Below are 71,531 nucleotides of genomic sequence, written 5' to 3'. Positions count from 1 at the left end.
CTGTTTTCATCATTCTTCCAATTTGGGGGAACAGAGCCTCAGATGCAAGGGGTTACTTGGCAGGCACAGCAGTACCAAAGCATCCCTTCCTCCTGCCAATTCTTTCTTTCCCTCACATTTGGGTTGGTTTGTGACCAGGCATTTGCTGAATTAATACGCAAAGGAAGAATACTAGAAAGGAAAGGAGAGGATGCACTAACTTGACCTGCTGCATGGGATCCATGTTAGCTCTGAAACTTCAGGTGAGGGATGACATTGTCTTAGCTCAGATAATGAAAATGACAAATAGACTCGGTTCTCTTGACAGAGCTTCCCACTATTTATTTATGAAGCAGATTTTGGGCTTGCGAAGCAAGGCGACATTTTAAGCCTTTGAGCACACATTGCTTCTTCCAGTTCCTCTCTTCATAGCAGCAAGTCTTGGCACTGAGTTTAAAACTAAGTTCAATCGTGGTGGGATGTTCTCCAGATCTAAATCAACATGCCAAGGAGATGTGTGTGAGCTTCTGTGTGCCTAGTTTGTTTAAACTAGTGCTGCGCAAAAACAGTGTACCCTGTGCTTTGTTTCTTTCTTAACCATTCTCCAACAACTAACAAAAAAAGAAATGACATTCAAAAATTATCAAAGGGGAGAGAAAATTTCAGTGAAATATTCAGGAATGAGATCCAGGGGTTTTGTCCTGCATTCTGGGCGTCCTTGCTTTTATTCTAAAAGTCTCTCTGCAGCCTTCCTGGCTTCCCACGCTTCAATTAAATCCCAGGGGAAGACGTCATGAAGTAACTCTGTCCGTGGCACTCTCCCCTCACAGAGGCCTTCCCAAGTTTCTCCCACCCTCTGGAGAAGCTGAGTTTCTTGTGTCCTCTCCTTGCTTCCTAGCCACCCTGCTTCAGATTAGCCTGGTTCTTCTAAATGTGTCTGCTCTGCACAAATCCTAGGAGACCTTGTGTGGCCTTGCTTCCTATTTTCCAGGGAGTAATCCATAGCCGCACTTTAATTGCAAATGTATATCACCTCTTCCTAAGAGCAGCACTTTCTCAGCCAGTTGCAGATTTATTTGCGTTGTTCTTCTGTTTAATAGAGACAAAAGAGGGGTTGCAGTCTGCTTGTTAAAGGAAAGAACCGTACAAGGAAATACAAGGACACAGAGAGCAGCCAGTGTCAGTCCATCAGGTGGACTGTTCAGATTAAATAGCTGTATCTTCAAGTACCAATGCTGGCTCTGAGCCAAGTTTTTAGCTGAAAGAAAAGCAAATTGATGCCTGGCTTGCAGTAGCCTAAAAATAAAATACTTTTATATAGGTCTTCCTTCTTTCCTTTTCTTTGAAAGGGGGACACCGGTGCTCCTGTAACACTTTAGCTGTAATGGATGCAGACATCTCCTTTCCAGATCATGCCAACTTTGCTGTGGACACAGCACTCCGCCATGATTAAAGGTTGGTCAGTAATGGCAGCAGTCCATTCCCCCCACCCATCCATCCCTACTTGCCATTAAGCTTTTCTATACAACATGCAGCCTGGCTGGCCCTGAGCTTCATGCAGGCTAGGAAGGTGACTTACGTTAAGTCAAACTATTGGCCCATCTGGTTCGGGATGGTCAAGACCAGAAGTGCAGAGCCTTTCCCAGCCCACTTTCACGTCTCCCAGTTTCTCATTTTTCCAATCTGAAATCTAGTTCTTGTTACAGCAGTTAGCAATAAAAATCCCCATGAAGCTTCTTCACCATTTTAGTCTGCATTTCTCCTAATAAATACCATTTCTGTGCATGCATATATTTTTTTTGCAAGCGATGCCTCCTAATATAACACATGTTTGTATGTTGTTTTCACTAATGCGTTCATTTGTATGCACTTTTTAAAAATTAACCTAATATATGCATTTTTGTAAACACAGGAGAACCATCACAAAATCCTGACAGCTCTGAATTTCGAAGGACGGCTGCAATTTTGTCCTCATATTGTTTTGGAAGGGGCGAATGATCAATTCACCTTTAAACACCAACTGGTTTGAATTGCTCCCCCATCCCTAGTGCAAGGCTGTGTTCCGTCCAGGGCGGTTTTCCAGGGTCCACATACCAGAGGTGGAGGGAGGAGGAAGATGTAATAGCTGCTTTCCATACACACTCGCCCATTTCCCTCTTTCCTCCAATGAAACAAGCAAGAGGCATCATGCGAGCTCAAGGTCATATCCTAACCAGGCAAAAACCCTTGAAGAGGGTGAGTGGTGTGGCCTGGGAGCCCCACAAGGGCCAAATAAAGAGGTCTGGAGGGCCGCATTCAGCTACCAGGCCTGGGGTGCCCCATCCCTAGTCTACAGTGACAGGCAGCAGCCCTCCTAGGTTTCAAGCAGCAACCTTTCCCAGCCCTCCTTGGAGATGCCAAGAATTGATCCTGGAACCTTCTGCATTTTCTGTGACCCAGAGCTTTGTGACCAGCTGGTGCAACACTGCTGCTCCCACTGCAGTCAGTAAACAAATGGGGATGTGACTCTGTGCCATCTCTTACAGGGCTGTTGCGAGGTCTAATGAGATAACGCATTATGATATGGTGGCCTTGGGAAAAGAACAGTAGAAATCCTAAGTAATAATATAAGTGGAGGCAGGATTAGCATTGCGTCATCAAGAAAAAGCCAAAGGGAAAGTATCAGGGTTGCTCTTTAAAGCTGAATAGACCAGGAGGCACACAATGCGTTTGCATTTGCGAGTCTATGAGGTTCCTAATTGGGTTTGTGCCCCTGTGTTGTCACCAGAGACAACAGCATCATCTTAGCAGGCAGTGATGAATGGGAATGAACTGTGCTGCCAGCCAGCGCTTTCATTTGCTTCAGCAACGTGCCGAATGGAAGATGGCAAAGAAGTTAATGCTGATGGAGAGGCAGGATGTGGGAACAAACATATTGTTTGCTGGCGCCATGGGAGGGGAGGCGGTCTCTCCCCTGCTTGCTTATTAAGTAAAAGCTTCACCTCCGATTTGAATAGCATTAAATTCCGAGCCACATAAAGGGGCAATCTGTACATTTGAATCAGGGGGGCTCCTGTCCATGCTCTAATCAAATGCATTTTTCTTTCTTTTGTAAGCAGGTGTGGAAATCAAGTTATGTCAAGTAGTAAAGAACAATCAGGTTAACACACATAATAAACTTGATACCAAGATGAATGGCAAAATTAAAGCCCATTAAATGTGACAGAGAATATAGAGGTATATTATATATAAAACCAAAGGGAGCATAGATTTATAGGCTGCCTAACACAAGGGCTCATAGTGAGTTACATATACATTCATATATTAAATGCTATTCTTTAAGTATCCCCAGAAGGAAAACCAGTGTTGGTTCATCTAGCTCAGTATTGTCTGCTCTGACAGGCAGTGACTCTCCAGCGTTTGGGGCAAGTGACATTCACAGCCCTACTTGGAGACACCAAGGATTGAACCTCGGACCTTCTGTGTGGAAGACAGATGCTCTACCACTGCGCTATGGGTCCTTCCCATACTACAATATCTCTGCCACTCACTTCTATCCTGCTTTCCTTTATGCTCAGTCCACTCCATCCCCAGTGACAAGCAGAGCCAATTAATTTTACCATTGTCTCCATGCTCCTCCCTGCGGTGTTCAGCAATGGCAGTGCCGAGATTGAGGAGGAGGAAGCAGATGGGTGATGCTGCCCTCTGGGCTGTGTGTGAGAAGGAAGACTGGTGGGAGGCTGGCTAAAGGCAAAACTGTGGTTGGTGGGGCAATGCCCTATGATCCCTAATGGATCAGTCGCCACTGAGAGCCTGTGTTATTTGTTTTGGAGATGGAAGGCTTTCCATATGAAACATCACTACTCTCTCAATACGTATGAAGGACAAGCCTGTCCATCACCACCACTGCCATCCCACCATGTATTCATATAACATATGAAAAGGGCTTTTTAAAGAACTGTTCATGGGGCCCCATGTCCAAGTGAAACTATATTTTCAGCTTCTCTAGCAGTTGTGATTCATTTCCAGAAAGAGGCTTAATCTGGCAGTTCTCTGGTTTGGTGTCCCATGCAAACTGCTGCTATCTCATGATTGCAATGTAATGAGATGATTCTGGGCTGCTTTCCCCAATAACGTCATCCCTCCACTGGACTGATTTCCACAGTAAAGGTCCGGCCTTGACTGACCTGGCTCAGCTCTTGCTACCTTTTGATCATCTCAGATGGCTATCTTGCATGCTGAATTTCTACAGCTTCAGGTTTATCAGTGTTGTGGGTAAGGAGGGAATGGGAAGAGAAAATCCCGCCATCTTCTTCAACTCCAGGCCATACCTGATATCATTGCTCTGCTCAGCGAGAAGGATGAAGCAACTTCTGGAATGGGTTACAGGGTCAGGTGTGTTGGTCTGCCATAGTCAAAACAAAATAAAAAATTTAAAAAATTCCTTCCAGTAGCACCTTAGAGACCAACTAAGTTTGTTCTTGGTATGAGCTTTCGTGTGCATGCACACTTCTTCAGATACACTGAAACAGAAGTCACCAGACCCTTATATATAGTGAGATGGTGGGGAGGGGTATGACAGAAGGGTGGTGGGAATGGGTGATAGGCTGATAGCTGTGGTAAACCTGTTGACGACTGTTAACGACTGCAGTTGGTCTTACAGGAATAAAGCAAAGGGTGATAAGGTTAAAAATAGCTTTTTCATGTATAATGAGATAAGAATCCAATTACAGGGAGGCTGTGCTTGGACAGAGGGCTGGTAGGCAAGGCATCTTCTGCCTCTGGGTTAATGTCAAAGGTCACTATTGTCTGTTCACCAGTCTGGTGCCCTCCTACAATTGGGGAGGGGGGCTGGTGAGAGTTGTGGTTCAAAAGAGCAGGGTAGCAACAGGTTGGGGAAGCTGCTCAGCTGTGAAGTCAACCCACCAAGGTCTAAAACAGAGATCACCTTTTGCAGCCCTGCTACATAAGATCATTTAACTAAATAGAACCCCCTCATCAAATTAACCTGGAACCTCCTGCCTACAGAGCATGTTTTCTACCACTGACCTAAGGTCTCTCCGCTGTGTATGTGTACAAAGCTGAGGAAAGAAGATGCATTTCAATTTTCTTACAGTGATCTTACTAATTAGCCCCATGCAATTTAGCACAGGCTTGCTTTTATCTTTTGCGGGCTTTCTGAAGTGAGAGTTTGATTTGACACCTGTTTCTTCCATGGCATAGAATTTTGTTCAGTCGTTCAGTCGTGTCCGACTCTTCGTGACCCCATGGACCAGAGCACGCCAGGCACGCCTATCCTTCACTGCCTCCCGCAGTTTGGCCAAACTCATGTTAGTAGCTTCGAGAATACTGTCCAACCATCTCATCCTCTGTCGTCCCCTTCTCCTTGTGCCCTCAATCTTTCCCAACATCAGGGTCTTTTCCAGGGAGTCTTCTCTTCTCATGAGGTGGCCAAAGTACTGGAGCCTCAACTTCAGGATCTGTCCTTCTAGTGAGCACTCAGGGCCGATTTCCTTGAGAATGGATAGGTTTGATCTTCTTGCAGTCCATGGGACTCTCAAGAGTCTCCTCCAGCACCATAATTCAAAAGCATCAATTCTTCGGCGATCAGCCTTCTTGATGGTCCAGCTCTCACTTCCGTACATTACTACTGGGAAAACCATAGCTTTAACTATACGGACCTTTGTTGGCAAGGTGATGTCTTTGCTTTTTAAGATGCTGTCTAGGTTTGTCATTGCTTTTCTCCCAAGAAGCAGGCGTCTTCTAATTTCGTGACTGCTGTCACCATCTGCAGTGATCATGGAACCCAAGAAAGTGAAATCTCTCACTGCCTCCATTTCTTCTCCTTCTATTTGCCAGGAGGTGATGGGACCAGTGGCCATGATCTTAGTTTTTTTGATGTTGAGCTTCAGACCATATTTTGCGCTTTCCTCTTTCACCCTCATTAAAAGGTTCTTTAGTTCCTCCTCACTTTCTGCCATCAAGGTAGTATCATCAGCATATCTGAGGTTGTTGATATTTTTTCCGGCAATCTTAATTCCGGTTTGGGATTCATCCAGCCCAGCCTTTCGCATGATGAATTCTGCATATAAGTTAAATAAGCAGGGGGACAATATACAGCCTTGTCGTACTCCTTTCCCAATTTTGAACCAATCAGTTATTCCATATCCAGTTCTAACTGTAGCTTCTTGTCCCACATACAGATTTCTCAGGAGACGGATGAGGTGAACAGGCACTCCCATTTCTTTAAGAACTTTCCATAGTTTGCTGTGGTCGACACAGTCAAATGCTTTTGCGTAGTCAATGAAGCAGAAGTAGATGTTTTTCTGGAACTCTCTAGCTTTCTCCATAATCCAGCGCATGTTTGCAATTTGGTCTCTGGTTCCTCTGCCCCTTCGAAATCCAGCTTGCACTTCTGGGAGTTCTCGGTCCACGTACTGCTTAAGCCTGCCTTGTAGAATTTTAAGCATAACCTTGCTAGCGTGTGAAATGAGTGCAATTGTGCGGTAGTTAGAGCATTCTTTGGCACTGCCCTTCTTTTACTGTCCCAAAAACTGACAAAAACAAAACAAAACAAAACCTCCAACCCAACACTAGCAGCAAGGGAAGTTGCATTTTTCATCACATCAATTCCATTTCAAAGCATTTTCCAGTACCAGCTAATCTCCATAGTGATGCCTTGGTTGTCAATAACTTCTCAGCAGGAACCCGGCTGTGTAATTCAGGAACAAATTCCTTGGGCTATCTATCTTCCTGGGGCATAAGAGAAGCAGTGTGAGCTTGAATTACAGTGTCTGTGGCTCTCCCCTTCACAGAAATGGAGGGGGGGGGGAAACCAGGAGGAAGCAAATGGCACAGCTGTAAAGTGGGCATAACATACAGGTTCTGGCAATGGTTTCAGGTCAGGACTGTTAAGCACAATCAGAAGGGCAGAGAGTTTCCTTTTGCCTCTGGGATGGAGTGGTAAACACATGGCTGTCCAGTCTCAGTCAGTATGGCCAGTGGTGAGGGATGATGGGAGTTGTAGTCTTACAACATCAACAGACCTACAGGTTAAGTCACACTTGCTCTAGGGCAGGGATGAGGAACCTCTGCTTCTCCAACCAGTAGATAAATGACAAGGAATTATGGGAGTTGTAGGCCAACAACATCTGGAAGGCCAGAGGTTCCCCATTCCTGTTCTAAGACACCTCTACCTTGAAATTCAGAAGCTCTAGTTCATTACGGCACAATAATTAACAGCCTATAGACATTAAGTCCTGGACTGCTAACAATTGATGCCTTGATTTGGTACAAATGAGAAATACAGAAGCAGCTGTATTTCAACGGAACTCTACAAAAACTAAGTAGAGAACTTTAAATCTGGATGACGACAGATTTAAGATTTTAAATGCAGAGGTAGTTTGAAAGCACCATTCCTGCTCTGAAAACACATATACATTTTTCTGTCTGGGGGAAAAAAAGTGTTCTGCAAGTTTCCAGTATGCTGGGGGAAGTGAGCTGTGTTGGGAAGCTTATGAAAAGTCCCAGGTTCAAACTGCAACATCTCTGGGTAGCACCTGTCTGAAACACTTCAGAGACTCTGTCAGTCAATGTAAACAATACTGAAAGAGATGGACATAAGGCAGCTTCCTATGTGGAAAATCTTTTCCGGAAATGTGTAGGGGAGTGCATTTTGAACTCTGTCCCTTGGTTTTGTAAGTGCAGAGACTGTTTTTAAAAAGAGTGTGGAGGGAGCATTCAAACACACAACACATATCAATTGGCTGGAGTTGTACACTTTTAGGGATCAGGTATTTGGAACACATAATAGCTATTCTGTACCAGGAGAAGAGATGTAGCTCAGTGGTAAAGGACCCATGGACAGTTAAGTCCAGTCAAAGGTGACCATGGGGTTGCGGCGCTCATCTTGCTTTCAGGCCAAGGGAGCCGGCATTTGTCCACAGACAGCTTTCCGGGTCATGTGGCCTACATACTAAACTGCTTCTGGCACAACAGAACACCATGACGGAAACCAGAGTGCACGGAAATGCCATTCCTTCCTGCCACAGCAGTTGTTTCTATCTGTTGCACTGGTGTGCTTTCAAACTGCTAGGTTGGCAGGAGCTGGGACAGAGCAACGGGAGCACACCCCGTCATGGGGATTCAAACCACCAACCTTCTGTTAAGAGGCTCAGTGGTTTAGACCCCAGTGCCACCGCATCTTTAGCTCAGTTGTAGAACAGTTCCATTGCACACAAAAAAGCCCCAGATTCTATCCCTGGAATCTCCAGGTAGGGCTGGGAGGGATTCCCTTCCTGAAACCCTATGGAGCCACTGCCAGTCAGTGTAGACAAAACTGAGCTAGATGGACTGATATTTTGCCTGACTCTTCCTTTATTTCGCCTGACCAAAGGTGGCAATGCTATGTCTTGGTTTTATTTTTAACTGCTATTATCCCATTCACCCTTTTTGTTCCACTGCTTGCTCTCTTTCATGTACAGTGGTACCTCGGGTTAGGAACTTAATTCGTTCCGGAGATCCGTTCTTAACCTGAAACTGTTCTTAACCTGAAGCACCACTTTAGCTAATGGGACCTCCAACTGCCGCTGTGCTGCCAGAGCACAATTTCTGTTCTTATCCTGAAGCAAAGTTCTTAACCTGAAGCGTTATTTCTGGGTTAGCAGAGTATGTAACCTGAAGCGTATGTATCCTGAGGTCCCACTGTACTTCTACGGCAGCTCCAATGAGATGCAGCAGACACAAACCTAACTTTTCATCAGTGCCTGAATTAAATCTGTTGCAGTGTTCTTATTTGCTTTCATTTATTTAATGTTTTTATATCCTGCCCTTCCTCTATTCTGAAGCACAGGGTAATTTCAGATAACTAATCATTTAAACACCTGTTTATAACAAGGCATGCAGTTGACAACTTTTCCTCTTATCTTCTGGAGCAGTTCTCCAGCCTTCTCCCTCCATGGTGTTCTTCCTCCAGCAGACTTTATAATAATTTAGGAAGCTGACATACAATCCAAACTTTTCTTCTGGATAATTAGTGAATCAAATGGCCGAAAGACCAAGGTAATTTTCATCCTCCTTGGAGACTTCTTTGCAACAGACATTTTATTACATGCACAGCTTCCAGTCATTACCCAGATGAGCTCTAAAATACCTGAGACAATAACAGACTCGTTGACTTGTAACAGTCTGTCAGTTACCTATAATAAGCCCCTCTGAAGTCGAGTTAAATCCCTGTGCATGAAAATGTTTGCTGATTGTGTTTGTGAATTACAGACTTCTTCCCTGAGTTTGGTCACATGTTCTACAAAGCAAAGCAGATAAGAAGAGCTCAGCTGGATCAGGCCAATGGCCCATCTAGTCCAGCGTCCTGTTATCACAGTGGCCAAGCAGATGATGTTGTTGTTGTTTCCATTTATTATACTGCCCTTTATCAAAAGATCCCAGGGTGGTGCCAACATTAGAATAATAAAAACATAATAAAAAGCATCATAATAGACAGCATCATAATAAAATAATCATAACAACAGTCCCCCCCACCCCACCCACAGCTTTAATAGGCCATAGATTATTTCATGGCCAAAGGCCTGAGTAAACAGGGATGTTTTTGCCTGGTGCTTAAAGACATGTCATGATGGTGCTAGGCAAACCTCTCTGGGGAGAGCATTCCACTGATGGGGAGCCACCACAGAAAAGGTTTGTTCTCATGTTGTCACCCTCTGAACCTCTCAGGGATGGGGAACGTAGAGAAGGGGCTCAGATGAAAAGCTTAGGGTCCATTCGCTCTGGCTTCCATAATGGTGTCCCATTGCGCCAGAAGTGGTTTAGTCATCTCAGCCTGAAGAGAGATGAGCGCTGCAACCCCATAGTCACCTTTGACTGGATGTGACCATCCAGGGGTCCTTTATCTTTATCTTTTTTTTAACCTAAGGTATTGAGGGAAAACCAAAAGCAGATGCACCATGGCATTTCTTCTCTCTGTGCTCCTCCCCGCAGTCATTCCGCTTTTGGTCACTGCTGTGGATACACAATCTGTCTGTCTATCTGTCTGCAGGCACTGCAGTCATCTGCAAGGGATTCCACAATGAGGGCAAATAAATTCTCTCATTGCCCTCAGGGGGGCAGGCAAAATTTAAACGCATGCCTGTCCTTGTGTGACTGCAAACACCTTTCAGTTCAGCAGGTTTATGGGCAGGGAAAAGGCTTACCAGTGTGAAGAAGGAGGAGCCAAAAAGTAAAACTGATCCTGTTCATTTCTGCCCAGGCTACTCAAAGCATTCTAGTCTGAGATCCCTCTGGAAATGACAACCATCCTTCCATCTTCCCAGCCAATGTAGCAGCTTACAGAAAATAACTAAAATGCTAGCAGTCTTGCCACAGCTGAGAAAGGAGGAAAGCAGAAGCCTGCAGACAGAAGCATGTGCTTGGGAGGAGGGTTGCTTCTTCCGATCATTCGCTGGCTGCTTCCCTATTCCACGTACAACATTCTATTGGCAGCACTATGCCGTTTCTTCTTATTGATTGACAGAGTTTCTCTGCTGCCATTTGATACAATTGAGCTCAAGGTAATTGAGAGGGGAAAGGGGGTCATAATTGAGCTCAATGGCTTGTTTGAGTTTTTTTGGGGGGGGGTTTAGAAAATCAAAGCATGCAATATAATATAGCATGGATAAGAATGTGACAATTACAAAGGTTATATTGAGGAGGGGGGGATAAAAAACCTACATAAGAAGCATTAAAAACAACAGCAGCAGCAAGGCTCCAGCCATCAAAGAGGTGACCAATCATGTTTTATAACTATGGCACCACTGGGAAGGGGGGGTGGAATATATCCTGAATTGAGCATCGGTTAACTCAATGAAAAGATGGCACATGGAGCAGGACCTCTTATAGCATAGGAAATCTAATGGGAAAGTAAACAAACACCTGGTGTATGGCTGAATCTCCAACTAGACTTGACAGGCTCATAAGAGCCACAACAATTTTCATCCCTGTAATAAAAATGTCACTTGGCCTTTTAGAAAATGTGTGATCTCATGGTCGCTAGGAGGACATCCCAGGGGCCATAGGATATAAAGGAGGAAGCGCTCACTTTTGCTTGCGCGCTCTCTCTCTCTCTATACACACACACACACACACACACACACACACACACACACACCAAGGGGAGATCTGCTACTGGATGCCTTCCCAGAGCAATGGGGGAAACATCTCCTGTGCCATCAGTGATCCAACACAGAGAGGGGGAAAGGGGGTCATTCCACAGGCAGGTTTGAGCAGATCAGGCAAGGCTCTGATCCACTAGATCCAAACCTCTTCCTTTGCTGGACCCCCCCCCATCTCTCTCTCTCTCACACACACACACACGAAAGGGGGAGGGAATATGCCAGGTCTGAGACTGGCATATGTTACCAATAGGAGGGGAGATACCTCCCCCCCCCTCAAAAAAAACCCCACCTAGAGATAAGAATGGGCAGATCAGTAAGAAATGGTGGTAGAAAAGTTACAAAGTATCCACACATAACATTTCTGCCCTGCTAATGTGAGCCCGGAGACACTTTGCATTTAGCAGTTCTTCTGCTATGGATTTTCCCTTCCCATAGGATTGCTCTGTAAATATGAAGAACTTCCAAAACACCTGGTAGACTCTAATCTGCTCCTTGTACTTGCTAGCAATTCCATGTAAAAGAACTTCAGTATCAGTAGGAACAATCAGAGTGACCACTCAGGTTTAAGATTCTCTTACCAGTATCTCCATAGGCAGACATTTCTTAAAATAGTGAAAACTTAGCTTACATGTAAAGGGGGGGGGGATGCCCAGTGAAATTAACTGTAGATCTCTGACTTACTCAATGGATATAAATAAGTGGTCTGATGAAGACTTGAATTAGCTTGTTAGCCTGCACATCCATGATGAAGTTCAGAAAGCATCAGGAAAATCTCTCAGTGGAAAGTCTATATGCCATGAGATTTGAAAAAGGTAGAGTGTACTCTTCTCAATCAGGCACCTGATCACCCGGTTTTCCAGGCAGTGGCCTAGGCTGATTAAACCGTCACCTCTCTAAAACTCAGTGATGAATTATTCTGTCCACCCTCAGTATCAATAAAAGAAAGAACCGAAACAGGGAATTCCAAAACCCTGCATTGGGAATAGTTGTGTAGTGGCAAATCCAGAACTACAGGGTCCCTTTATGACAGTCACAGCCACACACCCTCATAGCCACGCCCCCTTCTAAGATTACACAACAATTGGATAATCATACAATGATAATATTTAGGGATGCATTGCAGCCATCACTGCAGATCAACTCTTTAGAGCTACACCAATGACTGGCAATACCTAGAAAGCTTTAGCAATGGAGATGTGGGCATACCCTCATCAGTGAAAAGTCTAAAGGCAGGTCTGTTTAATGCAGAAGCTAAAGGGTTTGTCTCAGCTATCCAAAGCTCTGTACTTGCTACCAGTGAACAATGACAATGGATACAGATACCTGCAGAAAATGCAAATATAAATCAAGAACAATAAAACATGAAGGTGTCTTATCCTGCATATTATATCTTATCAGATATACTGAGGTTGCAAAGCTCATTTCCAATCAACTGGATAGGAAGTACCAATGAATCAGTTCAGAATTGTCCCTTACTATAAATAAACTCCTCAGGTTGTTCTTGAGAAATATGGTTTCATTGTGTATTGGTATAAACCTAGTATAACAGATAAAACTATATATATTACAATGAACTAGGCATAATTCTAGTGCACACCCTACCCCCAAATACCCTACCATAATAGATATTGCAATATTTGTCATACATAACATGTGGAGTCAGGAGAACACCAAAAATTTTTTTTTAAAAAAATGTAAATATAACTCTGAAGATAAAGCACACAGAGAAACTCAAGGTAATTCATATACACCTGGAATATTGTGTCCAGTTCTGGGTGCCACAACTTAATACCTGTGGGTAAAGGGTGGTATACAAATTTAAGAAGGATATTGACATGCAGAGGAGGGCAACCAAGATGATCACAGATCTGGAAACCAAGCTTTATGAGGCACCATTGAGTGAGATGGAAAAGAGGTGACTGAGAGGAGTTATGATAGCCATTTTCAAATATCTAAAGGGCTGTCACATGGAGATGGGATCGAGTGTGTTTCCTTCTACTCCGGAGGGGAGGACTTGAACCAATGGATTCAAGATACAAGAATGGAGATTATGACTAAACATCAGGAAGAACTTTCTGACAATAAGAGCTGTTTGACAGTGGAATTGACTCCCTTGGGAGGTTGTGGGTTCTCCTTCCTTGGAGGTTTTTAAGCAGAGGTTGGATGGTCATCTGTCATGGATGGTTTAGTTGAGATTCCTGCATTGCAGGGGGTTGGGCTAAAAGACCCTCAGGGTCCCTTCCAACCCTACAATTCTATGATTCTTAGGGTCCATTCTTGTCACCAAACTGCCACCAGGAGTTAGGCACAGAAGGAAAGGATCCAGCTGAGTTCTTCTCTTTCACCTTCCCAGCAGAGAAGCAGCATCTCTAGAATGCAGAACTCTTGAACAAGGACAACCAAAGAGAGTTCTTCCTAAGCCAGACTACCCTCCAAGGAACCATGTCTCAGTATGCAAGATATGCCTAAAAGGCTCCAGACCAAGGATCACAAGTCTTGAGCCATGAGGATGGGAGGGGTGTGGCTTGGAAGAATACAAGGTGCCCTTTGAAGTTTGGATTTCATTTCAGTGCATTCCTTGCACTCAGTGATCTGTCCATGGTCCTGCAAGCTTGATGACTGATCCACCACTTTCAAGTTCTCTTTACCTCTTTCCTCCTCCCAAACTACAGGGCAGATTCCCCTGCGTGCCAGGCTATCTGTTGGCCTCACCAACTCAATGCAAATCAATTATACATCAGTCATGGAAGCAGAGAATAAATACTTTCTCTGCCACCATTGCAGAGCCTTCCTGTGAAGCTATTCTGAGTGCTCCAGGCCTTTTTCAAGAGGGCATGCAGCTGATCTTAAGGAAACTTCAGTGAACCCATTGTGAATTGTTTGCTAAGCACTGTGACAACACAATTGCTTGAATCTGTCTTGACTTGCATGCCATCATGTGGGCAGAACAGTCACAGCTAAGTCATATTTCTTTGGATGAATTTCGGTTATTGCAGCCTGAGGATGCAGAAAAGGTGCTTGGAAAAGAATGGCTTATTATTTGCCTGCTTGCCTGCCTGCCTGATAATATTGAGCAGGAAATGGATGACTAGCTGGATCCAGGAAGAGATTAGTAATGCATTATGAAACTGAGTAGTCCCAGCTATCTAGAAGGAGGTGATAATGGTATTACTCCTGAAGAAACTCTTCTGGGACCCTAAATATTTTTCTACTGGGAGGTCACAACTCGCTTATATCCTGTACTTGTACAAGGTGTTATAAAACTCTAGGCAATCTTGGGTGACCCTGATTATATACATCCATTTCAGCCTTTCTTCTGGGTTTGGCAGTGAACCTATCTTGGTTGCCCTTGTTGGATCACTTATACGGGGAGAGTATAATCCTGTTTGCTCACCCTCAACCTCTCAGGAGCTTTCAGTACCATCGACAAAGTTATTGTTCTGGACCATGTGTCTGGGATGGAAATTGGGAGGCATTCAAGTAACCTTTTCTCAGAGCTGACCCACTGAAATGAATGAACCTACATTAAACAACCTAAAGAGCCAGTGTGGTGTAGTGGTTAAGAGCGGTAGACTCGTTATCTGGGGAACCAGGTTCGCGTCTCCACTCCTCCACATGCAGCTGCTGGGTGACCTTGGGCTAGTCACACTTCTCTGAAGTCTCTCAGCCCCACTCACCTCACAGAGTGTTTGTTGTGGGGGAGGAAGGGAAAGGAGAATGTTAGCCGCTTTGAGACTCCTTCGGGTAGTGAAAAGCGGGATATCAAATCCAAACTCTTCTTCTTCTTCTTCTAAATCAACAACTGTCTTTTAGAAGACATCTGAAGGCAGCCCTGTACAGTGGTACCCCGCAAGACGAAATTAATTCGTTCCGCAAGACTTTTCGTCTTGCGGAAATTTCGTCTTGCGAGGCACCGTTTCCCATAGGAACGCATTAAAATTTAATTAATGCGTTCCTATGGGGAAAAAAGTCCGGGGGCCCCTTCCGACCATCACCGGAGCCTCGCCGCGCCGTGTTTTAAAGCTACAGGGAGCGAACAGCAGCACTGCTGTTCGCTCCTTGCAGCTTTAAAACGTGGCGCGATGAGGCTCCGGTGGGGAGAGGCGGCGTCGGATCGCGCACGGCCATCCAAAATGGCGGCGCGATCCCACTCCGCCCCCCCGCGCACCGGAGCCTCGCCGCGCCGTGTTTTAAAGCTACAGGGAGCGAACAGAAGCATTGCTGTTGGCTCCCTGCAGCTTTAAAACGCGGCGCGATGAGGCTCCGGTGCGCGGGGGCGGCGTCGGATCGCGCACGGCCATCCAAAATGGCGGCGCGATCCCACTCTGCCCCCCCGCGCACCGGAGCCTCGTCGCGCCGTGTTTTAAAGCTGCAGGGAGCCAACAGCAGCACTCCTGTTCGCTCCCTGCAGCTTTAAAACGCGATGCCGCGCCATTACAGGGAGCTGTAAAGGCTTACCTTTTTCTCCGGTCGGGAGGGGTGTTGTGCATCGCATCCATCTTGGATCGACTGTGCATGTCTGGAGATCGCAGACATGCACAGTCGATCCAAGATGGATCGGGTCCATCTTGGATCGACTGTGCATGTCTGGAGATCGCAGACATGCACAGTTTTGCGAGTTTTTCGTTGTGCGAGGCATTCGTCTTGCGGGGTACCACTGTATTGGGAAATTTTCAATGTCTGGTGTTTTACAATTTTTTATATGTGCTGTAAGCTGCCTCCAGTGGCTGGGCAAACCCAGCCAGATGGGTGGGTTATAAATATCATCATCATCAATAGGTTTGCTTTGAGTAAAAATTGGCTGAATAACACCCACTGTGTTCCATGTGAGTTTGGGTATGCTGTGTAATGCGTAACAACCAACCATCTTGCTATCCTTCTTTGTTGGTGCTTCAAGACGCAAGGCCATTTACTCACCATTCACCATTTTGTGTAAATAAACATTGTAGATTTGTTAAGATTGGTATCCGTTGGTTCTTGCCAATTTCCCCCAAATAAAAAGGCAATACTGGTGTTTCTAAACTAGTGATCATATCCATTGCAATATTACCTGAGGCACACAATCACTTCCAGCAATTTCTCCAAATTAGTCCCATGAGCATGCAGGCAAAACAGAAGCTTATATGTTTATAGACATGCATGCAGATTGGAATACAGTTGATGCTTTTTATGGCATTGATTTGCTGCAGTTTCACTCAGTTTTGATTTGTATCTTGAAAGCTTTTTTTTAAAAAAATTATAAGCCACCTAGGAAGGGGAAAGAAGATAGTGTGGAGCCTATGTTTGTAAAATACATATAATTATAAGGGTTTCTGCCTCTTGCAAAACAAAATGGCTGTGTTCAATCCTTTGCATTTGTTATTTCAGTTTAATTCATATGCAGATCTGAAAGAAGTCCCATTGAAGTTAAGTGGGAGGTCAAACAAAACAAACGTCAACTTCACCCAATGCAGCAAGATTCTCTCTGCTGCCCTGGTGATTAGTCAAAAGGCGAGATGGATAAACTGGATAAACAAGCTTTGCAAAACCTTGGTCCCAGAAACTGGAAATAATTGCTACTGGCTGAAAATGTTTCCTAGTGGGGCAGGTTAGCACCCCTCTTTGCCTTTCCCATCATTGCTTTAAGCTTTTCTCTCTTTTCTGAATTTGAGAGAAGGGGAAAAATGGTTTTAATTAACAGAGATGACTGGCGAATTTCTCTCCTGTAATGAGACATGTTTAAAACATTAGCCTGCAATTTATGAAAATTTAATGTGCTTTAGAAGAGACATTGAAAATATTTTACAGTTGCAAACATTGCCAGGAGCTCTCCTCGGTGAATGGGCTCATGCCAAAAAAGGATGCTGCAACGTTCCAAGTCGGTACCACTAATAGGATTCGACCCAGATGAAAGTGTAAGGGTGGCTGAGCTCACACACTGGCTATTTACTCTGGGATTATCACTCTTTGTTTACTCACTTTTTGAGGGCATCTGCATAATATCATCCTCAAATTATTGCTGGCCTGTGTTTCCCCTGTGGTTCTTTTATATCCTTGAGACTTCTGAATTCCTGCTTGGTTGTGATCTAACATCTTACTGAACCCTTCCAAAATAAGTGCTCTCTCTTTCCTTCCACAGACTGTGGGAAGTCAGTTGTAATTCCACATGCAGCTTACAGCACAAAAGCAAGGACAGGTTAGCACCAAAGGTTGGCCACTGGAAAGCAGCCGGCAAAGGAGGTGCTATTCAGCATCTCCAGGCACTGCCTACAAAGTAAGTGACACAACCCCATGTCCAGGACTTATCATCTATAAATTACCATTGGGCAAAAACGAGTTCAACAAGGGGTTGTTGTTGTTGTTCAGTCGTTCAGTCGTGTCCGACTCTTCGTGACCCCATGGACCAGAGCACGCCAGGCACGCCTATCCTTCACTGCCTCCCGCAGTTTGGCCAAACTCATGTTAGTAGCTTCAAGAACACTGTCCAACCATCTCATCCTCTGTCGTCCCCTTCTCCTTGTGCCCTCCATCTTTCCCAACATCAGGGTCTTTTCCAGGGAGTCTTCTCTTCTCATGAGGTGGCCAAAGTACTGGAGCCTCAACTTCAGGATCTGTCCTTCTAGTGAGCACTCAGGGCTGATTTCTTTGAGAATGGATAGGTTTGATCTTCTTGCAGTCCATGGGACTCTCAAGAGTCTCCTCCAGCACCATAATTCAAAAGCATCAATTCTTCGGCGATCAGCCTTCTTGATGGTCCAGCTCTCACTTCCGTACATTACTACTGGGAAAACCATAGCTTTAACTATACGGACCTTTGTCGGCAAGGTGATGTCTCTGCTTTTTAAGATGCTGTCTAGGTTTGTCATTGCTTTTCTCCCAAGAAGCAGGCGTCTTCTAATTTCGTGACTGCTGTCACCATCTGCAGTGATCATGGAACCCAAAAATGTGAAATCTCTCACTGCCTCCATTTCTTCCCCTTCTATTTGCCAGGAGGTGATGGGACCAGTGGCCATGATCTTAGTTTTTTTGATGTTGAGCTTCAGACCATATTTTGCGCTCTCCTCTTTCACCCTCATTAAAAGGTTCTTTAATTCCTCCTCACTTTCTGCCATCAAGGTAGTATCATCAGCATATCTGAGGTTGTTGATATTTTTTCCGGCAATCTTAATTCCGGTTTGGGATTCATCCAGTCCAGCCTTTCGCATGATGAATTCTGCATATAAGTTAAATAAGCAGGGAGACAATATACAGCCTTGTCGTACTCCTTTCCCAATTTTGAACCAATCAGTTGTTCCATATCCAGTTCTAACTGTAGCTTCTTGTCCCACATAGAGATTTCTCAGGAGACAAATGAGGTGATCCGGCACTCCCATTTCTTTAAGAACTTGCCATAGTTTGCTGTGGTCGACACAGTCAAATGCTTTTGCGTAGTCAATGAAGCAGAAGTAGATGTTTTTCTGGAACTCTCTAGCTTTCTCCATAATCCATCGCATGTTTGCAATTTGGTCTCTGGTTCCTCTGCCCCTTCGAAATCCAGCTTGCACTTCTGGGAGTTCTCGGTCCACATACTGCTTAAGCCTGCCTTGTAGAATTTTAAGCATAACCTTGCTAGCGTGTGAAATGAGTGCAATTGTGCGGTAGTTGGAGCATTCTTTGGCACTGCCCTTCTTTGGGATTGGGATGTAGACTGATCTTCTCCAATCCTCTGGCCACTGCTGAGTTTTCCAAATTTGCTGGCATATTGAGTGTAGCACCTTAACAGCATCATCTTTTAAAATTTTTAATAGTTCAGCTGGAATATCATCACTTCCACTGGCCTTGTTGTTAGCGAGGCTTTCTAAGGCCCATTTGACTTCACTCTCCAGGATGTCTGGCTCAAGGTCAGCAACCACATTACCTGGGGTGTATGACACCTCCATATCTTTCTGGTATAATTCCTCTGTGTATTCTTGCCACCTCTTCTTGATATCTTCTGCTTCTGTTAGGTCCTTTCCACTTTTGTCCTTAATTGTGGTAATCTTTGTACGAAATGTTCCTTTCATATCTCCAATTTTCTTGAACAAATCTCTGGTTTTTCCCATTCTGTTATTTTCCTCTATTTCTTTGCATTGCTCGTTTAGAAAGGCCCTCTTGTCTCTCCTTGCTATTCTTTGGAAATCTGCATTCAATTTCCTGTATCTTTCACGGTCTCCCTCGCATTTTGCTTGCCTTCTCTCCTCCGCTATTTGTAAGGCCTCATTGGACAGCCACTTTGCTTTCTTGCATTTCTTTTTCATTGGGATGGTTTTCGTTGCTGTCTCCTGTATAATGTTACGAGCCTCCATCCACAGTTCTTCAGGCACTCTATCCACCAAATCTAAATCCTTAAACCTGTTCTTCACTTCAACTGTGTATTCATAAGGAATTTGATTTAGATTATATCTTACTGGCCCAGTGCTTTTTCCTACTTTCTTCAGTTTAAGCTGGAATTTTGCTATAAGAAGCTGATGATCTGAGCCACAGTCAGCTCCAGGTCTTGTTTTCGCTGAGTGTATAGAGCTTCTCCATCTTTGGCTGCAGAGAATATAATCAATCTGATTTCGATGTTGCCCATCTGGTGATGTCCATGTGTAGAGTCGTCTCTTGTGTTGTTGGAAAAGAGTGTTTGTGATGACCAGCTTGTTCTCTTGACAGAACTCTATTAGCCTTTGCCCTGCTTCATTTTGATCTCCAAGGCCAAACTTGCCAGTTGTTCCTTTTATCTCTTGACTCCCTACTTTAGCATTCCAATCCCCTATAATGAGGAGAACATCCTTCTTTGGTGTCATTTCTATAAGGTGTTGTAAGTCTTCATAGAATTGATCAATTTCAGTTTCTTCAGCACTGGTAGTTGGTGCATAAATTTGGATTACTGTGATGTTAAAAGGTCTGCCTTGGATTCGTATCGAGATCATTCTATCATTTTTGAAATTGCATCCCAGTACAGCTTTCGCCACTCTTTTGTTGACTATGAGGGCCACTCCATTTCTTTTACGGGATTCCTGCCCACAGTAGTAGATATGATAGTCATCCGAACTGAATTCACCCATTCCTGTCCATTTTAGTTCACTGATGCCTAGGATGTCAATGTTTATTCTTGCCATCTCATTTTTTACCACATCCAGCTTACCAAGGTTCATGGTTCTTACATTCCAGGTTCCTATGCAATACTTTTCTTTACAGCATTGGACTTTCCTTTCGCTTCCAGGCATATCCGTAGCTGAGCGTCCTTTCGGCTTTGGCCCAGCCGCTTCATCAGCTCTGGATCTACTTGTACTTGTCCTCCGCTCTTCCCCAGTAGCAAGTTGGACGCCTTCCGACCTGAGGGGCTCATCTTCCAGCGTCATATCGTCAACAAGGGGAGGGAATGCTAATTGCCAAATCTGAAATCTGAAAGAGCCAAAGGGAAACGGGAATTGCTGTTGGAGCTGACATTCATTTGTCTTTATCTGCTTCACTCATGGCTCTCCCATCTCCATCTCCACTCATTGCCAGATGTGGACATTGATTATGTCCTCCTTTCATCACTCTGTTGTCCAAGAGAGATTATTCTGAATTGTTCACCGTGTGCACATTAATTCAGCCTAACAGACCACTACAACTCTTCCTCATGTAACTTGCACAGCTGCATGACAAATCCTTATTTGTGCATGCAGTTCATTCAACAGGTGTACAATATGTGCACACAGATAGTTGTGCTGTACAGTCCTACAGTTATTCACATGTAAATTCAACAAGTGCATAGTCAGTGTACACAGTGATTGAGTTGTACAAATCAACAAGTCTAGACTCTTTCCCACAGACACTTGCGCATGCAAGGTTGTCCATGTGTTCAACGTAATGTGTGAGCAAGCCTCCTGCTTGCCGCCATGTGCTATGCACAATCCAGGCTGGTTTATTATTATTATTATTATTATTATTATTATTATTATTATTATTATTAAGATTTCACATGGAGAGGTTGTGTGAATGACCCTGAAACCCCTTCTGCACCTGTCTCGTCTGTCAAAATGCTTATGGGGACCAAATTCCACTGCGGTCAATGAGAATTTTGTGCCATTAATGTCTAAGTTAATTGCTTTTCAACAGCGCTCTACTTACTGTTAAAAGAGGAAACATACCCCCCCCCAAAGGCTACAATATTGTAGGGATGAGCTTTCTGCTGACAGAAGCCTTGCTTTCACATCACTGTTCCTATAATTACCTGACTCTTGCAATAACACAACGCTACCCTGTACTTCTGGGAATGTACAGCAGTGTACACAGACAGAATCCCACTGCTAAAGTGAAGGATGCTGATATACAGCCAGGACATGAGTGGCATCTACAGGTGGTTTATCAATACTGCACATGTGCTTGTCATTACAGTAAGCCTACAACCTACACACATTTAACTCGTGCACATTCTGCTTTACGCACCAGGCAACAAAAATTAAAGAGGGGGGCGGAAAGGGAAAAAGACCTGCCCAACAATGCACCCAATGTGTTTTGACTAGACACAATTTTGGCTTTAGGCGTGGGCTTACTGTATTCTCATTTTGGTACTGCAGCAAGGATGCAAGTTACTATATGGAATGCACATTCAGATTCCATTTGTATCATGCCGACCTCTGAAACCTCCCAACAGGGACCAGACCCTATTTTAGTAGGCTGTACCAAAATCCATTAAATAAACCAGCTTTAGTGGGAGTTGATGAGCAAGAAATCTAACATGCAGGAAGATAACAGTCTGTTGGATACTGGTGTCTGGGCCAAAAATGGGGGGTGGGGGTGCTCACCCATGCATGTTTATGATTTAAGGAGCAGAGCACCAACTTGCATGTGTGAATGATGAAGGTCATACGTATAACACTAATGTAGTAGTTTGAAAATATTTCACTATTAAGCCAGATCTTCTCAGATCCTTCTAAACATAATGCTTTTCACTGGAGTCAGTTCACACAAAAAGCTTCAAGCAATCAAGCAAGGTGTATGACTTTGAGGAGTAGCCTCAGTACTCACTGATAGACCAAATGTCTTACTATCAGACAGTCCTGGGTTCAGTCCTCAGCATACCCAGGTATGGCTGAACCAACTGAAACTCTGGAAAGCCATCACCAAGGACAATAGTAAGCTACAGTAGATGGACCTGTAGTCTAACTCAGTAAAGGGCAGAATTTGTGAAGCTGCTATTTGCAGAGGAAAGCAAGGAGTTTTACATCCTAAACATCACAGTACATAGTACCATAGCTAAGCTATCCCAGTCATAGAAAGACAATAACTTATGAATCAGCTGTAGCTGGGCACAGACAAGGAGTGTCACTGAAGCTTCAAGAGCATTCCCAAGCTATGCCCCTGCTCCTTCCAGAGAAGGGCAACTCCATCCAAAACAGACCAGTACAATCAAACCTCTGTTGTCGAATGTAATCTGTTAAGGAAGACTGTTCAACTTCCAAAACGTTCGACAACCGAAAACTGAAAGCAGAAGCCTCAATAGGGAAACTCAAAACGGAAGGCACGTAGCATGTTCGGCTTCTGAAAATCATTAGAAAACCAGAGCAGTTACTTCCGGGTTTTCAGCATTGAACCGAGGTTTGACTGTAACTCAACCCCATGGACCCAGGAAATGCTCCCCAAGAGTACCTTTGTCTTATCTGTTACTGCCTTTCACCTGGCCCATTATTGCCTCTAGACACTGGTTGAGCTCCTAAACAGCTTTTCCTGATTCAGATGGAAGAGAGAAGTTTGGTGTTGTGCTGACGACACTGCATTCCAAAACCCCAGACAATTACTCCCAGTGGCTTCATATAGATATCAAACAGCATTGACAACAATATGGTATCCTGCAGGACAAGTGGCAGGGGACTAAAGAGCTTCCCAATTTGCTTTGTTATTGATGTTGTAAATAAGAGCAGAACCACCATAGTGCAGTGCCTCCAGCGCCCAGTCCACAGAGCCTACTGGTACAGAAAGATCAAGAACCAGCAAGGTTGCACTTCAGCCCATCTTCCAGTAAAGGTCATTTGATCAGGGCAACCAAGGGAAGGGAAGCAGCTCAGTGGTAGATGCGATCGCTTTGCATGCAGAAGGTCCAAAGTTTGACCCCTGGCATCTCTATACAGGGCTGGGAGAGACTCCCTGTCAAACCGTGGAGAGCCATTGTCAGTCACTGTACACTATACTGTGCCAGATGAACTAAAGGTCTGACTTGGCAATAAGGCAGCTTCCTACACAGCTAACTATTGCAGAACAGATTGAAAATGTGCAATTGGGAGCATAGTAAGACTCCACTGTAAACACTATTTCTTGCGTAGGACACAAAGACATATTAATAGCACAGATCATGTGCGTTGGTTGCTCATTGGCACTAGCTCACAGTGCAGTGCAGATCATGGCAGGCAGTTGTAGAAGTGGTGCAGAGGATTCAACAGATCTATAAATTACACATGCCACTAGTAACCGTCGTGGTGTTTTGTTGTGCCAGAAGCGGTTTAGTCATGCTGGCCACATGACCCAGAAAGCTGTCTGTGGACAAACGCCGGCTCCCTTGGCCTGAAAGCAGAGATGAGCATTACACCCCATAGTCACCTTTGACTGGACTTAACCATCCAGTGGTCTTTTAGGTAAAGGGACCCTTGACCATTAGGTCCAGTCGCGGACGTCTCTGGGGTTGCAGCGCTCATCTCACTTTACTGGCCGAGGGAGCCGGCGTACAGCTTCCAGGTCATGTGGCCAGCATGACAAAGCCACTTCTGGTGAACCAGAGCAGTGCACAGAAACACTGTTTACCTTCCCGCTGGAGCGGTACTTATTTATCTACTTGCACTTTGACATGCTTTTGAACTGCTAGGTTGGCAGGAGCAGGGACCAAGCAACGGGAGCTCACCCTGTTGCGGGGATTCGAACCACCGCCCTTCTGATCGGCAAGCCCTAGGCTCTGTGATTTAACCCACAGCGCCACCCGCATCCCATAGTGGTCCTTTACTTTTACCTATATTCCTTGATAAAAAGTACTCCACTTAACCTAGATTAATATACAACAGCAAATAACCTGACTGGCCATATAGAGCTGTTTCCCCTAAACTACCTATACTGAGTAAATACAGGAACATAAAAAGAAAAAATAATAATACTGTATCTGATTTCCTAAGGAAATACATATTTTACATGGAATGGTGTAAGGTTGCCACCCAGTGTTCAAATACAGGAATTTCATTTCTGTGGCTCAGTTAAGTACTGTATTCCATCAATTTGTGACTGGCCAAGGCTGAAATGCAGGTGCATACATGGATCATCCCACTGCTTATCTCATGTGAAATCTTAAAGCTTAAGCATTACACAAACCATCAACAAATAAACATCAGTGACTACTCTGAAGGCTGAAATTCCCAATTACCAACCAGCTCTGGCAAACTCTGAAATGTAGAGAGGCAGAGAAATAAAATGTGTGAAGAGCATACAGTGCCACAACTATTCTGAACAGCCATCAAATTTCAGAGTAAGGAAGGAGACTCTCAAATATGAGCATCAAACCAAGAATACTACTTTCCTGACAAAGGCATTGTAAACAGAGATCATGTTTGGGAGAATGATTTTGTGAGTGTCTTCTTCTTCTTCTTCTTCTTCTTCTTCTTCTTCTTCTTCTTATTATTATTATTATTATTATTATTATTATTATTATTATTATTAAAATTTCTATACTGCCTTCATCCAAGGATCACAGGGAGGTTTACAATATAAAACACAAAAATACATAACAAAGTAACAAACAAAAATAATATCCACCCCACACATTTTTAAAGGCCATAGTTTAATTAGCCAAAGGCCTTGGAGAAGAGGAATTATTTTGCCTGGCGCCTAAAGATATGTAACGAAGGCACCTGGTAAGCTTTCCTGGGGACAGCATTCTACAAACAGGAGGCCACAACAGAAAAAGCCCCTTCTCGTGTTGTCATCGTCTGGACATCTCATGGAGGAGACATGTGAAGAAGGGCCTCAGATGATGGTCAGAGGGTCTGCATCGGTTCATATGCGGAGAAGCAGTCCTTGAGTTATTAGAAAATATTGCGGGAGATATTAAGAATCAACATGTTCTTCTCTCTCTGTGTGTGTGCTGATTCTGCTTCTATACCCTTCTGTGTGAGACTCAAATCTAAATATACACTGGTAGGTTGTGGTAGCCTTCCATTTTTACTGTTTCAAGCATTGTATTATATTAATATCATGGCCCTGTATACCATATGATTCATCTGTTGCTTTGTTGAGGATGTAAGAGACCAAGGGGGCGGCGAGGAGACTACAAATGCAAGTAACTGAGCAATACTAACCCCCAATAGGACCAGCAGATTGATCACCACACCCAAAGGCCTGCTAGGGCATAGCACATGAATTGCCGGGGTGTGTGCTCTCTATATTTTGCTGTGCCAATTCCATGCTGGCAAAGCTGAGGCACCCAAATTAGGCCCCTCTCAGGGGAATGGAGTAGCTTAGGATACAGCATATTCCTTGTCAGCTGTAATTTGCCCTTGCCCCCATAAAGCCTTGCTACGGAGCTGTAGGTTGGCTACCACGGGTGAAAACTCTGCAACAGTTGTGCTCCATGCACCATGCTTTCCATAGCTGCAAGAACAGAGCCTCTCTGACAGCAGACAAATATGCCTGCCATAGCCTAACACATTCCAGGAAGAAAGATCAAACGGTTGGAATTGCATTTTGAAAGTCTCTGTTTACAGTAGCTAAAGATATATAGCATATCCCTTACAACTAGACTAAAGGTAAAGGTAAAGGAACCCCTGACCATTAGGTCCAGTCATGTCTGACTCTGGAGTTGTGGCGCTCATCTCGCTTTATTGGCCAAGGGAGCTGGTGTACAGCTTCCGGGTCATGTGGACAGCATGACAAAGCCGCTTCTGGCAAACCAGAGCAGCGCACAGAAATGCCGTTTACCTTCCCGCCGGAGCGGTACCTATTTATCTACTTGCACTTTGAAGTGCTTTCAGACTGCTAGGTGGGCAGGAGCTGGGACCGAGCAATGGGAGCTCACCCCGTCGCGGGGATTCGAACCACCGACCTTCAGATTGGCAAGCCTTAGGCTCTGTGGTTTAACGCACAGCACCACCCGCATGTAGACTAGACTACATGCACCTAAACTGTATGATTTGTTTCATACAACTCTTGATGAAACTGTTAACAGGATAGATCTATATTTGAGAAGGAGAAAGTCACTGATATTATAGAGATATACATTCTAGAAATGTGAAGTTGATTTTATTAAACTGTCTTACATTGGTAATCCAGGGGGAAGAGGACATGGGATAATTTGAATACATTGTGCCATTTCTGTTTGTACTGATGTTTCTCAGGAAAATCAATAAAGTTATAAATTCTTTTTAAAAAATTGTTCATATCATGTACTCGGATGAGGAATATAATCATAATGGTTGCCCTTCTACGGTCAAAACTTGGTTGTTGAACGTAATCCATTCCAGAAGCCCATTCAGCTTCTAAAACATTTGACAACTGAGGTGCGGCTTCCAATTGGCTGCAAGAGCTTCCTGCACTCAAGCGGAAGCTGCGTTGGACATTCGGCTTCCAAAAAACATTTGAAAACCAGAGCATTTACTTCCAGGTTTTTGGCATTCGGAAGCCAAAACGTTCCAAAACGGAGCCGTTCGGGAACCGAGGTTGGACTGTAATAAATTGTCTGCAAGTTAACATATGAAGGGAGCTTGTAAACAAGATTGTACGTCTCCTCATAATTTATTAAATTAATTTTGTATTATTTGTAATTAAAGAGAGAATTCTAGGTGAATACAATGGTTTAAGCAGGAAAAGGGGGAAAGGAAAGGGTAGAAGAACTGTGAAAGCCATATACAGATGTGACTCTGGGACTTAGTCCACAGAAGCAGAAATAAGGGGTTTAACATATTCATTATATTGATTAGACTTATTACAGCTCTCCGGTTCAGAAGAATCTCATTTAGGCACTCTGGCTAATTTTCTAAACCCTTGCAATCACGGTCCTCAATAGGATGATCAGCTTTAATAACAGAGTGGGGATTACTGCAAGTACAAATCTACAAAAGGGACCGGCAACGTAGTGTATCACTGTATTCCAGCCATCTTTGAAAGAGACAAAATTAGGCAATTTCTACAGGAACCCACGTGACAGGGGTTCAAGATGACCAGACAAAATTGTAGCTACTTCAGAACTACATGGAAGGCATATATTTCACATTAAATCATACTGAGAATAGACTAATTAAAATCAATGGGCTTTGAAGTCCATTCATTTTAATGGGGCTACTGTGATCATAACTAGCATTGGAGATCAGCCCTTGACTTTTGTTTTTTTGCACATCCCCTATGGTGGATGGGGGCAGGGGAATGCATGAGAACATAATTACAATTTCATAATTTACCATTCTTAAGAAAATGGGCACACAATCCTGAGGAGCAGAACATCCACGGATATAGGAAACACAAGGACACCATTAATAGGAAACAAGGGTATGCTGAAAACAACAGCAACCATAATGCATATCAGACTATAATCTTCAGCTATACCCAGGGAAATTTTCAAATGAGATTTCTACCATATTATGGAGCAGAGAAACTGCCAAGACAGCTGCTTTAGCCAGCATTTGGACTAAGCCTGTCCAACACCAAATACTAAGATAGTTACTGTGGGATGTCATGTATTTTCAGTAGCTGTTGTCTGTTTTCTTCCTTTTATAAAAATACTTGGCGGCAGAGTTCCATAAAGAATGCTGAAAGGTTGAATGCTGAAAAATGTATCATGTACTTATGCAGAATGAAGAGCAAAGGCCCTTCTATTATTAACCAAGGCAATGCTTCTGGCTCTGGCACAGAGTTGTTGTTTGTAGCAAATTAATGAACACCATGTGGATTCAACATCAGATAGGCTGACACAGCAGTAAGTTTTCAAAAACAGGCACTGCTTAGCACTATTCAAATTCTGTTCATTTTTTGGGGGGGGGGGAGAATGTATTATTTCTAGCATATACTATTCCGAAAGTTCAACTCAAGAACCAAAGTGGCATATATGACACTACTTGGATATCTACACTTCTGCCTGGAAGGAAGACCGAAGTACCAGAGAATACCGATGTACAACATGGGGTGGGGGGAATCCCAACAAGGTTCTCCAAGTTTCTGTTACATACATGCAAAGTGAAGACAACAGGCAGGTACGAAAATCAATCAAGGTATTTAATACAGTGCAAACCATAGATCCTTATTTAAAATAAATGTATGTTTGTGTCTGAATGGGAATTGGATATCACAGATAGCAATCAACATTCCAGGTGCTATGTAGAAAAATGTACAGCTAGTGTCAATTTCACCTACTTCCATCATAGAATTACTTCAACATTCCAAATCCACCTCACCAAATCCAACTGGGAACAGCGACCAAGTGAGTGTAATGCGGAGAGAGGAGTGTCAATGCCACCAATGGATATAAATAGAGACTTTAAAGAACTAAAAGCCTAAGTGATGCATTTGTACATCTAAGCATAGTAAGCCAATAATGGCTTATGACTTTTCCTTTTGAAATACTTTACAAAACTTCTAAAAGCGTTTCCATCAATTTAAGTTACAGGCTTCATATCCCGAATCAGTTTCAGCATGGCCAGAATTCTGAAAGATGGTGATCCAGCAGTGGCATTAGCATAGTCCAGAAGCTGAATGTTGGAATTTCGCCAACAAGGTTTATTATTTAAAGTAAGTCAACACCCTAAACTGCAGGCAACTTTCTTTGGAAACTTTGTTTCCCTTGCTCAGACCATGCTATGCAGAATGCAATTCCCACAGCTATGGGGTTAAAGAAATAAAGGCGTTGCGCTTAATGATGTCTCCCACCCATACATGCACCTGTAGCAACAGGTGAGCAGAGTCTCAATTGTTTCTCCAGCTGGGCAGCTGGTGTAGTTATATGTTTTCAGCCCAGGCTTCTAGCTCTTTCATGTCATCATCCTCTTCTTCTTCTTTCTTCTTAGCTAGAAAAAGACACAACACCACAAGATTAAGCACTGTGTTGTGATTGTGTCCAGTTGCTCAATGTATTTATCTTATTTTAGGTATTTATACACCCACTCTTCATCTGGCCAATACAAGAGCAGTTCCTGGCATGTAAACATTATACAAAAAATAAAATAAAATAAAAATAAAAACTAACATCATCAAATATTTAAAATCACATCAAAATTATGTCACGCACACACATATATATATACACACACCAAGCAATTATTTTAGCAGCCAACAAATACCTGAGTGAACAAGTACTAAGCATGTTCTGAAAATTCAAGAGTTGCCTGCCTTTCTTCAGAAAAGAGGAAGCTCTACAAGGCGGGTGCCACCAAAGACCCTCTCCCAGATTGCTGCATAATGTACATCTGTGACAGTGGCACAACCAGAGACAGCCTCTTCCAATGATCTCAAGAAATAGACAGGCCTAGATGGGAGCCTGAAAGGGATACTTTCAGGTATCCAAGCCCGAGTTCTCTAGGGATTATGTCAATAGAAGCTCCTTAAATATGGCTTGGTAGCCAAATGGCAGGCAGAGTTTTAAAGTGGTGCTTGCTTCCCTGGGGTGGTACGCCAGGTTATATGGAAACATGGGGGGCATGTTTAAAAAGCTCCTTGCTGTGTTGTCCACACATGGGCAACATCTGCATGCTGCCATCAGAACTGTGCAATGCTACAACACTATGGGCAAGGGATTTTAACCAGAACCACATCCATTTATTCTCATACCCAAGACAGTGATTCTCAAACTAAAGGTATGGGGGAAGAATTTTGTCACCCAAGTTCCTTTTCTTCAAAAGACAATTGTTCTCATCCCTGGGGGAACAAAAGCAAATTAAGTATTCCAACATGGAAACCATTGATTAGTTGGAATAGGCGATCAGAAAACTGCTTATGGGGGTCTAAGCTGTCAGAGATAGATCCTGAGGAAGCCCCCCTCCCCCCCAGCTTTGAGAACCATGACTTTAGATCTGTAGATAAAGATAACTAGGGAACTTAACTGGCTTTCCTTCTGTGAAACAGATTAGTATGTGTAAATTTTGCACAGTGGCTGAGAAATAAAATCACAAGAATGGCATATTACAATCCTTTTTTGACAAATGCACTTGTCATAAGATGCTCCAGTCTTTAGCAATTGCAAGGCACTCACCTGGTTTTGAAGGTATAGATATTGAGGGCACATTGGGAAGTGGAACTGTTTCAGGACCACTGATCTCCAGCAAGTTTTTATCCAATTCTTCCTGTTCGAGTTCCTCTAGTTCAGCCATCAGTTCATCCTATTATTGAAGGAGAGAGACGAACTGCGGTTACAGGTGCTAGCACCAGAAATCACTGTTGCCAATTTTGTAGCATCATATAATTGTAAGAACCCTTCATGTCCAACTCAACACAACTGGGCATTCTAGGTGTCTTGAAATGTTTACGTATCCAAATTATTCTGTTGTTCCTAAGAGCAAAACAGAGCACTAAACCCACATTTCTGTTCTTATTTAAGATGGAAAATTCATGAGTTTGTTCTCCTTAGATAATATTTTGAGTCACAAGAAGTAACTGTGTTTCGAAATCCTTAAGTTTGTATGTGTATAAATGTCATACTTGTCTTAAACTGTTTGGTACTTACCTCATCAAATTCTTCACCGATTCCCACAGGCTTGGAGATAGCTGTTGAAATTTCTTCTGCTAACTCCTGTTGTTCTGCAATGTCTTGCATTAGTTCATCTACTTTGTCAATATCCCTGTAGGAAAAGGATTTACGTTATTTGAACCATTCGCCTGTTCAGTCTTGGAAATCATTACAAGTCTCAATAGCTTTAAGGAAATATTATCAGCTAACCACCAGGGCAAATTGATTCAAATCATCAAGAAAACAATAACGCTGATTTAAAACACACTTCTTCCTTTGAAATCATTATTTCCTGAGCAAGAATTCAGACTAATTTAAATAAAAATTGTTACAGTAATAAGTGGTTGCTCTAATAATTATAATTTGTTTGCATCTATTCAGTTGCATAATCTGGAAGTATAATCCAAAGACTTTACCATGAAAGCCACATGCTTTTCAAACTATATGTTGCTTTCAGATAAAGCATGTCTACATGTAAAGATACTTAGCACGATCATTTACTTGAAAGCTTATACCACATCTGTGCATACTTTTATAGAAACAAGTCCCGCTGCACAATGCAGAATTTGAGTTAAAGCGTGCAGACTGGTTTTCTAATAACTGTCCAGAACTATCCAAAAAAGAAGGGATGTGGGCAAAGAGTGAATGTGTCCCTTTGTACTGAACTCAATGAAAAGTTGGCTCATTCAATGAACCAATGAGGAAGAGCATCTTACATATTGTCGTGAGCAGCTTTCATTGCTTTGGCAGCAAATCCCATATTCTTGAGCACTTCAGTGTTGGTGTTGGCATTTTCCAGGGCTTCCCTCTGGAATTCGATTGTTGATAATGTGCCATCAATTTGTGCAAGCTGCTTCTCATACCTCTTCTTTCGTTTTAGGGCTTGAAGTGCAGCTGGACAGAAACAAGACAAATGTTGATTGATATACAATGTGCATCTAAAACTGTTTCTACAAGCATGATGTTCAGAACACAAAACCATTTAAAATTTATGCTACCAATTATGCCTCTCGCATCTTTTGTGTTCCCAGTTTAATTAACTTTTGTTACCAATAGGTCTCTTTCTCTAAACAAATCAATTTTGTTGCTGAGTTGTTTGTCTACTCAGTATCAAACCGCAGGATTTACAGCCAACAGCTAAGTACTAGAAGCTTAGATGCTTAGCACACAAGGCATGACAGGCTTGTTGACAAATAAACCTTCATTCAATCTTTCTAGCATGGTAGACTAGCAGGTAATGAGAGAGAGAGAGAGAGAGAAGGCTCAAATAAAATGAACACAAGAAATGCATAAAATCTGGATGTTTTGTCTTAGTCACTATGTAAGAAATGGAAACACTTTATATGATCACCATCTAAGATACTTTGGGGCAGGCAAGAGAAGAGGCTCCTATCAAGTCAGAACACTCTGAGTAAGCAAGGACATTTGGTACAGGGCAGGCATAGGTAGCTGCAGGAGAACCACCCCTAGGGCACCTTCTCCTCAAGGAAAAAGTGAGGCAATGAGGATCTCCCATTTCTTGGTGTCAATTAAAACTCAGCTTGGCGGGAGCACTTCAATTTTTATTTTTTTTTGTCAGCATTGGAAATTTCACATCACCCCCCTACGTTCCTGCACTTTTTCAGAGGTTGCTATGAAAGGAGATAAGCATGTTCAAGTAAACAAGCAAGGCGTATGACTGTGTTTTCTCTTTCTTTCTCTGTTTTTGTTTAGATTAGTTTCTTTTATTGTATTGTATTATGAAAAACCTTTAATAAAATCTTATATAAAAAAGGAGGAAATCCTCTGCATAGGTGTAGATTTTCTAGTTCACTCTAGCATGTTATCATAGCGGAGAAGTGGAAAATGCAAACAGGAATACTGAACAAGATACAAGAAACTAGGCTGCCTGGTACACATGGAAGCGGATCAGTTTGGGGCAGTTAGAACTGATGTAGTAAATGGTACTCAAGCAAAATTATAGCCAGTTACAAAACTAAAATGGCTATACAAGACTATTCACATTAAATAGTATGCAATCAGGTGTCCGTTTTTAATTTTAAGAGCTAAACATCTATAGCAAAGGAAATTTCATTATGCCATTAAAATTAAGGTGCAACAGTTACCATTTTCCACTGCCCACTGAAAGTTCCTAATTAAATGAATTTATCGTTTAAAACCTTAAACAGGAATTATACTGAGCAGGAATACAGCTCCAGCCATCTGCAGTTTGTAAAACCTTTTCAAGAAGTAAACAAAGCCAACATTTAGAAGTTTCCCTCATCTGGCTGCCCTCTGTGACTGCTGGAATTTGAGCTGCTTTCCACTGTAAAACATTCAAACTGTAGGTCAAGTGTTATGATAGAGCCACTACACTGTTTCTGCCAAGATGAGTTACATTATCTTCTAAAAACCATCTTTTCAAAGAATCCTATGATGCTATTCTACAAATAGCAGTCCAGTTTGTTGCCTAACCCTATGCAACTTTACCTATTTTCAGCAACAACACAAGTTAAATTAACATATGACACAGACCAACACTGAAATAGATCTGTTCATATACCGCCTGGGCAGAGTGTGGTTTCTGGGCATTTAAGTGTCAGGTGGCAGTAAGTCATTTTGACCATCTGAATAAGGTAATTGTGAGAATAGCTGATGGAGGGCACAAGGAGAAGGGGACGACAGAGGATGAGATGGTTGGACAGTGTTCTCGAAGCGACTGGTATGAGTTTGGCCAAACTGCGGGAGGCAGTGGAGGATAGGGGTGCCTGGCGTGCTCTGGTCCATGAGGTCACGAAGAGTCGGACATGACTGAACAACTGAACAACAACAACAACAACAATAGTGTTCTGTTACAATGAAGTTTTCAGGCACTGAATTTTTTTACATGTCATTTCCAAAGCATGTAGAGCAAAATTGTTCTTGTTATAAATTCCAACTGAGCTAAAAATTATTTGTATTTATTACCAGAGCATTATCTATCCAGAGGTAAAAAGATAACTTCTAAAGAGATGATAATAAATTTTAGCATCTTCTTTGCAATATTATGAATCTGAACATTTCAGTAAGCAGGGAAAACAGAGGCCTTCAACATCCCAGTCTTATGAAGTTATGCTTCATTATTTACACTGTATGTTACACCAGAGATGGCCATAATATATAATGCCTCTTAAAAGAGACTTGAAATTAAGGAATAGCAATTCTCCTTTATAGCAAAAAAATTCCTTTTAGCACTCAATAAACTTGAATCACTAACTCGCATCATCAGAAGCACTAAACTTCATTCATTAAGAACTGCATGCAGATTCTTGTGGAACTCTTAAGATTAAACTCAACGTAAACAGCAATCTGCAATGGAAATTGGGATATTGGCAACTTTAGTGCAATTCCAATCATTTTGATGGGATTTAGACAGGTTTCAAATGTGCTACATTGCTGCTCAACAGATTCTTTCTTGCTATTGTCATATCTGTGCAAAGGACTGAAATCCAGTCTTAAATTCACTTGTACCAAGGTTTATAATCAACTGGTAACCATGAAGGAAGATCAGCTTACAGTCACATTTCAACCTATATTTTTTTGTATCATCCTCTCTAAAAATGCATCTTTATAGTATTTTAAGAATCTTCAGTGTAGAGTTGTTGCTGGCGTCCATCTGTCTCAAGAAACAATGGACTGCACCTCTGGGGGTGAAGTCAAACCGAGCACTGAAGTGACTAGCCTGGGCTGTATGTATGGAGGTCCTGGGCTGCCCAGATGACAAAATCCTCCTCTCTGCCTTGCTGATGTGGTCCAAAGAAAAGCAGAGCAATACGTTTGGAATCAGCTTGGCAGCAGGAGTAGCCGACCAGAAGGAGGCATACAATGTGCCATCCCGCCAACTTAGGGCAGTGTTTTTCAACCTTTTTTGGGCAAAGGCACACTTGTTTCATGAAAAAAATCATGAGGCACACCACCATTAGAAAATGTTAAAAAATTTAACTCTGTGCCTATATTGACTATATATAAAGTAATTCTCTTGAATTTTTCCATTTTTCCCACGGCACACCAGGCAACATCTCGCGGCACACTAGTGTGCCGCGGAACAGTGGTTGAAAAACACTGACTTAGGGACTCCACTCTGGATTTGTGTAGGGTTTGCACTTAGCCTTTTCTTCTAAGATGTCCCACAAGGCAGTGGAGGTTTAGGATCAGAGTTTTCCTTCTCTTAGATGGGCTACCTTCCCAGGTTGATGAGCCCCATCTGCCCCTCACTTTCCTCTACAGCACGTGCAGTAACTGCCATCTTGACTGTTGGATACACTATTGGTCTCGTCTGCTCAATCTGCTGCAGCTTTCTTCACATGAAGGGAAAGTCCTTACTCATCGAGAGTTTGAGAGTTGTACACATCAGGGAATAGGTTTTTCAAATTTTAAGCTCCTTGGCCTCACTGCAAATGTCTTTTTGACTATTGGCAGATACAGTATAGTGGAGCTCTACTGCTCAACTTTTATAATGGTAGGCACTTGCAACACACAATGTAGCATTGTACATACACACACCATGATTTCTGCTGAAACTGGCAAGTTTGGGGTGGACAACCATATAATTTTTTCTCTAATTCTATGCACGCTAATCAGCATGAATGGATGCAGTAACACTTTCATTTTAAGAAGAATGACATCTGTACCTGACATTTTCCTCCTGGAGCTTAGGGAATGATTTAGATCAGGGAAATAGCATGAGATTTTTGTTTGTTGGCTTGCTTGCTCGTTTTAAACACCTTTCCTAGTGTTCCTTTCCCATAGCTGTTTTGAGGTTTAAAAGCATACAGGTGATTCTGATCTCAGACCTTCAACATGCCTAAGCAGGCCCTCAGTCTAGTCTCAAGGTAATATGAACTACTGTCAGAGATAAGCAGGGAGCAAGTATCTTCTCCCACACTGACTAGTGTGGTACTTTAATGAAATATTACTATTCAGAAATTATCCTGTTGTGATCTTTACAACCATCCTGCAAAGCAGAAAAGCATCATTCTACGGCTACCTAATGAACAGTAAGAGTCAAACAGGGGACATCTTGATTTGTAGCTCAATCTCTTTACCACAACACCACATCAGCTGTCAATAAATTGCATTACAGCATAAAGTGCAGCATTCTTTTGTAACTATACAACCAATCTAATTTACCACTGATAGAATGAAGCATTTGCCAGATCAACAAACTAAGCTTTTCCAACTAGCCAGGTGATGAATTAAAGAAGCCTATTGCTTTCTCCCTTTATTTTGGAATTTTTTACAAGTCATGATTATAAAAGCTGACAACATAAACAGTGTGAACAACAGAAATAAATGGTAAAGAATGTATATAAATTGTATACATAGAAACATATTCTGCTGTGGAGATAAAAAGTTCCAGTATTACTGTAAGGAGACCCTGTTGCTTCTAAATACCATAAGCATGCACAGCACACTAAATAGCAAAACCATGATAAGAATGAGACAGTGTCAATTAAAGGAAAATAGTCCTGAGCAACATAACATGGAACATATACTGCAGCTTCATAAATGAGATAAGAGAAACAACCTCTTGTTTGATATCTTTTCAATGTGCCTCAGGTTCAACTAAGAAATAAGGAATACTGACCCTGACAAGAGATTAGCTTAGAACCTAGCCTCAGTGAGGAAGCCTCAATGAGGAAGTACAATGTTGGTGCTAGTTTAAAGATTACAGATCACTCTGCACAAAGTGCAGGTTCCTACCTAGGTCTAGGCTTCAAATGGATGCAGCCAGGACCATGCAGAGCTTGTCTGAGGCCTGAGAGAGAAGTCCTGTTCTTGACATGACAGCATAAGTCTGGCAGGCCCCTAGCACCCCCCCCCCCGCCAGCTTAGTCCTCTGAGGCCTGGGGCAAGTGTACCCAGCTGCCTCCCTGCCCTGCACAGGTCTGGATGCAGCCCCAAGGAAGCAACCCAAAACTGAGCAGGGACATAGAAAAGATGCAGTATCTAGAGGTTAACCCTAAGGTACTCCCTCACAAAATCCCACTCAAACTAACCCAAGATCTGAGTGCTACTCAAAGAGGGATGGGAAAAGAGTAAGACCAGGATAGATGTACAGCAAATTGCTGGTGTCAAGAATTAAAACCAAACTCCAAACTATGGAAACAAGGCATCTGCTACCTTACACTTATGTGTATATAAGCCCCAAACCAGGAGAGTTCAAGATGCAAATGCTACTAATGGCCTGAGAAAAATGAAAGACTTTTACTGTAGGACAGGCATGCCCAACTCCCAATACACTGTGATCTACTCACAGTATAAAAAACTGGCAGTGATCTACATTGTCATTGGAGGATGGAACAAAGTTGTCCAAAGATCAACCAGGATCAACCAGAGCCACCCCACGATTGACCAATAGATCGCGATCAACCTGTTGGACTTGCATGCTTTGGAGATGGACACATGGAAACATAAAGCACACCATATTTTTCAGATGTATTACAATAATGTTCCCATTCTGAACACCAACTGCCATTTATTTCACTATATTGAATAAACCTGTACACCTCCAGTTCACACAACAGCCCCCTTTACTTCTCCCCCTCAACATCTGAAGTCTCTTTTGTGCTTAAAGCAGTGTAGGAGAAAAGCCTGCAAAACTTATCTGCATGCCAAACTCACAAGAGGCCCACAAAAATAGGAATGGAGGAAGAGCTCTGGGCTGGCTACTTTTAATTACTGTATGGTAGCCTTATAACAATGGTCTGGTGAATCCAAGCAGGCCACCCCAATAATGGAAATGTGTTTCGCTCCTGTCTTGCATGCCATTTCATTGACAGTTGCTGCACGTTTAGTTTATCTATTTTGTGTTCTTAGGAGGCTGAACATTACCCTGGAGGCTTTTAAGGCAAAAATGCCACTAATACCGCAATCTTAGGCACATTTAAGTGAAAGTAAAAATCTACAGATTGCAAGGTGTCTTATCTCTAAGCATACACAGCATTGTGAAGCAAGCTCTCTTCCTACCTATTAGGCTGTGTTTTTACTTTGCTCTAACAGACCCCAGCACCATCCTTTCCTTTAGAAAGGTCCAAGCACCATCTCCCCTCACTCTCTACACCCCTCTTGCCACAGGTAGATTTTAGGCTGCTGTGGCCCCTTGGTGGAGTATGTCCAACACTGGTCAGCTTGGTCAGCTTTATTTATTTAGGTTTGCAAGCTTTGATTTTGTGCTCTGCTTGTTAAGTACTGAAAGTCTTTTATTTACGGATTTATATCTATCTATCTTATTTTGCCTTACTTGAATGCAATTTATGTGCCCTATAAAGTTGCTTCCCCTTCCCCAAATATGTTACGTATTTTGACAGCGACTCCGCTAGTGGTTCTTAGGAAGCGCTTTGGGCGCAGTTCACTGTGGGGGGTGGGAAACCATCATATAAAGGAAACTTTTAAAAGAAATCCCACCCGAGGAAAGAAGTTACCTCTTCCTCCTCCCGCCCACCCGCGACCGCTCACCGCGCTTGTTCTTGGTGCCGTGTTTGCGGGCCGCCCCCAGCTCCTGCTCGATCTTCTTCTCCAGGAACTCCTGCTTCTTGCTCAGCATCTCCTCCGTGTCGCGAAGCCGCTGGATGGCCTCCTGGGGGGAAGGCCCCTTGCCGCCGCCCTTCCCGCCCGTCCCGAACAGCTTGCCCAGCAGCCCCGACATGGCTGGGCCGCAGGCGGAGAAAACGGCAGCGGAGAAACGGCGGGAGACCCCGCGACCTCCCGGTTACGATAGGATAAACCGTAAGGTAGGGAAGCGGGGCCGGCCGAAGACCGCCGGCAGCTCCCGGAGGTGCTGAGGCAAAACGCCAGAAAAGAGACACCACCTCCGCCTTCCTCCCAACCGGAGAGACCCCTCCACCAGCAGCGGTGGCGGCGGCTGTACGGCCTCTCACAGGCCCGAGCCCTCACGGTGACCACTCCCTGAGTGACACACAGATGCCACACTCGCAAAGCCCCCGGCACGTCAGCCTCGGCTGCCCCTTGACTGACTCACGGCCTCCCGGTAGGACCGCCCGAGATCTCTCTCTCACGTCACTCCGGGCGCCACGGCAACGGCGGCTCCGCCCACACCCTTCTTCCCTAGCCCTCGCTACTCAACAGGCCGTGAGTATGTAAATAACACGCAAGGGTTGCCGGGTGCCGTAGTTTTTTCACTCAGAGGATTTCCTCTCGTTCTCTGAGGGGGTGACGTCACTTAGCGACGCGCGAGGAGCACTCGCACGAGCCCTTTTTTTAAACACCTACACCCACACCCTGCTCAGTTGAACGATGGGAGATGTAGTCGTGTCCTCCGCCAAAGCATTTGGAGATGTCCCATACAGGGCCAGCCCTACCATGAGGGAGAGTGAGGCAGCTGCAGGTGCTGAGGTGCAGGGAGGGGAGAGCCATGTGCTGGGGAAGGCACCGTCCAGTTCACCAGTATTGGAGTCAGATTCAACCACCAGTTTGTGGCCTTGGGGAAAGGTGCCATCTCGTTCTTTGCCTCAGGCAGCTGATATCTTGAGCCACCCCTGAGCCCACAGGTTGAACCTTTATATATATATAAAGGAAATGTTTATATTCTGCCTTTCTGTCCAGAAATGTTAACACTGTTTCACCTCCAAACTTGAGGTAATGATTGGGTAAGAGGAGCCTCTAATAGTAAGTTGCTTGAATGGTGGGTTTGGATGTGGGCTGATATTAAGTGACCTTGAGCAAGTCAAGTTTCTCTTGCCTAACCTACTGGTACTTCATGGGGTTGTTGTGGGACTAAAATGCAGCTCTCAGCTCTTTGGATGATACACTGTATTGAAAAGTAATAAATAGCAGCAGAAATAAAACATCATTGTTAAAGGTTGTACTTGAAATGCCAGGTGACTGGCTCAGGCATGAAGCTTTTCCAAATACAGTACATTTGTTTTTCTGATGTTTCTGGTCTGAATTTAGGTAGCAAGGCAAAACTTGAAAATGTAACATCAGTTCTATGGGTGGGTGAGGATGTTGTTTTAGTGAGGATGTTGTTAATTGATTAAATTATTTAGTTCAACTTTCCCTGCTCTCTCCTCTGTCTCTCACATTCCTTCTTCTCCAATTCATTAGGCATTGTTGATTACACAGAATTGAGCAAGAATTGCTCTTGTTATTTTTCTCTGCTCCTCTTCACAGTGCAGTCACTAGCTGCCTATATACTTCCAGCACACTTACATTTCCAAATCATGCATTTAGGCATGTTTCCTTTTATATGAGGTTGCTGCTCATATGCTAATCCTAGTAAGTTCATGAGGGAAAGCTCAAAATTAAACTGGACCATGGTATTTGTGCAGAACTGCGTCAATTTTCTACATAGATCAGAGTCATATGATGTTTCTGTTGAGAGCATTTATGAATGACATTCCCAATGGAGAACATAATGGACTTACTCCCAGTACGAAGGTTTGCTTACAGCTGGAAAGACAAATTGTCCAGATACAGGGTATTGCCAGGCTCAGAAAATAATTACAAATGGGATGCACTACAATTTTTAAATAATAATCAGATCTTGTATGTTATTTCAATGTTCTGTATTGTGTTTCTCACTGGATTCGGGAATCATCATAAACCATGTTAACCAATAAACATCTTTCAAAGAAAAGTATGCAACCATACCTTTCAGTGCTCCGCATGATTAATTCATCTGGATAAGGGAAGCTACTCTCACTTTTATCAACAAAATTATTTATGAATGCTGATCACTGCATCATGGCAGCTGAAACATACACGCACACATACAGTACACATACACATTCCATTCATTTCCAATCTGCTGCAGCAGCATATCTCCATCAAACAGCAGAGGGATTATTTTCCCCATTAAGTCACAGTACTATTCAGTTATTCAGCAGCCTGAATGTAAACAGGGACTGCTAGCATGGCGCATGGACTCTCTGAGCCAGGCTGCAACTCGGCCAGAGCAAGATTGGATGGAATGTCACTGCATTGGGTAGGGTTGCCAAGATCAGAGTCTGTTGCCGACACTGCCGTTGATCTGCCAACTACAATGGACAGGACTGTGTCAGACACTGGAAACTGTTCTTTATTTGGACCACCTTTCTGAGGGTTTCCTCCATCTGTACTGTCTTTCAGTTCTGTCAAGGTCAACTGAGCTGAAACAGGAAGCCCCACTTTCCGCCCACGAGTCCCCCACTTCTTCTGGGATTTTCTGACTGGCAGCTCTTTGTCCTTGGTTGAACTCAGTCTACACTTGTGGTCTTTCATGTACTTCTGGCGTGTAAAGCCTTTGCTGCATGTAGGGCAGCGGTATTTATAGTTTCCAGTGTGAGAGCGCTGGTGTTCCACCATGTGAGCTCGCCGGCTGAAGGCCTTGCTGCAGTATTGGCACTTGTGGATCTTCATCCCTAAATCAAGAAGAACACAACTTAGTTGCAAAGGGGCTTATGGACTAGGAACATAAAGAGAGCCCTGCCAGTTCAGAACAAAGGCCTAGCTAGTCCAGGATCCTGTTTCTCATAATGGCTAATCAGATTCCAATAACCAGGACAAGAGGATGATGGCACCCTCCCACTGTAGTTTCCTAGTGACTGCTATATGGAGGAATGGTACCTCTTATCTTGAAAGCTGTACATAGCCATCATGATTAGTAGGCACTGATAGGCTTATCCTCCATGAATTTACTTACCGTAATCCCTTTCGAAAGCTATACTGTACAAGTTAGTGGCTATCACCAAATTCTGTGGAAGCCACTATGTGTTCTGTGAAGTAGTTCTTTATGTCTGTCCTGAATATCCCACTATTCAACTTTATCTATCTACTTTTTATACACCAAGCATAATTTTATACACCCTTTATTTCCTGCTGCTTTATTCACCTCTTTTCCAAATTGAAAAGCCCCAGTCATATTCTTGAGCTACACTGTCGTCCCCCCCCACTTACCTGCAGCTGTGAAAACAAACAAACAAAAAGATCCCTGTGGTTCAATAATTAGGTGAGTGAAGAAAATTAAATGAACCCGTTTATCTGCAGCATAGGGCAGAGCATGAGGCAGAATTTCATTTACCTGAATGGGAGAGAATATGAGCTTTCAATTTGTCCGGTCTGTTGAACTCTTTATTGCAGCCCGTATGATTTCTGCAACAAAAATTCAAAACAAATATTTAATCAGATGTTGAATGATACAGATAGAAGTCTCAGATGTAGTTCTGTTTCAGCAGTGTGCAAGTAATGCTGGGTGTTTCTTATTATTTAAAATAGCAGAACAATCACCAGAGCTTTCTGATCTCCTTGCCATGGTACCAAAAGAAGAAGAAAAAAAGCCTGCATAACATTGCAGATCAAATTGGCCTGCAAATGAAAAATGCTTTTTGCCTTTTTTGCCTTTTGCTTAGCTTTTGGAAAAATGGACTACTGAAAAAGAAATGCAAGTATTGTGCCAATAAAGAGCTGCAAGTTTATCCTTAATTGAGGAGTTGGAAGGAACCAAAATGACCCATCAGATCTAACCCTCCATCACCCTGCCAATTCATACCAAATATAAAGCAAATACAGTAAAGCTGCATTCTGTTAAGATGCCTGTGCAGCCAATGACTCAAGCAAATAAGCCAAACAAGCCACAAAAGGGAGAGGCAAAAAAACCAAGTAAGCAGAAGTATGGATTGCATGATAACAAAGTGGGCACTGGGGAGTTTGTGAATTCATTGAATTGAGTATGGGCTGGGTCGGGGAGCGCGGTTTAACCAAATGTCTGTGTCTAAGCACCCTATGTAATGTGCGATGATGCCATCCAGAAGTGCCCTTAGAATTGCAAGGCACCACCATTGTCTGCCTAGTTCTTTCATTTTTAAACTGTCTTCCAATGAACAATGAAAAGAGAGAATGTGGTTAATCAGAAGAGCTAACTACTGCACACAAGATCCCAGAGCCAGTAAAATCAGAAGGCTTTTTCCCCTCCAAAAAAGGCTATTCCCTTACTTCAAAAGGCCCTATGTTAGCCTGTAAACAGAAACTAGTCCAAGATGAATTACACTTTCCATCTAATGGCTGCAAAGCCAGTGCCATTATTGGCTGTTGTTGAAAACGTGATACTTACGAGAAGGGGCATTTATATTTCTTGAAAGGCTCATGGATCAGCATATGCCGTTTGAGTTTATCTTTCCTGTTGAAGGCTGAGTCACACACAGAGCATTTAAAAGGCTTTTCACCTGTGTAGGACAGAGACATAAACTCAGCAAGGGAGTTGCAGACTAAGCTTGGCTTACAGATATTTTAATAATTCCCTTGCTTTGGCTGGGCTACAGAAAACAGATGCAGCAGAACTAGCTCTTAAGTTCCCGAAGATCTCTCATCTATCTCTCCCTGTTGACCACAATCCTTGAGAGCCATATGCCTGGATGTTAACTACTGAGAACTGTGTAGGCAGTTGGATGCATTTTAAACAGTTTTAATACTATATCTGGTGTTAACAGAGAAGTCACATTTCTGCATAAAACTTGCCTGTTTGTTCATCCAGGTGATCAGTTGCATATACAGTGATCTCCTAACCAATACTCAAAAAGATTACCAAGTTGGCTGCAACTATTCAAACAGCTAAGTGAAATGCAAGCAATAAAACTATGACTATAAGGGGAGGGGGGCAAGCCCGATCTGAATGACTTTTTAAAAATGGGCTTACATTAAGAAACAGGTTGCTGATCATCACTAGAAATGGTAGCAGCAGACCCCAATGAATGAATGGGTTCAACATGCAGGAAAGAAGTACTATGCCATTACCTACCCGAGTGAATGTGAGCGTGTAGTTTGAGGTAGTGTTCTCGGCGGAAGAATTTTTTGCAGATCTGACATTTGAATTTCCCTCCACCCCCATGTGTAGGTAGATGACGTCGTAAGTACCTCTCACAAGGGAACACCTGGGAAAAGAAGACAACACATGACTAAGAGCACAGCCATCTGGAAGGGCAGCAGCCCTTACTCCTGGGCTAAGGGCACACGTTTTTCTAAATGACGCTCACCATAAAAATGTGCAGTGCAACTCTCATCCGGAGAGAACGATGACTTAACAGATCTCGGAGATGCTCTTTTAGTTATAATTGCATGGTCAATTCCTGCAGGTCCAATATGGGAGGAAGAGTCATAGGACAGAACATACCTTGTTAACCAGGGGCAATGTGGCCCATGCTTAGCTCCTGTGACAGTGCAAATACTGCACAGGTCAACTGGACATTAGCATGCATCAAATATGCAACCTTAACCTTTCAGTAGGCAGTCTTGGATAAATCTATTTTCTCACCCTAGCATATCTCACAAAGATAGGGTAGAAAAGAAGTCTGCACAAATAAATGAGAGGGCATAGGGAAAATAGCTAATAAAACCACCAATGGCCTAAAAGAGTAAACTGACTTCATCAAGGCCATCATCTACCTACCTTCTGACAGTGAGGACAGGGAAAGTTGTGTGTTGCTGTCTGTAAGTGATGCTCCAGGGCTTCTGGGGTAGAATATTTATTTACACACTTGACACACCTGAAGCAGGAGGAAGAAGAAAGAATGCATTGAGTTAGGTCAACAGAGAGAGGACTAGGGTCCAATTTTAGTATGCATTGATATTTATTATGAACATTATCAAAGAAGAAAATGAGACAATTTATAACCTTGAGTCCCCAGTGTGGTGTAGTGACTAAAAGTGCTTGGCTTAGGCACAGGAGATCTGGGTTAAAATCTCTGCTCAGTCATGAAGGTCACCGGAAGACACTGAGTCAGTAACTAACTCTCTGCCTAACCTACTTTACAGAACTGGGAGGTTGATTGCGAGGCTAAAGGAATGGGGAAGGACCATGTGCTTTGCTTTGAAAAGTGCTGGGATTAAAACTGTAATAAACAGATAAATCACTTCCTCCTAATTTTCAGTTCAAAGCTGTCCCCCCCCCCCCCGCTCCTGCATTGCTTAACTGAGGTAATTTAATCTTTAAAACAATGGAGGCAGGTGGAGTGGATTGGGGGGTTGAGAGCTTAAAGAAAACTTGTTCTTGTACCCCAAGTTGACTATTGATACCAGAGCTCCCAAAAATATATGAGCAAAGCCTAGTCACCTTTTATAATTATCTGAGAACTTTCAAGACCTGAGGGCCACATTTTATTCTCAAAATGTTCTCTAATCTGTGACCAGTGACAATGGCTTAATTCAATGGCCTAAAAATCCTTTGTTTCATATGGACAATGTGCAGTTTCTGTTTCTGTAAGTGGTTTAGCTTTGAGAATCTTTTCTAAATCACTTTGAGAGCCTCTTGGGGAAACAAAGTGAGGTGTAAGAATTTTAAATAAATAAACAAAGATGCAACAGTTTGTCAGTACAGAATTAGTACAAGCTTCAAACAACAGAGATTAATAGCTTCTGCTTCTAGTTTTTAGAAAACCAGAGTTTTGCAATTTCATCTGAATTGCAACAAACTATAGTTTACTTACTCTCAAGCCAGAATCCCAAACCACAGTTTCATCTGTTATGTTTCATCTACCTACCTAAACATTGCACCAGTGAGATCTACCTACCTAAACCATTCAATCAAAAATAGTCTCTAAGTCATCACTTGACTGCCACATACATGTTAACTGTTTGCCCTGACAATAACAAAATTAAGCTTGAAGTCAAAAGCTATAATTGCTCCCTGCAAACATAGACAGAAAAAGCACTTTCCCAACAACTACTGTACTTGTAAATGGCAATGTCCTTCTTGGGACTGTGTTGAGGGAGCAAGCTGTGGGAATACTGATGGACACCCAGTTCATAGAGGGAGGGGAAGTCCTTGCTGCAAAGGTGGCAACGGTAGCTCAACTCCTCCTGATGGTTCTTGATGTGCTCCAAGAAGGAATCCAGCTTCTGGAATGTTTGAGCACAACTTTTCACAACACACTTGTAAACCTGCACATTAATGGTGATAGGAGAATGATTAGACCGCTAACCCTGACCGCTTATCATCATGAAAACAAACAAACCCTAGTGTTCTGTGAGAAATAAATTAATAAATGTAATTAAAGATTCTTGTACGCTCCTATAAAGGAGGCTGAATCTCTGAATGATTTATTATTCTAACCTCTTTCCAAGCATGCTATACTGATGGTGGGCAGTGGCTCAATCAGTTAGAGAGAGCACAGAATGACCTACCCTTAGAGGAGGCTACAGGTTGTATCTCTGTACGAGCTACTAGTCTTGATTTGCCTCCTTCAAGTCAGGGGACATAGAAGATGCCTTCTACCAAGTCAAACCAAACTGATCTAGATTAGTATTGTTTACACTGACTGAGAGTAGCTCTTTGGGGATTCAGACAGGGGTCTTTCCCAGCAATACCTAGAGATGCCAGGGATTGAACCTGAGATCATCTGCATGCAAAGTATGCGTGAGGACACATCCAAGACAGTGGCTCAGGCAGACATAAATGAGGTGGACTTTTTTGCAGGCAGGTAATTCTTGCACTAAAACAAACCTTTTTTGGGAAGGGGTATCAAAAGGTACCTAAGCTAGAAGAAATTTAATGAGCAATCGTTTAGCTTTATTGTGCTATTCCTACCCAGAAGCTTGGATAGGAATAAAGTGTATTGTCTGCAGGAGGGCTGCAGATCAGTTGTACAAAAACACATTTCTGTGTGCATAATGTCTCAGGTTCCATCTCCAGCATCTTTGGCTGAAGCATTTCTGAGCCTTTGCCAGCCAGGCAAGTTTTTACTAGACTAGACTGATCATTGGTCTGACTCAATAAAGAAATCAACATTCCGTGCCAAATTAGCCTGCATTTTGCACAAATAAAAACTGGGTTCTATCACCTATGTCCTTTATGCAAATTTTGTGCATCCATTTCCTACTTCTGTAAGTCAGAGAAAACGGTAAAGAATTTAGCAGCACAGGGGAAAGTCATCCTTTGACTAGGCACCCACCTGTTCATGTTTGTGTTGGGTCATGTGCGATTTCAACTGGAAATATGTGCAGAATTTATTGGGGCAGAACTGGCACTGGTAAGAACTGTCTATCAAGACCACTTGCTTAGCTTCCAGTTTGCAAGCCTCATGCTCTTCTGCAGGAGGCATGACCTGTGGCTGTGGGGGGCTGCTTCTAGGAACCGTGTTTAAACCTGGAGGAAATAGCCAAGACACACATATATTAGAGGTTCAGCTTAGGAAGTTACTAGAGTTATTATTATTATTGTAATTATAAGAACAGTTTACAACCAAGGTCAGTCGTGCATTTTCCTACAATACCCTATCACTCATCTCAAATCACAGCCAGCCAGCTCTCCCTTCCAAAATGCAAAGCCCGGGGGGGGTCAGCTTCTCTTTGTTTTCCCTTCCCTGTGTTTTTCACTTAATAGCATTATCATTAAGGTGTGAGACCTCCGCTCTGGGTATTTTAGAGTTTAAATGACAGAGGAACTTTCTGATCAAAGCTCTAGTTCTTGGCAAGGTTAATGTGGGCCTGGACTGTACCGCTTCAAACTGCAGATGAGAGCTCACAACTGAATGAGCCTCAATACAACAAACCTGATGCCAGGAAGGATTACTGCCTAGCCTTAGCTCTGAAATACCCGTTTTCTATGTGTAATATAGAAACTGTAGTCTGAAGTAGGTATAGCCTAGATACACATTTATTGCCTCAGTGATAACTAGGTCAAGATCTACCCTTGGTTGGCGAGAGGCCTTAGGCACTGTGGAGAGGGGGTAGTACTGTGGGGAGCACCAAATGTCATTCTCTGCCAGCTAGTCAAATTAGGTTCACTGTAATTTGCAGCCAGTATTCACCGAGTTCATTCTGCACTTTCAGACTTGTTACACTTGTAGCTGATCCCTTCTGTTTTGGTAAATCCATCTATAGCTTCCTGAAATAATGGGATGGGAATGCCCTTCCCACCCAACTAATTAGCTGACAAGGTGGAAAAGAGATTGGCTAGACAGGTTGACATATTGCCATCCAATGTCTGGCTTGGGGCAAAGTAACTGGACCATCATGTACAAATGATTTGGTGTGCACGGCTCAACTAATTCCTTAAGATCAACCATGGCTAGTAGCAGGGATATTTAGGATGTCAGCTATGCAATACATGAAGTCACTGGCTAAACAGGCTCTGTTCCACGGATAGTTCTCATGTGCAACAACTAAATCTTAGGAATAAACAATGTGCTTCGCAAGTACAATATACTGTGTAGCATCCCTTTGCCTGCCCCATGTCTAGGGATTCATGATCACTGTCTAAACACATCCAAACAAGCTCAAAGGTAAAGAATTCTGGATTTGTCTCCTAGTGCCAGATCCCACTGCTGTGCAAAGCTTTCAAATTAGGAGGAGGGCTGGGGCAGGGGAGAGATAATATGGATGGAGAGTACAAAATAATGGATTGTGACCCAGTTGTAGCTTGCAAACCTGGCCCCTACATTCATGATCCAATAAATTTTGAAGTCAGTAGTACACATAAATCTACTCTCCAATCCTTCCTAGTCCTAGGGACCAAGACAGGTAGAAGCAAGTGGAAGCACAATTATTCAGAGGTTTGGGGAGCAGGTCACCAGTCAACTGGCCATCCCACCAGTAAGTAATGCACCTGCATTCTCCTCATCCTCCTGCTGGTTGGGGTTGAGTGCCATGACTTGCACAGTGACAGAGCTCCGAGAGATGGTACACCCAACTCCTGGTGGCCACACCTTATGCGTCTGCATATGCTTCTTGACGTTGGACTTTTGGGCAAAGGCACGACCACATACGATGCACTGGAATGGCTTCTCCCCTGTGTGACTGAAGGAAAAGAGGAGACTGCATAAGGGAGGGTAAGGCAGAATCTCTCCACAGGGGAATAGCCACACTGCTCCAGCTCCTTTTTGGCAAAGGTAACAAAATAAAGAGCTTTTTAAAAACTGTGTCAAAATGAAGTGGAATTCCTGCCACCAAGAAGTCTATCCAGGGAAGCAGGAAGTGGTACTGGGAAGCAGGAACTACTAAATGGCTACTGGCAAGAGGAGCAGAAACTTTGGCTTGGAAGCACAAAGCAAAAACTGGAGAATTCTTACTATAATTTAGTCGCTTTGTTCATAAAAACGATTCAATGCACTTACAGACACAATAAAAAATACTAAAATGAATTACAATAAACATAATCAATAAAAACCTAACAAACAAGCAAATTGGTACAAATGAAAAGGACAGGTCCAGCAGATCCTGCTCCACTAAATACTTAAAAACCCTTCAAACCAAGGACAAAAAGCCCAGGTAAAATGGAGCGTGTGGACAGACTGTTTCTAAGTGTTGGGATGCAAAACGGGAGGTGAATGTGGCAGCCTAGAAGCTATTGTTCCCAGTAGGATCACTTACGACTAGTCAAGAGAGTGACTGGCAGGCCCAATTTGGCAGGCTGGCAACAGGTTGTGGTGTAGCCGTGCAAGACCTGGTGGTTTTATCAGCTGAGAGCTGTGGCTGAATTTAGGTTTCACAAACTACACACATTTACACACTCGGGCAATGTTGAACTTTTGGGGGACCACACTGACCTAGCAGCAAGGTAGTATTGATTTTCAAAGTCTTATCCAGCATGGAAGAATGGCTCAAATGGAAGTGACCTGTTGCTCAGAGTGTCCAGCCAATCCCTCATCCTATCCAATTAGCCATAATCTGTATGCCTCATTTGGAATGCCAATGTTACCTCCTGATATGCTGCTGCAGGTCGAAGTTCTTGGTGAACGCCTTATCGCAGTATGTGCATTTCAGTTTTGGTGACTTGGGTTTCCCTGAAATAAAGCGGTAGGAAATGATAACGAGCTCAAGTTGGGGAGGCCACTGTCATGGATTCTTACTCCCTCGCTCTCCGTTGTGCTAGAACTGTATTTGGGGGCAATGTCTAACATTAGGGTGAAAGTGAAGCATGAATCTTAGGTACAAGTGATTGAAGCATGGAAACAGTTATGGTGGCCAATAATCTAAGCTAAGAAGTAGGATCCTTAGTGGGCAAAATAAGCTACTTAGGCCCAGTAATCACATTGCCCCTTGTGTTTATGGAGCTGCTTCAACACTTCAAACTCTGCATTACTAGGGTGAGAAACCTCAAACCAGGAATTCCTACTTTGGATTTTCCCCATATCAGTGTTAACATCTGGAAGCTAGGATAATACTGGCGTGGGATCCTCATGTGTAGTCGGGGCTTCTCACATCATCTGGTGGCACAGAAAGGAAGAGCACCACAGCAACTCCTCTACCACCAGAGTAACAAAAATAACAAGCTTTAATGGACTATAACAAACATCATAAATTTCTGAAAAAACTGATGAGAAAAACAGACATTCTGATTTTCTGTAGTGGGACATATCAGCACTTGCTTAGGCAACAGCTCTGAGTTCCCACTGTGTAAATATGCACCAATCCCACCCACCACCTACCCCCGCAGGATATGGAATAGTGACAGCAGACAATCCACAAGCAGACTGCCAGCTAATTCCTGCGAGGAAGGGCTTTCTGTGTAGGAATTCTGCAATGTGTGAAGCACACCTGAAAAAAACATTTAGCTGCAAAAACACTCATACCAGTCAATTAAGCCCACACAAGTTATTTTAATTCATTTGTCTGCATCATCTAAGATACTGATTTGTATCTTCTATCCCCCCGCACTGTGGAGATATGAACAAGCTCCCAACATGGGAAAACTGCAGATGCATCACCCTAGAGGTGAAAACATGAAAATTCTATTTCAAATTGTAAGGTCCTCTGTTAGTTGCTCATGAGTAAGCAGGCAAAACTCCAAGTTTCCTTTAAGAGTTTTATTGTGCAAACTATGTACAGTGCAGAGTTAATAGGTTCATGTCTGTATCAAGCGTCGTCAGAATCCGGGAATGGTCCCTTCCATTTCTGACCCCAACAAAAGAGCTTCGGTATACGGAAACCCCGCCTCCCTGATGGGTTTATCCATATATCCGGACTCACAACTGCTAGCTGTGAGCACCAATAAACAGATGAAGTTCAGCTCCAGAGGTTTTGAAGTAATCCTTCTTTTATTTATAAGCTAAACATATAGATATATACAGACTATACAGACTGTGAGTTTCAGTCACCTAGCAGAGATGAGAACACATTTTACCTCAGGACTCTCTCTTCAGAACTGACAGTTAAGAACAGTTAGGAATAACAGTTACCAAGTAAGCTCCTCCCCCCTCTCTCCACTGAGTCAGGAGATTGACAGAAAGGGAGGGATGAAAATGCTAACACTCCCATCCTTTCTTTTCACCCCTTGACGCCTTTGGGGCGCCGGAAGCTGCGTGTCTCCTTCATCACCTTGAACGAGAGGAGTGCGGGGTCTCTCCAGCATCCTCAGAGCCTCTTCCCTACATACCCTGAAAAGCCTGAGGTGGTGCTAGTGAGGTGGGACCGGGGCTCTCTGTAGCATCCTGAGAGCCCTTCCACCACGTTGCGCTGCGCCGGGGACAGTTCCCTGACACAAATTTTATGTAGAGAAGTGTGGAAAAGGAAGCGTGAGGCATTTAACATCCATTTACAAATAGACGGATTCTCAGATTCTGATGCCCACCTGTGGATAAGGTTACAGCAAGCACTGGTGGCAAGGAGCCTTACCTTCTAGCAGGCTGCTGTCTGTCTTAAGACGACGGTTCTTGGCAGCTGAAGCCGGATCAAAATTGGTCACATTTCCTCCACAGGCATTGTTCAAGGGAGCAACAGTGTTGGGGCTTTTAGACTTAAAACCTTGCTTCCCTGGACTGTATACTGGAGGGGAGGGGTACACTGGGGTTTCCACACATTGATTGGGCACCTAAAATAGAAATTATTGATGAAAACATGCTGAAAATGTAGTAACAACATTGACAACTCTGAAAAGATGTTTCCTCTTCTAAACATTTAATATTCTGCTCAACATGCTAGATCCAGCATGGTGTAGTGGTTGGGTGTTGGACTAGGATCTGGGGAACCAGGGTTCAAATCCTCATTCAACCACTAAACTCACAGGTGACCTTGGTTCCGTCACCATCTCTCAGCCTGACCTACCTCATAGGGCTAAAATGGGGTAAAATGAGGAAGGGAAGAACTGTGTACGCAACTTTGAGCTTATTGGGGGAAAGCTGGGATATAAATGTAATAATAAATAAAAATAAATGAAGTGTGGTCTAATTTCAAACATGGTTATCATCCTAAATGCAGAAAGAGAAGTGAGGCTTCTGCTCATTGTCCTCTCAAAGGGCTAAGAAGTCAAAAGCAAGGCACAAGTGGAATTATCTAGTGAAGGTCATATGAATAATGACTTAACATTTAGTTGTATCAAATTTGATCCATTACCATACTCCACCTGCTTTACAACTCTGTAGTGCAATGGATATTTACGTTTTCTCATGTGAAATGGAACTGAAAAGATCCCAGAGAAATGCCAAGCATCCAGAACAACTTCAGACACTCTTGAACCAGAACAGAGTCAAAACATTTAACAATTTTGACTCCGTGATTGCCTTATAGAACTTGAAGTCACTTTTTAGAACTTGAATGCAGAAGACAGTAGGACTTTCTTTCTCAGACAAACTGAGAGATCTTTGAGTAAAAAGGTGGGATATAAATCATAAAAAGATCTATGATTAAGATTAGAGAATACATCAAATTTACTTTACATACGCAAAGGAAAACCAGTGTTATGGTATCAGATGCATATGTAATTGAGTGCAATGGGGTGACAGTGCTTTCTAGAGAGCCAGTCCTCTTCACTGTGGCCCCTGCTTTATCTGAGGGTATGAACTCAACAACAAAATTAGGCAAAGGGTCTTGCCACATTTCTTTTTTCTGTGTAGCATCTAATTATGCTTTTTCTATCTGCAAGATTTTCATTTTACTCCCAAATTAACAGTTATGTCAAAAAAATAAATGTCTTGAAAAGAGCTTCAGCAGTGTGTGCTCTTCAAAGATGCAATTCCGTCTTGGACTACTGTCTTAATACTCAGGCTAGGTTACTTACTAGACTTTCCTGGCTTTGTCCTGTTACTTCATGAACTCCATCTCTTGGTAGCTTTCTAAACAAACCCTCTGCCTCCTGGTTTAGCGTTGAAATTCTTCTACTTGCTGACAACTATAATCACATTGGGCCAGCGACACACGTTTCATTCTAGCGACCTCTCCACATCAAACGATTTCTGTTGCCCATAAATCGTTTTCCTTGTTCCCTCAACTCCCTGCAGCTGGCTGACATCTTTCTGATCGCTATTTTGCTCACAGAGAAAATAATCACTGATTAGAAGACAAGCTTGTTCATCTTGCTGCGCCTCTAATTTCTTTGATAAATAGTATTTTGAGGCTAAGTGAATCAGAAATAGCATTTTATCACAGTCTTCTTGTAGCCAGAGACCATGCGCCCTTCAGTGGGAAAGGCAATAAGCAACACTTGGAACCATACTGCACTATGTGGGTCAAAAAAAAAAAAAATAAAAAATAAACTTTACCTCCATAGGTGGGTAGGGTTGCATCCCCAGATTCTGTATCTCTACTGTGCTATTCCCAGCCATGGGGGTTGATGCACTGTACACTTCCACCACTCCATTGCTGCCTGAATTGGCCTGGCCTGGTGCTCCAAGAGACTGAGGTGCAGGAGGAGGAGGCTGAGGTGGCGGTGGTGGTGGGGGAGGAGGAGGTGGTGGTTGAGAAAGGTAGCCAGCTCCAGTATGCATATTCAGGCTGCTCTAAAAAGATAGGATGAGAATTTAGCAAGCTTTGGAAGAGAGCATCAGATTTCCCAGACTCCATGAATCCCATTCACAAACCAAGATCACTTTTGTGGGTAAAACTACCTGTAGCACACAATTATCTTTCCACATTGAGTATGTTATCTGTGTTGGTATCTGCAAAGAGCCTGTTGCAATTGTAACATCAGAGTTAAAATGTTGTAATAAATTTGGATTTCCTTCTTTGCGCCTTAAAAGTTGTGCTTGGTGATGTGGGCTCTGACACACAAAAGCTTATATTGCCTCTATTCTCCAGCTTTCTTGTATTTTATTTCTTAAAAGGAAACACTAGAATCACACATACTTGTGCTATTTGCACACCATGGATTTCTACAATCGTTATTTCCCATGCTTTTTACAATCCTTCATGATATTCTACTTGCCTTTTTTACCACTGACATACATGAAGTTTATGACAATAACATATCGTACCTGCTTGAACAGTTACCACTAATTTACTCCACGCTATGTAGACTTTGCCGTCAGTGCAGAGATGTTCTGATAAGGATGAATCTGAAGCCAAAAGCTTAATTTTTGTGTGTCATTATCCCCACAAAATTAACTCTAACCTCTTATACACTTTAATTTGCTAGAGCATGTATGCATCATAAAGGACATAAAAACATTCTGCTTACCTGCACAGAGGGTTGTACTGTGGACATTGGTTGGTCCAGGGTTGTAAAAGCAGACATAGCTGACATCAAGACCTCATCACTCACTAAAATATTCCCCTGGACTAACGTCTGGATCAAAGGAGAGGGTGGGACGGTAATATAGGTAGAGATCTGTTAGGAGGAAGAGATTCTTTAAAATCCTTTTTGTTGGATCTCAGCTCAGAAAGAATAGCTTAGTTCTTGTGAACCGCATTAAAACAGGCTAGGAAAAAATCCATTAATCAATGCAATCTTTCTCTCTCTGCTAGAAAGAGCATAAGAAGAATGGTCTAAAAACCTTGTCATGGAAAGCAACACTAGACATTTATACCACAATCTGAGCATACAAAGCACTTCACAAACATTGTATCATTAAACTCTTGCAACGCCTCTGTCTCATAATGTGGATATTTTACTGTACAGTGGTACCTCGCAAGACGAATGCCTCGCACAACGAAAAACTCGCTAGACGAAAGGGTTTTGCGATTTTTAGGTGACTCGCAAGACGAATTTTTCTATGGTCGTGCTTCGCAAGACGAAAATTTCAATGCATTCCTATGGGAATTAAATTCCTATGCATTCCTATGGTTGTGCTTCGCAAGATGAATTTTTCGCAATACGAAACGACTCGCGGAACGAATTAATTTCGTCTTGCGAGGCACCACTGTATTCAGATTATATGGCTCTACTGTGACATTCATACACTGACTTGAAATGTCTCCAGGAGAAATTTAACAGAGAACAGACAAATTTAATTAATCCAAGCCCAAAGCTGTGATATTTGCAGTTAAACCAAAGTGATATGTCTGGATCCTCAACAGGTGACAGCTCATCTAGAACCCAAGTTTCCCTTCTCTGGGGTTGTTTTTGTGTGTGTGTTGGTTTTTCTTTTCTTTTTTTGAGACAGAAAGAATGGAATAATCATCTGTTTGCAGTTAAATTAAAAGGCTTAAAATATAATTTTTTAAATTTTTGCAAGAACTTAAGTTGGGCATTCTATCAAGTCCACATTCAAGCAATATACTGAGAAGGTGCTGCCACAAGACACGAACAGGGAAGATATCTGGGGCTTACTCAAGTAGAGACAACTGGATAAATTACTGGAAGAAAGACAGTTAAAACTGTAACTACAATGAATTCATAAATTCATTTTAAAACTTCCATGTAGGGATAGAATGCAGGTGTTTGAGATTAATGCATTTCTATTGAGATCTGGAGGGACGCGGGTGGCGCTGTGGGTTAAACCACAGAGCCTAGGGCTTGCCAATGAGAAGGTCGGTGGTTCGAATCCCCACAATGGGGTGAGCTCCCATTGCTCGGTCCCAGCTCCTGCCCACCTAGCAGTTCGAAAGCACGTCAAAGTGCAAGTAGATAAATAAGTACCGGCAGGAAGGTAAACAGCGTTTCTGTGCACTGCTCTGGTTCGCCAGAAGCGGCTTTGTCATGCTGGCCACATGACCCGGAAGCTGTACGCCGGCTCCCTCGGCCATTAACACGAGATGAGCACCACAACCCCAGAGTCGGACACGACTGGACCTAATGGTCAGGGGTCCCTTTACCTTTACCTATTGAGATCTGGAGGCTTGTCTCAAATTCATAAGATCACAGAAGCAGACACAAAGTTCCTCATAGGTAATCATATCCAAGTCCACTCCTGATGCAGTTGTTATCTGCCACTACTACAACATCCAAGGTAGGGGTAGTGTTTCACCGCTTGAGGTGAAATAGAAGTGTCACCCTGCCCTTCTTCCTATGCCATCAGTGCTGATTTCAGCTGAGATCTCAAGCCATTTTTGGGATGCTCCATCTGAGGCAGTGGCCTCACCTTGCCTAATGGCTGGGCCAGCCTTGATCCAAGGTAGGATATGTAAGTTTATGCTATTGCTACACAACAAGAAGTCAGAAATCCTTGCAAATCTCCCAGAAGTTCCAAATATACTTTGTATCCTCATCTCTTCTGGACTGCTAGTGCTGGTTTAGGGTTTTATCATGCAGTTCACTGTTAGTGGCACAGAGATCTCAGAGAGTTTAACATCTATACCTGACGATTTGTGGTCTGAGCCTGCTGCACTGAGGTAATGGATGGTGTGTAGACGCTGTTAGTAGCCAGTGAAACTGTAGCCAACGAGGGTGCACTGCCTTGACACTGCTCCCTTTTGTGGATCATGAATGCAGGCAGTGAGTTGAATTGCTTCTTACATTTCCCACAAAGAAACACATCTTCATCATCTGCAATCAAATAGAGAGAGAAGTTATTGATCCAACTCCAGGGTCCTTTTCAATTGCTGCACTCAAATAATAAAATAGTGTTTCAACAAGAGGAAGTAAATTTGCCTCTGGGCCAGAACAGAAGCTCTTAGTCAGAGGCAAGCGAATTGTCAGACAGTGGGATTTCTCTTCATGGTTAGCTTTCTAAAAGCAGTTTCTACCTCAAGAAAAGTCACCTGTTTATACAGTAAATCACATTTTCCTGCCTATACAAATGAAAGAGCTGCATATCGTCGAACACTAGGAAATATTGAGTGGACAAGCACTTGGAAAGCTGGGTTGGCATGCCCACTGCACATTTGGAAACAACCATTCCCATTTACACTTTGTGCACATGAAGCTAAACACAAGAACTACCTGAGGCAGATGAGCTTCCCAATTGTGCTATTACTCTGATGTAAAAGATGAAACTACGAAAGCACAGGAAAATGCTCAAAATGGCACTGTAAAGTTTATTCATGTATAAACTGTTGATCAAATATTGCTGATTGTGTGCTGTGTAGCACTTGCTGATATATAAGTTTAATTGTTTTGTTACTGTTTCAGTTTGGAAAAAACAAAACCCTGTAAGCCTTGATGCAATATCATACAAGAACAGTAGGAAAGCCAGATCTCACATTTCTAATTCTAATCTAATCTATTTTAATACTATTCTAATTCTAAATTCCACCTTTATAAATTATGATGGAGCTGCAATGCAGATTTACTTGGAAGCAAGAGTCAATGATGTTTAGGACCAAATTGTACATCACCAATCTAGAGTGAGAGGAAGAAAGCAAATCAAATTCTATAACCATTTGTAGGAGAAATTTAAAACAAGCAAACAAACCCTAATATATTCCAAGGGCATCTAGCACCACAGCCAGCCCAACCAACAGCAATATGCAAATCCAGACTTCATATCACACCCTGCAGGTAAGTCTCTGTAGTCCTGGCAATTGCAGGATTCGATCAATGGGATGAAACCACAGAGGGAGAGAAGGGAAGCAGGGCTAGTCCATCAGCTTTGCTGATAGACCTTAGTTCATCTTCTCCCTCAACAATCACCTAGCCATGGTCGTATCATGCTGAACTGTTTCCATCCCAGCTGGTCATCAGTAACTTTAAAAATTGATGCCCGAGTTTGCTTTTCCCCTCCTCCCTTTCCATCTCCCTTTCCTTTGGTGGTATGTCTTTTTCATTAAGGCACTATAAGAGCCCTTTTTATTGAAGTGAGTAAAAATGCTTTAAATAAACAAACCAAAAATGCATGCCATTCTAAACAACAACCCTGCATCCCATATGCAAAAATGACCAGATAAAATTAATATCCTGGAAATGCCTGCTGAAATAAAAATGCCTTCACAGCACCACAAAATCCATACAATGTTGGCATTTAGCTATCCAGAACAATTTAAAATCAACAGCGTAAAACCAGCAGCTGTGCAGAGACAATGCACATACTTTTGTAAACCAAGAACATGTTTAATAATTTTTTTTAGAGAAACAACAACAGCTGTATAAAACATTAAAAAGTACAGCATATTAATTAAATGCAGCACAGAATAAATGGGTTTACAAAATCCATTTAAAAGTCAGCACAGAATGGCACAAGCATATGTACCCTAGGAGAGAGTTCCACAGATATAGGGCTCCCACCCAAAAGTGCCAATCTAGCACATTGGGTGGCCAATCAAAACTGGAAGTATTACAGGCGCTCCCCACCCCCATGCCAGGGTTCATAGTAACAAAATCAAGCCCCAAGAGCCTGCAGTTTGCAATTTTCCCATGCTGGCTAGGGAGCAAGGGAAGCCAGCAAAGAAGCTGAGGAGGCAGCTGGGGCTGAGGAGGAGATGCCCTTCTGCATGGGCGAGAGATTCTTCATCATTGTAACAAACCAAAAGTGGGGGGGTGGGACCTCTGATTTTTTTATTTCCATATCATTTGGTATGCAGAGAAGGGCTCACCCATGGACTGGATGGTGGTGGATGTGTTGACAGTTTGTCCTGATGGATCTGTTACTGCTCCCTGGCCATCTAGCAAAGACTGAACAGCCAGAACCGTCTGATTATCCATACCTGGAGAAACAGAAATGGTGGTTAGAGGGACTGTATTCAGAAACACTGGATTTGAATTATTTTAACTATCAAGCATATAATGCATCCTGCTGCAGGACCCCAGTGTCCCAACCAGATTATAATATAACCTTTTTCCTTCTCCTCTACTTTTTTTAACCTTTTGATTTACAGTTACCTATGATATCAATAAGGACACGGGTGGCGCAGTGGTCTAAACCACTGAGCCTCTTGGGCTTGCCGATCAGAAAGTCGGCGGTTCGAATCCCCGCGACAGGGTGAGCTCTTGTTGCTCGGTCCCATCTCCTGCGAACCTAGCAGTTCAAAAGCACGCCCAAAAGTGCAAGTAGATAAATAGGTACCACTCCGGTGGGAAGGTAAATGGCGTTTCCGTGCGCTGCTCTGGTTTCAGTGTTCCACTGCGCCAGAAGCGGCTTAGTCATGCTGGCCACATGACCCGGAAAAACTGTCTGTGGACAAATGCGGCTCCCTCGGCCTGTAAAGCAAGATAAGCACCACAACCCCAGAGTCGTCTGTGACTAGACTTAACTGTCAGGGGTCTTTATCTTTACCTTTTATGATATCAATACCCCACAATTTTTAAAACTTAACATGTTTTATTACTCTATTAAAGCAACAAGACTGACACTATTGCTAAGGCTTTCTTTCTAAGATTCTACCAGTAAAAGCAGAATGATTATTTCTAGTACACAAGTGCAGGAATAAGTGGGTTAAAAGGCTCATCACTAAAATGGGTGGGGAACTGGAGCAAGCCTGCTCACTTGACAATCATCTGACAACACCATACACTGTGCTTTGAAGCCTCAACAATCCGCTGATCGTCAGTGCATGAAGAAAGCCTGGTGTGGCACTTGACATCCCAACCATCAGTTGATTATCAGGGCTATAAAATACCACAATCTGCTCTATGTAACCACCAATCAGCTGCTTGTCAGGGCTTCAACAACCTGTGCATGGCTATATGCAAGAAGACCCAGTGATTAGCTGATTGTTGGGGCTTCAAAGCACTGTATATGGGTATTTGCAAGTGCCATTGATCAATCAACGCCAGCTGGGTTTTCTGCAGGTTCATGGGAAGTATTTTACTGAACCTGAAACAGAGATTAAATCTAGCAAATAAACTGTACTGGAGAAACTTCCAAAAAATCACCATAGCATATATGTTATGGTCAACAACTACACTATTATATTTGAAAGGGAAGGATGAATTTTAGGGCTAACTAAACCAATACAGATTCTGTGTCCAGACAGGATAGGATACTGCACAGAGAAGGATGTGATCACTGTTTTTAAATGGTTACCTTGGCCCTCTTCCATGCTTATGAAGCTATGCAGTCATAATGCAAGATTAAAAGGAGTTCTGATATAATTGGGAGTTTCCTGTGAAGAGGGCTTGTTAAACTACTTTAAGAGTTGCAGTTCTGTGAGAGGAACAGGCTCCCGGGATTCTTTGGGGGAAGCCAGGACTGTTTAAAATGTTACCATAGTGCTTTAAATGTATTGTGTGTCCTTAGAATTATATTCAATGTCATACTCATAGTCTGACATCAACAGAGTAAGACAAGTCCAGTCACTTCAGTGGGTCTACTCTGAGTATGCCTAAATTCACCTTTACCCCTGGTAGTTTCAGTGAGTTTCAAGCATCCTTATTTCCTATTTCTATACAAGCCATGATACCTTTCTTCCTGATAAATATGTTTGTGATTGCAGCTTTCACATTCTCCAAAACAGGAACCCTCTGAATTTTAATTTTTGTGTTGTAAATATTACCACAGTTTTTCTTGGTGTCTTATCTCTCTGGCTTGCTTTAAAATTACATTCACAAAATAAAAAGACAGAACCAGCAGGATGCATTAAAGGGTATACATAATCTAAACTCTGGACAAATAACTACTTATTTTATTTGATGTCCACTTAAGACCTTACAGTTCTTTCTTCCATCAATACAGGAAGTAATTCTATGAACATGAGTTGTATATTCCTCTGTATCCAGTCAGAACACCCCTGCCATGGTGGAAAACCAAGGTGCTGGGTGAGTTGGATGGTCCAGCATCCTCTTAAATAAGACATTTGGCCAACATGAAGGTACGTGAATTAAGACAGTGGGAACATGAAAAACCAATTTTAAGCACTGTTTGTGTAGGAACAAGCCCTAATTTACAACTGGTTAACAAGCAGCCATCCACTTTGTGCGGTAACCTTTCCAAAAGCGCGAGAAGTGCAACCAAGTTTTAAAGTCACAGATGTTGAAGGAATTCAAGGTCTCTGGGAATGGTGGCTGTCTTGTCCCCAAACCACACTAAGCTCTGCATCCTGGAAGCAAGGGAGAAACCCTTAAAACGGGGTTTCCCAAACTTGGGTCTCCAGCTGTTTTTGGACTACAATCCCCATCACCTGTGACCACTGGTCCTGCTAGCTAGGGATGATGGAAGTTGTAATCCAGCAACAGCTTGGCAAACCCTGTTTTAGAAGGAAGAGGAAACTGTGGTATCGTTGAGGGGTGTAGGAAAGTCTTTCTGCTTAGATCCTGTAGTACAAAATCCCACCCAGAAGGACATCCGTCGCCTCCCTGCGCCCCGCCAGGATGCGGCGGCCCCCCCCCCCCAGGGTCCGGCAGCAGCGGGAAGAGCCGCGCCCGCAGGTTGGCGCCGTCTGCTGCAACTGCTGCTCCTCCGCGGGAAAGAGGCGCAGCGGGGCCGCCTGAGCGGCTGTTCCGTGAACCCTCCCTCGGCCCCCGCGCTGCCCGGGGGCGGCCCCGCGTCGTCGTCCTCTCAGCCCCAGCCCCGTCCGCAGCGGCGGGAGGGGAGGCGCCCGGCGTGGAACAGCCGCGTCTGTCCTTGCAGCGCCTCGGCGCCTCCCCAACCAGCGCTAGGCCTCAGCCCGCCCGACTACACACACACACACCCCACCCCGATATCGAGATGTAGATACCTTCCAGCGCCTCGAATATCGCCTGCGCCATCTTGGAGCCGAGGCAGAGCAGCCTAAACGGGCATTGTGGGAAGGAAGAGGGAGGCTCGCTCGGCCGCCAGGGGGAGCAAGAGGGGGAGGGGAGGGGAGGGGAGGCCGGCTGAGGGAAGAGCCGGTCCGTGCGTGCTGAGGGCGCTGCTTTATGGAAGCGGGTGGGGGGCAACGTGCCAGCGCCGGGAGGGGGGGAGAGCTGCACCCCCCCGTGATGTAAATAAATGGAAATACTTAACTCAAAGTAGCCATAAAGCTTATTTGCTCCTTTAACTACTAACTAAAAGTAGAAATAGGTAGGTAGCCGTGTTGGTCTGCCATAGTCAAAACAAAATAAAAATTTCCTTCCAGTAGCACCTTAGAGACCAACTAAGTTTGTTCTTGGTATGAGCTTCCGTGTGCATGCACACTTCTTCAGATACCTAGAAACAAAATAGGAAATTCTTTCCAGTAGCACCTTAGAGACCAACTGAGTTTGTTCTTGGTATGAGCTTTCGTGTGCATGCACACTTCTTCTATGGCAGACCAACACGGCTACCCACCTGTAATCAGATACCTGGGTTACAGATATTCTTGGGGTTACAGAAGTACATGCATTGCCTCTATTTTCAGGACATAAAGTCCTTTCTACAGATCGGTTGTGTCCGATGGGAGACTTTAATAATGTTGAGACATGTCATTCCAAATCTGCTAGACAGAGCCATAGGATGATGGCAGGTGGGTGTCCTGATCCTCACCCCCCCCCCAATACATAAATCCTGGCTACAATGCCCATGGTCAGAAGCGGTGCCTGTTGCTTAAGAAAAATTTTGCACGGCACACGGCAGGACAGAGTCTCAAACGGATGTGCTCTTCCAAGCCCACATTTCCAAACATCTAGTTACAGGTAGGTAGCCGTATTGGTCTGCTTAGTCATTTTTACAGAATGGAAGAGGCTGGATCCTTAAGGATGCGCTTTATATGGGAACCTGGTTTCAGGCACTCGGCCTGTTGGCAGACCAACTCTGTACTGTACTGTATTACAAAGATGTCTGGAAATGTGACATGAAGGCTGGCAACATCAATCCTGCTGTGTGGGAACCCCTTGTAGACGACCACAGTGCCTGGAGACACAAAGTCAGGTCATGCATCCATAGCAGGACCAGAGGAGGGGCGCAGAGAGAAGAAATGCCACGGTTTAAGTGCAGCAGCATAACCAAACACCTTTATTTGCCTCAGCTGCAACAAAACATGTCTCTCTCCCGTGTTGGTCTCTACAGCCACCGAAGGCTCTGTAACCTTCCAACAGTTTGATTTCACCCCCAAAGATGCACTCCTCCATTGTCTCCTGAGACCAACAATACCAAGGTGGGAAATTCATGTGGCTGATCCTCCTGATGGCTGTGCTGGTGCTGGTTGATGTGCACTATCCTCTCTCGGGAGGAGATGGAAATAGGCTATAGATGGATGAAATAGTGCTCATAGGAGAACACAGAGAAATCCAGAACTGCATTGTAAATGTGATTTGGCTCCACACCTTACACCTATAAAATAAATAAACAAATGCAGGAGCAAAATCAAGAGTTTATGCTCTTTCAAAAGCAGTAGTGTTACTGTGTGTGTAAGAATGTAGTTCTGGAAGTGTTTGAAAATGTACTGCAAGTGGAAAATATAGTTCACAGTTATTCTATCACAGATGTGGGGAGATTAGGCTGCTGGGAGTCACTTAGTACAACCTTGTACACAGAATCGTTTTCCACTAGCACTGTGTGAAATAGAAAAAAGAAGGAAACAGTGGGGGCTGATGCCCATTTGGGATTGGTAAGGGAGAAGGCAGAGAAGACCGAACAGTAGGTGGAGCCAGAGCCGACGAGAAGCAAAGCCGTCCCCTGACAGGTTGTAGGCAAGAAGACAAACGAAGGTTGTTTGAGGGCAAAGTGAGCTAGGTGCGGCACCGCCCCGTTCGCCCAAATCGGACCAGTGAGTGATCGGGGAAAAGCCCATATAATTTTTTTTTTCCTAGCTGCCTGCGCCTATGGTTTCTGGTTGCCTTTCCCCCGGTTGGGCGGAACTATAGTGCCTGGGGTTGAGTTTTCCACACGGACGCTCTTTGCTCAAGCTCCATTTCCATGCATTCAGTGCTCTAGGCAAATCGTCTCCTCGAGTTGCGAAAGTGCCGGGATCGGTTTGTGAGCGTGAGAGAGAAGGAGAGAGACTGAGATTCTTCGGCCATGGGGGGCGAGACGATGTTGCGGACCCTGCTCTACACCGTCAACTCCCTACTGCAGCAGCGCAGATACCAGGCCGCGTTGGCCGTCGTCAAGGGCTTCCGTAACGGAGCAGTGTAAGCCCTGGCTGGAGATGAACCGTCTCTCCTTTTCCCCACCCCACGCATCCCTAGTCCGGGAAAGGAGGCTGAGGGGCTCCCGTGTCGGCCGTGGGCGGAGCCTTTGCGCTGAGCTTGGGCGGGCGCCGCTCCAACGAGGAGCTCTGAGGGAGGAAACGAGCCTCGGCCGGGCGGGAAAAGCAGCCCTCCCGGGTAGTTTGCAAACCACCAGCTGGGGGCAAAAGACTCTCTCCAAAAAGCCCTTTCCACGGGGAATGCCTCCTCCGCCAGTGTTAGAAACAAACAAACACGATTCGTGTGTGTCTGGTGGTGGGATTGAAGGCTCGCTTTCTTTCTGGCGCAGGGCCGCCTTTGAATCGCCGAGGGTTTGTGCTAAGCAAAATTAACTACAGTACCTCATAGTGGACGAGTCTTTCTCTGAGAAGAATGACAGCCACGTCTTTGACGAAGTGGCAGTAGACAAGCGTGCCAACTTAAAATATTGGGAAGAAGGGGCAGGTAAGCCCCGCCCCACATAATCGATTACAAGGACAAGGCGTTTGAATGGTATTGACCATCAACTTTGGGAGGCGGCCGCCTCAAATATTTCGGGGGGTGGCAAAGGTACCCCTCGGTCCCTAGGAGTTGGCTCCTATGGCAGTAGATATGACTGCCAGCTATTTGTTTATTGCAGTTGCCATGAAATGTATACACCGCTTGATTGTAGGGGGGAACCTCGAAGCGGTTTATAAAAAAAGTTAAAACAATAATAGGAAAAGTCCACAACAGTAGTAAATAAATAAGTTTACCACGTCTCTTAAATTTTCTGCACGCACTTCACTTCAGTTGAAGCCAAACCGCGGATTTATGGTTGTTTTTCCAATGACCTGAAATCAAGGTTGAGTTATTAAATATTAAATCCATGATGGCTCCTTTTGTAGAAATAGGTTTGGATTAGTATGTGTAAACCATGCCCTCGCTATGTTCTTTTTCTTAAATGTCAGGGTGTGGCTTAAACATGCTAATCCAATTTCTACAACAGAAGCCAAAACCCATCAACATAGGCCATAGCCAATAAACTGTAATACTGTCGAAATATATTTAATACCTCAAAAGTGATTTGTTGCCGAATCATGTTGCTTTCTACTTTACACACATTTCTAAAATCAGGTTTACATGCAAAGTGGAGGGGGACTGGGGTCTTTGAGGTATTGTTGAATTCTAACTGCCATCAGCCTCAGCCTGCATGGATGGCTAGGAATTACAAGATGACTCAAGTTTTAGGCCAGCAACTTCTGGAAGGCTAAAGGTTACCTGTCCCCACTGTAAAGTGAACTGAGCTGCCATTAGTGTAATCTGCATACCCGCGCATATCATACAGGTGTAAATAAATGGTTCTCTCTGAAAAATTGACTACTTTATGGCTAATGAGACAAATGCAGTGCTTTTTCGGGGGGCGCAGGGGTACGCATACCCCTAAACATTTTGTGAATCTTTGTACTTTTGTCCATTTACTGTATTTATTTTCCCCGATTTGAACTATAAAATGGTGATTTTGATTTTTTTTTTAGTCTAAATGAGAGTACCCCTAAACATTTTTTAAGAAAAAAAGCACTGGACAAATGAATCAATAACTTGATTCAAAACAACATTTGTACATATGTGAACAGTTTATTATCTTCTTTCCTTTTGCCAGGTATGGAGCAAAAATACGTGCCCCCCATGCTTTAGTGATGACATTTCTCTTCAGGAGTGGAAGGTATATTTATCAGTCCCTTTCTTTTTCATATGTATGTGTGTGTGTGATTATTTCTTTATAAGACTATGTGATTTGATAAGGTTCAGTACAGCTATTGTCCTCTGTGCATATTGAACCCAGTGAAACAGGATCCTCCTTATTTATTTATACGATTTATTCACCGTAAGGTCCCATAATCAATTATAACTGTACAATCTTACAATTATAAAAACAACTACAGTAAAAACTGTTCCAACAAAAAAGAGAACATGCCTTCTCTCACTGTATTTCTTTGGAATAGAGCAACTGGATTAGAATACAAGGAGACTTGTATCGTATGTTTTCTTGGTGTTAATGAATAGTCATTTTCTTTATTTTTAATTAAAGGCTACAAATGACATGTTTAGTGCTATCCTATATGTGCTCAGAAGGCAGGTTTAGGATGGCAGCCCAACAGCACCGCATGTTTACTAGGAAGAAAGTCTTGTTTGTGTCCATTGGGGCTTAGGCTGCCATTATGTCACATTTACCTGGAAGTAAGTCCCATTAATTGAAGGTGAAGTGTTTCTACTGAGTAAACATGCATAGGATTGGTCACTAGATGTTTCTGAAACATTAAAATAGATCAAATCTGTAAATTTACTATGGAATCTACTCATGTCCATATTAATTTAATTATTAATAGATTGGCTAATCTGTCTTTAGATTTTATTGCTTTCTGAAACTAGGATAAATGATCACTGTGATTTTCTGAAGTAGATCATAGGTTACAACTTAGTAATTAATTTTTATTCACTTCTCTTTTAGTTGAAGAGTGTACTATCTGTAATAACAGGTCTTAATTTTTGTCTCTTAGTTTAAGGGAGAAATTGAAAGCAATTGTTCGTGCCACTTACACTCATTCCAGAAACCTGGCATACTTTGTATTCACATACAAGGGCCTGTTGGCTCTACAGTCGCGAATGCAGGGAAAGAAGATCCCATTTCACTCTTTCCTTGCAGCCTGCATTGGGGGCTGGTTGGTGTTTGGAGAAAATAACAATATTAACAGCCAGGTAAGTGATGGTGTTGTGTGCTTCTGGGTTTATACTGCTGCCCATCTGATGCAAAGTGAAAATCAAGTGATGTTAGTGATCCAGGTTGCTTCATGTCACTGGTCCTTTACTGAATTTAACTGCCCTTCAAATTAAAACTTGAGGACAATAAAATAACTGTGCCCCAACACTTCTGCATCTTTCACTCACCAAGGTGCTCTATAGAATGGGGGGAAAGGGTTGTTTTAGCTCAGAACTCGATTAATTCGGTCCCATCACCAGTTTCTGCTTCTTTCAGCTGCCTGTTTTGATCAGGTTTTTAATTAAATATAAGCATTGCTTTAACTGGTGTACCACTACCAGTGACCCATCTAGCTGAACATATTGCTTCTTCCTGGAGAAATTGTTTGCCTTTGAAAGCTGCAGTTAGTGATATTTTTAATGTTTCACAGAATTAGAAAGCTGCAGTGGGAAGAGGACCCCCCCCACCCCCTACCCCAGTGTGAAGAGACTAGGGTCTCTATGTATATTTTTGTTTCTCCCTAGGTTTACTCTGCATCAGCTTTGAAAATAGTAATCTTTCAACTGAGCACACAAATTACTTTTTCAAGCAACTAAATTTTACAATGCTCGATCATATGCTGTTGCTAAAAAGGGCAAACAACCCAGCTGAGAGACTACAAAAGCATTATGTTAAAAAAAATTTGATTTGACATAAAACCAGCTTGGTGATTGCCTAAATTGAGGACTGTTTGAAATAATCACTTTCTAGATATGTTCCTTGCCTAATATTTGTTTACAATTCCCCCCTACAGATAAACATGTACCTATTGTCTCGTATCCTGTTTGGCTTGTCCCGACTGGCAGTGGAGAAAGGTTACATCCCAGAGCCAAAACAAGATCCCTTCCCACTCTTCGCTGCTCTGGTTTGGGGGATTGTTCTCTGGCTCTTTGAGTACCACCGACACACTCTACAGCCATCATTGCAATCATCCATGACCTACCTGTATGATGACAGTAATGTCTGGCATGATGTTTCTGACTTTCTTGTATATAACAAAAGACCTGCTACCAATCAATCTTGAAAGATCTTTTAGTAATGGCACATTCCAACAGCAGGGCTTTTACGCTTTTATTTGAACAAACTTCACTGAAAATCGTTAACATTGGATGTTGATCTCTACATGGGTTTGGCCACGTTGTTCTGTGTAGGCTTCTGGTTTCTCTGGTTAGAGCTTGAAAAGGCCGGATTTCAAGCAAACCATTTTTGCAATCTTTTTGTAAGGTGTTCCTCTTGTCTGTAAGAGGCCCAGTTTCCTTTTCAGTTGTGGGTGGGTGGAAAAAATGCACTGTAAATGCACTGATCTTAAAACTTGAGAAAATACAGTGAAAATATTTTCTTGTAATACTGAAATACCAGGTGCCATAGGTAACTTTCTGCCTACATATATGCAATACATCCTTCGTTGCTTCCTCAATTAGCCATAAAAGAAATAGGTTCATTCTCATCATAGTAAATACTACATAAAGCTCAAATTTAGGATCTTTGTGTGCAGATATGGTACTGGGAAACTTTACTTCCTATATGCGTGTTTGTTAATTAATTTTTCTTACATTAACCACCTATAACAACATAAAACCAGTAAAAGTGCATTTAGAAAAAGAAGAGGACTAATGGGGGGGGGGGGGAGTTAAACAACTAAGAGAGGCTTTACTGCAGGCATGGTATTCACTTTGCAGTGCAATGGGCCTGTTGTAAAATTTCATCATCAACGACTTAGATAAATGCCAAGATTTATTCAAAGAGTTGAGGTTCATTCCTCTAGACTTATAGTCTAGAGAAAGCTAAGAAACAAAAGGGGAAAAAATGGAGTAGATGGATTGGTGAAACGGTAGATACAGTGGCAAATGAGTGATTTGCTTCTATTTTGACGTCTTCACTGCTAGGCGTATAAATACCTGAATAGTTTTCTTTGGCCCTAGCCTCTTCTAGTTGGAACAGAGGATGCAACTATACACTCTTACAACTGTTGCAGTCGGCAAAATATGGTAGCGCTATGTAAATAGACCTTTGATTTAAAAAAATGCATCTGATCAAGCATCTGCTGTCATAGAAGCAAAGATGCCAATGGATTGTTGAGGATGTTGCTTTTATGATACTGCCTTATCAGAAAATGTTAAATATAAGGTAAGCCACTGATTATAGCACAATTATAGGAAAGTAACATAAAGTCTTGCGGCCTAATCCTCTGGGCTTGCAATGGCAGCTCTTTTTGTGGTAGTTTTGCACAGGATGGGGAGAAAAGCACTTGAGTTATGAATTAAATATACATAGGCAATGGGGAAAATGCTGGGTAAAGAACACGGTGAATGTTTGGTTTTGTTTTTTTCACTTCTTGGGGTATTGTCATTGATTTTTTATTTTATCATTGTCTGGTAACTTGTGATGGTTTATTATTTAGTCCTGTCAGTTGGAGAAGTTTTTTTTAAAGAAAAACTTATCAGGCCACCACACTGGTGTATGTTTCTTGTTCCTTTGTCACATCTTTCAGTGGTTTGCTTGTTTGGTACCAATGTATCAGCTTGTATCCGTGAGCATCTGTCTTGATCTGGCGTGTGAGCTGCCACCTTCTGTTATCCTGAATATTTACTACCATATGTAAAATCTCCTGCAAACACCCCCTCAAGTTCCCTGTCCCATCAAGTCAGATATATGAAAGAACAAACCCACCAAACACCTTCAGAACATTATTGATATTTTAAGCAGTAACTATGTTTTGAGCTTTTCCGGTCTCTCCCCAACATTTGGTTGCTTCCATGCAAAGGCACTATCTTCTACCCCCCCCCCCCCCAAAAAAAAAAGACAGTACAGTAGCTGTTGCGAACTACAGAGTAAGCATAATTGCAACAGTGCCCGCAATATATTTCTTTAATTTACATATAACTTCTGCTGCCCTCCTGTCCCCAGAATGCTAATACTAAGCTCTTCTAGCAAACTGTCTGAGTCTCTTTATCTGTCTGCAGTTCAGAGCACGAAACTGCCATAAAACACATCCAACTGTGGTCCCACCACAGCAGCACCCTTTACGTACCTGTCTGTGACAATTAACTGTGCTTTTTAAAGATTGCTCTCCTGCTGTGTAAGGATAGAATGCTATGCTACAAAGTCAATTTCCCAGTGAGGTAGCTGGAATAATTTTAAACAGCATTTAACATCCACCACTGTTCCTATAGCTCGATTGGTGAGGTCGAATCCCTTCTGCCACTAATGTGATTGAACAATGCCAGTGTGTGCTGGGGAAGTGAACTAGAAGTAATGGGTCTGTCTGAAGACTCTTGGATACATAAGTTCCATTCCTCACCCTTCCAGATCGTATTGTTCGGCAAGCTAAGTGTTCTGTTTGGTTTTCATGCTAATAAGAAAGAAACACAAACAGGAATAAGGAGACGGTTTGAAAATCCACCTCCCAAGCAGCCCGTCACATCAAAATTAAGTCCCAACCATCCCCACTCTGAAGATCAAAACAGACATGCATATGTGTTTACAACAGCTCAATTGTGGCTTCTCATTGAAGGCTCAGCTCTTTTGTGTTTTGTTCAAGAGGAGATCTTGGTTCCCAATGCTGGGGAAATGTCTGTCCTTATCTGATTTGCCATAACTGTTGTGCTTGAATAACACTGCTTCCACAACACAATGAAATAGTACAGGGAACATCTACAAATGCCATGCAGACTACTTAATTATTTCAAGGAGTGGAGGGAGATTGAGTAAATAAGTAAATAGCTGCACCAATCTAAAAGTTTAGGTAAATATAATGTTGAGCTCAAATTACAAAAAAAGAAAAATTTAAAACACCATGTATTTATGGTCCTGTATTTATTCTTAATTCAAGTCCTCTAAAAACCTGGATCTACAATAAGGTATTGTTTCTCCTCCATTAATAACACTGTTGGCTTGTTTTATAAGTTATTTACAATAAGCTTCCTAACATATATTTGGAGGTCTTGATTTGCAGACATCTGCAACAGATATTTACAAGAACAACAAATTAAATAGAACTAGTGACCCCTCGACAATGCCAAGAGCCTGTTTTGTTGTTTGCTTTTTTACTATTTTTAGTGCATACTGCTCTGATTTCCTTAGACAGGATTAGTGGGAAATAAGTGCCTTGTTTGTGAAATACATAAACACGCCTTCACGTGGGTGAATGTGCTTCCCTGCACCTTACTGCTGTTTTCCAAATCATTTAGTTGGTAAACAGCGAAGAGCCACTTCACACCTGCAATTTTGTCTTTGTCAGAGGGAAATGTGTGCCAACATTTAGTTGCATTTAGTTTGCCAGCTTGAATGACCCCTCTCTTTCCACATACAACCTATTCTGTGGTTTCTCCTGACACCCCCAGAGCCAATTTCGGGGGGCATGTCAGGGGTGGGGAAACCCTATTGCATAAGTGAAATCATTCCAGGTTTCTATTGACAGGGCTCCTTAGGTGAATCCTGCCCTATGCTCTCTTCCTCTACACTCATGTAGGTGTTGTGTTTGATAGGGACACTTGTGGTGCTGTGGTCTAAACCACCAAGTGTCCTGGGCTTGCCAATCATAAGGTCAGCAGTTCGAATCCCCGTGATGGGGTGAGCTCTTGATGCTCTGTCCCAGCTCCTGCCAAGCTAGCAGTTTGAAAGCATACCAGTGTGCGTAGATAAATAGGTACCACTGTGGCAGGAAGGTAAATAGTGTTTCTGTGCACTCTGGCTTCTATCACGGTGTTTTGTTGCGCTAGAAGTGGTATAGTCATGCTGGCTACATGAACCGGAAAGCTGTCTGTGGACAAATGCCAGCTCCCTCAGCCTGAAAGCAGAGATAAGCGCCACACCCCATAGTTGAATTTGACTGGACTTAACCGTCCAAGGGTCCTTTACCTTTTACCTGTGTTTGATATGACATATTTTGTAAAAACTAGATCTTTTGACCACATAACTGCAAGCTTTGCTTTTCAAGAATGTGGTGGTGACTAATTG

General features: G+C 43.0%; 3 protein-coding genes across 5 annotated transcripts in view; 1 reads left to right on the top strand and 2 right to left on the bottom strand.

The window, feature by feature from the left end:
* Positions 1–28,310: 28,310 nt before the first annotated feature.
* On the bottom strand, positions 28,311–38,840 carry CHMP4B (charged multivesicular body protein 4B). Its single transcript, XM_033153292.1, has 5 exons — positions 38,251–38,840; positions 31,491–31,668; positions 30,772–30,886; positions 30,301–30,427; positions 28,311–29,119 (listed from the first exon to the last, which is right to left on the bottom strand). The coding sequence occupies exons 1-5, from the start codon at positions 38,438–38,440 to the stop codon at positions 29,052–29,054; spliced, it is 678 nt and encodes a 225-aa protein (XP_033009183.1). The 5' UTR covers positions 38,441–38,840; the 3' UTR covers positions 28,311–29,051.
* Positions 38,841–40,437: 1,597 nt separating this feature from the next.
* Positions 40,438–61,525, bottom strand: ZNF341 (zinc finger protein 341). 2 transcript variants are annotated; one of them, XM_033153290.1, is made up of 15 exons: positions 61,405–61,525; positions 58,345–58,455; positions 56,172–56,359; positions 54,113–54,262; positions 53,199–53,435; positions 51,337–51,532; positions 49,421–49,505; positions 48,329–48,519; positions 46,674–46,867; positions 45,455–45,663; positions 44,174–44,270; positions 43,526–43,658; positions 42,842–42,953; positions 41,813–41,883; positions 40,438–41,153 (listed from the first exon to the last, which is right to left on the bottom strand). In XM_033153290.1, exons 1-15 carry the CDS (start codon positions 61,433–61,435, stop codon positions 40,630–40,632), a joined length of 2,529 nt encoding a protein of 842 aa, XP_033009181.1. In that variant the 5' UTR covers positions 61,436–61,525; the 3' UTR covers positions 40,438–40,629. The 2 variants fall into 2 exon arrangements, with proteins under 2 accessions (XP_033009181.1, XP_033009182.1); XM_033153291.1 differs by lacking the exons at positions 56,172–56,359; positions 58,345–58,455; positions 61,405–61,525 and having other exon boundaries at positions 53,199–53,430; positions 54,113–54,220.
* Positions 61,526–63,590: 2,065 nt separating this feature from the next.
* The window catches only part of PXMP4 (peroxisomal membrane protein 4), an 11,048-nt gene continuing 3,107 nt past the window's right edge, over positions 63,591–71,531 (top strand). The window contains exons 1-4 of one of the 2 annotated variants that reach the window (XR_004426887.1): positions 63,591–63,757; positions 65,436–65,498; positions 66,334–66,532; positions 67,327–67,517. Coding sequence is in view for 1 of the 2 variants with exons in the window: in XM_033153288.1 (XP_033009179.1) it covers positions 63,645–63,757; positions 65,436–65,498; positions 66,334–66,532; positions 67,327–67,596 (645 nt within the window). In the remaining variant the exon portion in view is untranslated. Of the gene's footprint in view, positions 63,758–65,435; positions 65,499–66,333; positions 66,533–67,326; positions 67,847–71,531 lie in introns of those variants that run through there. The other variant, XM_033153288.1, reaches the window with a different exon arrangement.

The sequence above is a fragment of the Lacerta agilis genome, chromosome 6, assembly GCF_009819535.1.
Source record: "Lacerta agilis isolate rLacAgi1 chromosome 6, rLacAgi1.pri, whole genome shotgun sequence".
Classification (NCBI taxonomy): domain Eukaryota; kingdom Metazoa; phylum Chordata; class Lepidosauria; order Squamata; family Lacertidae; genus Lacerta; species Lacerta agilis.
This window is presented reverse-complemented; position numbering and strand designations above follow the sequence as displayed.

Bases quoted from the DNA above. Each gene is read 5' to 3' on its own strand.
- CHMP4B (XM_033153292.1), bottom strand. From the start codon at position 38,440: ATGTCGGGGCTGCTGGGCAAGCTGTTCGGGACGGGCGGGAAGGGCGGC. The intron at 31,669-38,250 runs GTGAGCGGTCGC...GTTTCTGTCCAG, and splicing joins CGGCACCAAGAACAAGCGCG to CTGCACTTCAAGCCCTAAAA. The intron at 29,120-30,300 runs GTGAGTGCCTTG...GTCTTTTTCTAG, and splicing joins ATCTATACCTTCAAAACCAG to CTAAGAAGAAAGAAGAAGAA.
- ZNF341 (XM_033153290.1), bottom strand. From the start codon at position 61,435: ATGGCGCAGGCGATATTCGAGGCGCTGGAAG. The intron at 48,520-49,420 runs GTAACATTGGCA...CTTTTCCTTCAG, and splicing joins CTGCAGCAGCATATCAGGAG to TCACACAGGGGAGAAGCCAT. The intron at 41,154-41,812 runs GTAAATGAAATT...TTCTTGATTTAG, and splicing joins TCATATTCTCTCCCATTCAG to GGATGAAGATCCACAAGTGC.